This window comes from Asparagus officinalis, chromosome 7 (genome assembly GCF_001876935.1).
Source record: "Asparagus officinalis chromosome 7, Aspof.V1, whole genome shotgun sequence".
In the NCBI taxonomy this organism is placed as follows: domain Eukaryota; kingdom Viridiplantae; phylum Streptophyta; class Magnoliopsida; order Asparagales; family Asparagaceae; genus Asparagus; species Asparagus officinalis.
The window spans coordinates 132,026,869-132,098,957 of record NC_033800.1 but is presented as its reverse complement, the minus strand read 5'-3'; the positions used below and the strand labels follow the sequence as shown (position 1 = coordinate 132,098,957).

The window sequence follows — 72,089 nt, the reverse complement described above, 5'->3', positions numbered from 1 at the left end:
AACTGCGTATTAGTCCCTCAAATCTTGTAAATTGCATATTAGTCCATTAAAATTTACAAGGTCTTGCAAAATGCTCCATATAGGTAACATATGTTAGTTTTGAGGGAAATATTCCGTCAATTCTAATGTTTGGAGGCAAATGACCATCCTACCACTCTTTATGCTCCTGAACTCATTTCTTAATAGGTTTAAACTCCATACCCGCTTGAAAACCCCAAACTCGCTTGAGTTCTTCTCTAATGGTTAGAAAAGAACTCTAATCCAAAATTGAGCTTCACAAATATTTGAAACATTAGAGAGAGGAGAAATTCGTTGATTGTAGGTGTTAGGTTAGGAGTTAACGCAACCTTGGTCAGGTCTTAATTGAAAACAAAGAGAATATTTTGCAAGAATTTGTAGGATTTTTAAGGGACTAATAACAATTATTGAAGATTATATATATATATATATATATATGTATGTATAGAGAGAGAGAGAGAGAGAGAGAGAGAGAGAAAGACTCCTATCAACTTAAGTTGATGTCCATCAAACTTCCTAGCCACTCATTTATTAATATAAAAAATATTTTCATATCATGTAAGGATCTCTAGACAATATGAGTGGCTAAATATGTAGCTAACGAGTTTTCATGCTTCAAAGAAAACTAGATAATCAAATTTTTAGTAACACTATCAAATACATCGTTAGTAACACTATAAAATAAATATCGCTTAGTAACAAAACTGTTAGCCTATGAAGGCCTTTCGCTATACCATATTGCACTGCTAAAAAATAAGGTATCCTAGACGGAAAATTCCGTCTAGGATACTCAGAATTCCGTCTAGAATGTGTATTCTAGACGGAATTCCGTCTAGAATAGGCGTCTAGGATGTTTCCGTCTAGGATGTAGTATTCTAGACGGAAATTCCGTCTAGAATACATTCCAGACGGAATATTCTAGACGGAATTCAAAACCGTCTAGAATACATCCTAGACGAATTATTCTAGGCGGAATTTCCGTCTAGAATAATGCATCCTTGACGGAAAAAATTTCCGTCTAGAATAAGTATTCTAGACGGAAATGTCCGTCTAGAATACTTATTCTAGACGGAAATTAATTTTTTTATTTTTTTTATTTTTAAAAAACATCCTAGACGGAATTTGAGCATCCTAGACGGAATTTCCGTCTAGGATACTATGCTACAGTAGTTTTTTTTTTTGCAGAATCTACTTTGAGTGTATGTACACAATATGTACACAATATTGAACAACAAAAAATTATATTCATATCCAACACAATCTAATTATATTTCAATATTAAATCCCATTATATTCAAATAATACATTCACCAAAATAATAAAGAGATACATAAATTGTTTACAAACTTTTACATAAATTGAGATTCTGCATCTTCATAGCGTAAAGAGCAGACCTACCCTTTAGAATGCATCTTCTCTAAAATAGAGATTGCTTCAATAGCAATACAAGCAACCATTTCTGTTGACATTCTGCAAAGAGAAACAGTCAAGATTACATACTTACACAAACAGTAACTTAAGAAATTCACAAAAGAGGTTCAAATACTCACGCATAGGAGTTATTATTCCAAACATCCCATACCAAACATCCCATAGACTCCCAACATATCCATCACCTATACAAATAACGGGGTGATCATAGCAACATATATATAAACATAATACGAAAGAAATCCATAACTAGGACGTTTATTATCAGTTACCATGACATAATAGTCCCCTTGGCGACCCTTGTAATAAACACGAGGTACCCCATGAAGAAAAGCCAAGGGTATTGCATAAATGAATGTACATCACATAAGTTCTGTTATTAGGCTACCAACCATAATTCAGGAAACAAGCATAAGAATGCTTACTTGTATACTTGCCACTCATAAGGTGGTCCATAATTTCAGCCTTTACTGCTTCTATGCTCGAACTTTAGACTAATCTGATAACAAAATTTTAGACTATGTATCGCGTTAAAGTTTCATTCAAACAACAACAATAGAAGAAAATAGATCTATATACTCAACTTATGGTCCATGCAACAAGAAACAATATCATTGACTAACCTGAAACTTAGACCTGTTCATTGGAAATGAAAGAGTCATTCATAAACGAAGACCTACATCAACATTTGGACTTGAAAATTAGGATGAAGAAAGTAACAAACACGTAGATATAAGCTCATGTTATAGAAATTGTACTGACATTTCACCAGAACTACGATGCGTGTCAATATTGGATAAGCAATTGGCAAGCCATCCTTCTGAAGACTGATCCAGGCTTGCGTTGGCAAAAGTACACCTATCATCTAATGCAAGTTGTATTATAAGCACCATACTAAGATAATTTTCTCAACTCTTAACATAAATCATTACGGTGTCAAAGCCAACCTGAGAAGACTGATCCTCTAGGTTCTTCCAACCCTTTATCAGTCTTATCTGAGTTTGTGTTTTCCCCTTAGTTATATATAGTTAGGAGAAATCTCGAGAGATAGCAAAGGAGAAAAACTTACCTCCGAAATGCGACTGATAGCCAAAATTTCCAGTATTACTAGTAGGAGTGTGTTCCCCCAATGTGTGCAACAAAATTGTACATATATTAAGAAGATAAGACCACATAGGGGACATACCGAGCTCTGAATCTTTCCAGCTATATTTCCCATCATATTTCCAGCTAAGGAATTCTCGTCTCCGGACAAATACAGATGGAAACCACTATATTTACCATCATCTCTTGTGAAAAAATGCTTTGCTTGTCCATCTGTTGTATGTTTTGGTAATGATACCAATTTCTGACGGTAGCAAAACGAAAAGTGTCAATGAAGTACAAATGGAGGACGACGAAAATGCTAGAATCTGAAAGGCAACTGGAAACAATAGCGGGGTAATGCATACCTTGCTAGAGATCTGAGAAATGGTATGCTCATCTTCATTTAAGATACATCAACAAAAATAACAATTAACTTCAAACCTACGGAACTAACAATACTGGTTCATGACAATATTTAAAAACCGATTATATGTGAACGATAACAGGAAACAAAAAACTTTCTTTGTGATCAATAACCATTACACTTTACTGATGATCGATTAGAGTACTAGAATACAATAAACAGAAAACAAAACATCCAATTGCGATAAGCAAATTTACCCTTCAATCTACATGAATTAATTCTCCGAAAGCCTCAACCAGTAGGCTCTATGAATGCAAATATATAAAACACCAAATTGATGATAAAAAAAAGTAGAACAATGCAATTAGTAATCCATCCAAATGTAAACTCCTAAAAATGGGGTTTCGCACAAACTTCACACAAAGAACACAAACTCATCAAATTTATCATCAAAGACTCCAACTTTATCATCTAACTTACATATTAACACGAAAGTTTACAGAAAACAGAATACCCATTTGGATATAGGACCAAAATCAAAGAAAAATGGAAGTATTCGGCCGATGGCAGTTTGGTAATTTGGAGTAATGGAGAAACCTGACCTCTGAGAACTGAGGAGAGTGATAGCCGCAGCTCGCCATGGCCGACGACGACGACGACGCGGATTTTGAGAGGGAAGGGCAGCGGAGGCCGGAGAGCTGGTGACGGGATTCGACGGGGAAGAAGGTTTTGCTGGATCCCCGGCGATCTTGAGCTTCTAAATTGCTTTTTGGTGGTGGAGGCCGTGGAGGGAGAGGGAGTAGAGTGGGGGGAGGGGTCGAGGGTGAGGTTGAGGAGGGAGAGGGTGAGGAGGGGGAGGCGGTGGAGGGAGGAGTAGGAGTTGAGGATTTGGGGGGTGGGGAGGCGCTGAAAATTTCGATTTGGGGGAGGGGAAAAAGAAGGGCGGCTGGGTTTTGACGCTTTAATTTTTTTTTAAATTTCAACGTACGCTAGACGGAAATTTCTGTCTAGAATATGTGGAAATTTTTAAAAAAAAATAATAAAAATAAAATAACCGTCTCCCCCACACACTAGGTGGAATGCACGTATATTGCACGTGGTAAAATATAAAAATGCTTAATTTTTATAGATATTTTTCACTTTTAAAGTAACATATAACTTAGGAATGGTAACATCATTACCAATAGTTTTTACAAACAAAATATTATTTCTTACCTGCGTAAATACGGTAATACTTTCTCCTTCAACATATATTGGCCCGCTCTACAATAGCAATTTTTTTCGCTCTAATAATATATTATGATTCTACTATCCTATTATTTATGAGAGAAACCTCTTAATTTACTTCTAATGATATAATGAAAGAGTCATAATACATTTCATAATTAGCTGAATTCAACAAATGAATGTGAAGTCTATTTGCATACTCAGTATAGGTCAGTTAAGATAAAAATCGGATTTAAAATAGATAATTAGATTATCATATAGGTTCAAGAGAGATCTTATGGTGGCAATATGCTCAAAAGAGAGGAGCCTAAGAAAAATATGTAACTGCATGGTACAATATAATTAGAGAAGAGAAGCTTAGAGAATTTGAAGGGTAATGAACGTCGAGGGCTATATAATTTTAATAAAAGATAACAAAATATGAATTTTACTATTTGATTATGGAGGAGGTTAACAACTAAGTCTATATACAAATATGTCACATCAGGAGGTTTGTTTTATTGTATTGTATAAGGATAATTGTATTAAAATTTTCAAGGAGCCAAATTGTATTAAACTAAGATATGCTCAACAATATTACTAACGATAACACAATCATAACTTGCATATTAAAGACCAATTAAATTTCATGCAATGAATACCAAAAACTAATATTGAATAATAAAATGAAATGTACATTCCATCATTTCAAAACTCAACCTGCCTGTCTTTTTTTGTAAGCCTACAGTCTCTCTTTTTTTTTTAACTTCTTGTTCTACGCAAGTCAGTGTCTCTTTAGTGCTTTATGAAGAAACAAATCAAGTATTCTTATAAAGTTTCAAATTACTAACTAAAACAAAGAGCCTAGGCTTACTTCCTGACCGAAGCTTATTCCAATCTTCAAAGAACTTCCAAATTGGATATTTAATATGGCATTTTTAAAATTGCACAATCTAAAATTTATGACTTGAGAAAAAAGGGAAGCCAGATATAATTATAGAACTATTTATAACCATTCGTAAAAACAAATATTTGCATACATGAGCGCACATGAGTTGCCAGCGAAATTGTAGAGGAGAATGCATTTCTTGAGAAAATTTGAATTTTAGAACTTCTGGTATTTATCTATAATTCAAAAAAATGGAGTTAATTTTTTTGAAGATATCATAAATTAGGATAGATATCACAAATCTATTTTTAACATCTCAAAAGTATTAAATAATTTATTAGTTTTAAAGGTATTCTTTCTGCGTATTGTGTATTGTATGATATAGAAAAGGTGGTTGAAAAGGAAAACGTAACTAATTTAATTTTTAAAGTAATATTATTTCTTAAAGGTTTCTTAAAAAGAGTGAAGACTGAAAATATTTTTTATAAATTTTCAAGGAACTTAAATAAAAGAGAAAGGGTCTACAAAGAAATTCAAGAGCAATGGCGTAGCATGGAAGAAGTAATGCTTTATTATATATGAAGGGAAGTAAGTTGTATATAACTTTTTTTTTTTTGATATAAAAACAAGGGAAAATCCCTGTTCATTAATTACCAAAAAGAGTACAATGTAGTTTAAATACAAAAAATCCTGGATACGAACTGTATCCAAATGTTGTAGGATAGAAAATAGAGTTTCTTCTAATTAGGAATGTATAACCTTCTTCTTCCAATGATCCGTGAAGATGAAGAGTGAGACTTGCCGTCATTCATCGTAAACACAGATATATGGAAGAACCAAAGCCAGCTATACATATAATTAGTAGAAACTAGACTTTCTATAATAAACAACAAAAAAACATGAAAATATAGAGTGTAGTATCTAGCTGATGTACAAAACTCTACAACTTATCTATCAGTCCGGCAAAAACCTCTTCAAAACCTCATCAAACACTAGCCATGAATATTGGATGGTCTTCAAGCCTTGCAGATAGACGTTGTACAGTAGATCCACTTTCAAAACCTATCCAAGCATGCAATCCAGAAATAGCTAAGTTAATAATAGACTTGTAAGAGAAATTAATCTGATCAAAGAGGGATTTGTTTCTTACAATCCATAGATTCCAGCACACTGAAGAGAAATAGTACGCCACAGATATCCCTTATTTCCTTGAAGATTCTCTACAGTTTGTAGCAGCTCTTCAAAGGATGTTGGCCAATGGAAAGGTAAACAATAGTCTTTGAAGTGTTTCCATACTTGATTTGAAATAGGACATGAGAAGAAAAGATGATCTCTTGTTTCTGAATCCATCCCACAAAAAGTGCATATTGAATCACGCCGCCATCCTTTTAACAGAAGATTATCCTTGGTGTTAAGTCTATTAGTGGATAATAGCCAAGTAAAGATACGAACTTTGCTAGGAATGACGGTATACCAAATAACTTTGTAGATAGGAGAAAATATCCCTCTGGAATTTAGGAAGTTATAAAAAGATTTCACTGAGAAAATTCTGTTAGTCGTAAGAATTTTCACTGACAATATTACTAACGATAACACAATCATAACTTGCATATTAAAGACCAATTAAATTTCATGCAATGAATACCAAAAACTAATATTGAATAATAAAATGAAATGTACATTCCATCATTTCAAAACTCAACCTGCCTGTAACAAAGAGCCTACAGTCTCTTTTTTTTTTAACTTCTTGTTCTACGCAAGTCAGTATCTCTTTAGTGCTTTATGAAGAAACAAAGCAAGTATTCTTATAAAGTTTCAAATTACTAACTAAAACAAAGAGCCTAAGCTTACTTCCTGACCGAAGCTTATTCCAAGCTTCAAAGAACTTCCAAATTGGATAGTTAATATGACATTTTTGAAATTGCACAATCTAAAATTTATGACTTGAGAAAAAAGGGAAGGCAAATATAATTATAGAACTATTTATAACCATTCGTAAAAACAAAATGCATACATGAGCGCACATGAGTTGCCAGCGAAATGGTAGAGGAGAATGCATTTCTTGAGAAAGTTTGAATTTTAGATCTTCTGGTATTTATCTATAATTCAAAAAAAAAATGGAGTTAAATTTTTTGAAGATATCATAAATTAGGATAGATATCACAAATCTATTTTTAACATCTCAAAAGTATTAAATAATTTATTAGTTTTAAAGGTATTCTTTCTGCGTATTGTATGATATAGAAAAGGTGGTTGAAAAGGAAAACGTAACTAATTTAATTTTTAAAGTAATATTATTTCTTAAAGGTTTCTTAAAAAGAGTGAAGACTGAAGACTGAAAATATTTTTTATAAATTTTCAAGGAACTTAAATAAAAGAGAAAGGGTCTACAAAGAAATTCAAGAGCAATGGCGTAGCATGGAAGAAGTAATGCTTTATTATATATGAGGGAAGTAAGTTGTATATAATTTTTTTTTATATAAAAACAAGGGATAATCCCTGTTCATTAATTACCAAAAAGAGTACAAGGTAGTTTAAATACAAAAAATCCTAGATACGAACTGTATCCAAATGTTGTAGGATAGAAAATAGAGTTTCTTCTAATTAGGAATGTATAACCTTCTTCTTCCGATGATCCGTGAAGATGAAGAGTGGGACTTGTTAGACCCTAGAGGGCGGGTAATTAGGGTCTTATGCTAATCTAATCCGATTGTATGCTAATTAAAACTTATTAACAAGTTATCCTAGCAAGTATGAAATACAACATGATATGTGAGCTAGGATAAGTAATATGAACAATGAGATATATTCTATATGATAAAAATATATGCAAGGATATATAAACTAACATAATGGTGATATAATCAAACTATAAAAGTGATAGGGCAAAATATACAAGAGTAATAGGCAATGGCGATATAAGATAAATGCATAAGCAAATGCGCCAATGACAACTCAAACACACTCAAATGATCACGGAGTTCGGACCTTCCGTCCTACGTCTCTGCTCCCCACTCCCGGGGAGAAATCCACTATCACAATCGGGTTTTCTACGTTCACCCGAATAACGTTTACATCTCACAATGTCGGTTTTCAACGCTCACCGATCAACGTTCACACCTCACACTCTCATTCGATTTTCTAGCTCACCGAAAACTTTACAATCTCACAATATAATAAATGATTTGTTCTCTACAATAGATGAGCAATCTCACAATATAATAAATGATTTGTTCTCTACAATAGATGAGAACTCAATGTAGGCTCACACTCAATGTTACATACTATGTATGAAAATACAATAAGCTCAAGTGGGTGTGTGTAAACAATGAGTGAAATAAAATCAACTAAACTCAAATGTAAATACTAGCTTAATAGAAATGATAATCAATAAATAATTATAAATAGCTTAATAGAAATGATAATCAATAAATAATTATAAATAAAAGCTAGAATTGAGTTTAGGAAAACTTCTATAGATGACAAGAGAGAGAGATGGATTGAAGCTCAAATACCAAGTGATGATCTCTTCTAGCTCTTGTGAAATTGATTTCACAAAATCAAACTCTCAATTACTTAAAAGCTTTTTAAACAAACTTTAAACAAAACTTAAACCCTTGTTAAAACATTCTAAAACTTGTTTAAAACACTCTCATTGTTTTCTAAAATAGAAGGGGGTTTGGGGGTTTATATAGGAAGAGGAAGCAACAGCAAAAACCCCAAGGGAAAAGATCAAACAGCCCAAGAATCAGAAATCTGATTCTGTACCAAAAGATCCGTTGGGATAAACGGCGGTCAACCGCGGCGGTCGACCACGAGCAACAAAAACAACAGGAGAAACTCCAGAGAGTTCGACGGTCGACCGCGACGGTCGACCGTGAAAGTCTCTGCTGCCCACTGACGAAAGAACTCAGGCGCGGTCGACCGTGGCGGTCGACCGTGAACTGATATATGAAATTTTAGGTTTTGAAAACAGTTTGCTGATTTTAAAACATTGTTTAAAAATATCAAATAAATTCCAAAAATTATGAAACTTTGGAAAATAATTGTAGACATGATAATACACATGTTACAAAAACTGGTTTTCTAAAAGGACTTCCCAAATGAGAAATATCATCATTTTACAAAATAGACCAAAACATGAAAATGTAAACATATGAATTTTGATATTTTGGCTAAACCATGTTTTAAAACTTTATAAAAAGATTTTATAGACTTGAAGAAAGATGTAAGCTATTGTTATGAAATCTATAAACAATGAATATAGTGTTTTATTAAAATACACATATAATACACTAAAACATGATTTCATTGAACTAAATAAAATTGATATTGATGAAATCATATATATGCATATGAGTATGAAACTAAAAAATGTTTTCTAATTATATTTAATTATTTCATAGTAAAACTTAAAAACTATCAAACCAAAACATATATGTATATATATAACTATATATATACATGGAAACCAATAAATATGTGTGTGTATATTATATTGAGCTTGAAATATTGAACACACATAATATAACACCTAAACTAATTTACCAAAGCTTGATCTTGATCTTCATTGTAGCTCAACTTGGTACACTTGCGGAAGAAGCTTGAACTTGTATCTTTAACTTGAATGTATATTGTTTCACTCCATTATTCCGCCAACCTCCATTGGATATGATCGTTGAAGCGCAATTCCATCCATCCTCCAACTCGTTGTTTGCATCGTTGAAGCGCAATTCCATCCATCCTCCAACTCGTTGTTTGCCTAGAATAAATACGAAAACACAAACACTAGACAAACAATATTAGAAGTAAATTATTTGTTAAACATCATCAAAACAAGAAGGCCAACATGACTTGCCGTCATTCATCGTAAACACAGCTATATGGAAGAACCAAAGCCAGCTATACATATAATTAGTAGAAACTTGACTTTCTATAATAAACAACAAAAAAACATGAAAATATAGAGTGTAGTATCTAGCTTATGTACAAAACTCTACAACTTATCTATCAGTCCGGCAAAAACCTCTTCAAAACCTCATCAAACACTAGCCATGAATATTGGATGGGCTTCACGCCTTGTAGATAGACGTTGTACAGTAGATCCACTTTCAAAACCTATCCAAGCATGCAATCCAGAAATAGCAAAATTAATAATAGACTTGTAAGAGAAATTAATCTGATCAAAGAGGGATTTGTTTCTTGTAATCCATAGATTCCAGCACACTGAAGAGAAATAGTACGCCACAGATATCCCTTATTTCCTTGAAGATTCTCTACAGTTTGTAGCAGCTCTTCGAAGGATGTTGGCCAATGGAAAGGTAAACAATAGTCTTTGAAGTATTTCCATACTTGATTTGAAATAGGACATGAGAAGAAAAGATGATCTCTTGTTTCTGAATCCATCCCACAAAAAGTGCATATTGAATCACCCTGCCATCCTTTTAACAGAAGATTATCCTTGGTGTTAAGTCTATTAGTGGATAATAGCCAAGTAAAGATACGAACTTTACTAGGAATGACAGTATTCCAAATAACTTTGTAGATAGGAGAAAATATCCCTCTGGAATTTAGGAAGTTATAAAAAGATTTCACTGATCCAAATAACTTTGTAGATAGGAGAAAATATCCCTCTGGAATTTAGGAAGTTATAAAAAGATTTCACTGAGAAAATTCTGTTAGTCGTAAGAAGAAAATATCCCTCTGGAATTTAGGAAGTTATAAAAAGATTTCACTGAGAAAATTCTGTTAGTCGTAAGAAACCATTTGGGTTGATCAGGTTGATTAGAGTCATGAAGACTTCCTATTAGATTCATGAGGTCTAATCTAGATGTTTGTGATATATAAGATATACTTCTTTTCAACAAAGGACGCCAATACCATACATTACCTTGAAAAAAGCATTGACTTCGAATAGTTACATTAGAAGAGAAAGACAGCTTGTGTAAAGATGGATATAGACTAGCAAAAGAATTGAAGCCAGCTGATTTATCCTCCTAGAATCTAATTTTATCACCAGAGCCAAGTAGCCATGAAATGTGATGTAAGAACGTCTCTTTGTGAGAGATAATTGCATTCCAAAAAGATGAAATAGAGGCATTGATGCACATATTTTGGAGATTTGAACCTCCGCTATTATAGAGCTGACGAAGAAAGGTGCCAGTTTGAGAATCTCTATCTAAATATTTCCATAGCCATTTTGCTAGTAGAGAAGTGTTGAAAGATCTAAAATCTTTAACTCCCAATCCGTCCTCAGACTTACTTAGACATACTTTCTTCCAATTGACCAAACATTTGAATGTATTAGTTTCAGCACTTCCTGTCCAAAGGAAATTTTTTCTGATTTTATCAACTTCTTTGACAAGACAACTAGGTAACTTATAGAAAGACATGAAGTATAAAGGAATGGAGGTAAGTACTGAATTCAATAGAACTAGTCTTCCTCCAAAAGACAAGAAATTTCTCTTCCATGCTGCAAGCTTCTTGTGGAGATTATCTAGAAGGGGTTGTCAATCTAGTTTGTTAAGTTTTCCATATTTCAAAGGTAGTCCAAAGTATTTGATAGGAAGATGATCTACTTTACAGCTGAGTAAAGTTGATAAAGACTGATCCTTCAAAGAATTATTACCAAACTATATAAGGGAGGACTTTGAATAATTTATACACAGACCTGATATTTCCTCAATGATATTTCCATAAACTGGACTTTCCTCCTTAGCTTGCTCAAAGCTAGGGGATTTGGTAGTAGATGGTGCTCATAGGTTCATCATATTTTCTCCTCATCTAATTGTGCTATTAAAGTAAATGGTGATCACTTGCAAAAGAGGTCTTAAGCAAGGAGTGTTAGACCCTAGAGGGGGGTGATTAGGGTCTTATGCTAATCTAATCCGATTTAATACCAATTAAAATTACAAACAATATGATTACGGAGTTCGGTCCCCACGACCTACGTCTCCGCTCCTCACCTCGAGGAGATCTCCACTATCACAACCGGGTTTTCTACGTTCACCCGAACAACGTTTACACCTCACAATACAATCACTATGCAATCACACCTCACACACTAAGTGTTGGTCCTAGCCCGTGTCCTCCTCCTCAAGTGCTCGGTTACAACCTCTCCCTAGGCACGTCAACCGACGCCACTCCTCTTGGATTCGACCCCGTCTCTCACCACACACTTCTCTCGGTGTACAAGTGTATTACAAGTGAATCCTCACAATTAGGCTCAATACAAAGTGTTTGTTCTCTACAATGAATGAGAACGAATTATAAGCTCACTCTCTAAGTTACACAATCCCACAACCCAATTATACTATGAATGTAAATACAATAAGCTCAAATGGTTGTGTGTATAAACATAGAGAAAATAAAATCAACTAAACTCAATATGAATACTAGCTTAATAAAATGATAATCAAACAATATGAAATATAAAGCTAGATTGAGTTTAGAAAACTTCTCAATAGATGACAAGAGATGGAGGGAGAATAGTTGATTGCTCAAACTCTAATAGATGATCTCCTCAAGCTCTTGTGGAATTGAATTCTCAAACTCAAACACGTAAATGCTTAAAAGCTTCTAAACAAACATTAAACAAACTTAAACCCTTGTTTAAAACTCTTTAAACTTATTTAAAATATTTCTTAAGTACACTTAGAAGTATGAGGGCATGGGGTATATATAGGCTCATGAAACAAGTCCAAAAACCAAGAAAAACACCTCCAAAACATTAAAATAAACAAAAAACAGAACTAGCCATTACTGTAGCAACGGTCGGCTGCTACAGTACTTCGGTCGACCGGTACGGTCGACCGAGAGGCATATGCAAAGCTGAGAAACGTCCAGAGACATTAGACATTTCCGGTCGACCGGAGTACTGTAGCAGTGTGTAGCTGTTTTGTAAAATCAATTTAAAATAGTAAATGAACTCCAAAAATTATGAAATTTTGTGGGAATGTTCTAGACATGTATAATAATGTAAGGGAACGAATTTCTGAAAAATCTTTTCCCAGTTGAGAGAAATAAATATTTGAACACAAATTTACAGTTTCTGAAAAACTGTTAACATATACGATTTTGTAAAATCAATTGGGCACAGTAAATCAACTCTAAAAATAGTAAAATTTTGAGGAAAGTTTCTAAACATGTATATAAATATGTCAAAGAAAGAATTTCTTGAATATCACTTCCCATTTATGAAAACTCATCTATTTTGTAAAACATGCACGAACATGCACGAACGAAAAACATGATTTTGTAAATTCCATTAAACATAACAAATCAATTCCAAACTTTATGAAACTTTACGAAATGTTTATAAACATGAAAACAAACATGTTAGAAAAAAAATTCTCAAATTGAATTTCCATTTGTGAAAACTCATGTATTTTGCAAGTATGTCCAAAATATGAAAACCTAAAACCATGCATGTATATATATAACTATATATATACATAGAAACCAAATACGTGTGTGTATATTATATTGAGCTTAGAGTATCTAACACACATAATATAAATCCTAAACTAAATTACCCAAGCTTGATTGGTCTTCAATAAGCTCTACTTGGTAATCTCGCGGATGAAGCTTGAACTTGATCTTTAACTTTAAATTGCAAGGCTTCACCGACATTCCGCCAACCTCCTTTGGATATGATCGTTGAAGCTCTATTCCATCCATCCTCCAACTACGTTTTTTATCTACAATACATAGGAATGCACAAACACTAGACAAACAACATTAGTAGTAAATTGTTTGTAAATCATCATCAAAACAAGAAGGCCAACAAGGAGATCATTTATCTCCTATGATCTTCAACATTACAGTAGATGTTCTCAACAAAATAATTATGAACAATGTGGAAGATGGTCTTTTATCTAATCTTGGTATCAAAGTGCCTCTAAATCAGTTGAGAACTCTTCAATTTGCGGATTATACTTTGTTATTTGTCAAAATCTCCTCAAGTTGTATATAACTATTGACAAATCTTTAAATTACTTATCTAACTTTTAAAGTTTTCTCGTATTGATATATCTAGTTATCTTTAATTTTAAGAAAAAAGCTTTTTGCAAATGGATCAGGGCTCATTCTTAAAGATTTAAAATTAAAGGTCCAATTTTTAAAATTAGACTTTCCTAACTCAAAATAAAAAGGTGAAGATATATCAGGTAACTAATATGCACTGGGATAATAATTAAATTATTTTTAATTAGTTTGCTTTGAAATTAGTAAAATAGATCAGGGATAATATCGACCAGTGAAATTTTTTCACAACTCTCACTTTAAAGGGAGTATATATATTACACACATACACACACACACACACACATAATCATACTCCATTTAAAAGCACGAGTTCGGAAAAATCTTTCAGTAGACAAAAATATCATTAGAATTCAAATACTAATATATTAAGTAAGAATAAATTGATAATTGATGAATTCTCATTGGATATACATAGTATACAGATAAGGATATATTTTAAATTAAAATGTGAACCTGAATAAAATTATTAAATACCAAATTTACAAATGTATACAAGATGAAGGACATATATGTAAAAATTAAGCAAAATATGGAGATAAATAATATCTGCCCCAAAGGGCGAACACAAGAATAGCGCAAACCTATAAATGTACATAATGTGGATGTGATATTTGTAAAATACACCTACCAAATTAAAAAGATAAAAGTCATTCTTAAAATTATAAAAAAAAAGTTAAAACAAACGGCTGCGATCTAAGGACATAACGTGACGATCTCTCACCGACTAAAATTCAGGTAGTTCACAATACTACATAATTAGTTTTAAAGTTTAATTATTATATTATTATTTAAATAGAACTCTATTTATAATGTTATCCTCTCATATGTAACATCACATACCAATATATCTAAGCTAAGAAACTACAATAATTTTCAAAGCACTTTCATCTCCTTCTATAGGTGTGTGCCTTTGTTATTTTCTTCTTATTAGATTAGATTGTTTAAAATTTATGAATTATAAAATAGCAATAATTGTCAGAGCACTTTCATTTATTTTTTTCTTATTAGATTAGATTAGATTATTTTAAAGTAATTAATTATATTAAATGTTTGACTTTTTTAGATAAAAAATTATAATAATTTTCATAGCACTTTAATCTCCTTCAATAGGTATGTGCCTTTGTTATTTTTTTCTTATTAGATTATATTAGATTATTTAAAAAATATGAATTATGAAATTATAATCATTTTCACATCACTTTCATCTATTTTCTTCTTATTAAATTAGATTAGATTATTTAAAGCAATTAATTATATTGTATATTTGATTTTTTTCAGATCATAAAGTTTAATTATACTATTATATTTAAATAGATATTATTTGTATAAAAGCCAAAGAGAATCTCACATGTAACTTAGATCTCAATGTCAATTGTAATACTTACATATGAGTGTTGGTTAAAATAAATTTCATGTATGGACTTAACTTATATGATCCTACTTTAATCGGATTAGATAATTTAATTTTTCTTGCACCCAAACTCATCCATAAAACCAAAAGAGAGTCGCAATGCTATAGCGATATATATATCCACATGACCACAGATATCTTAAAAATGAACAAAGAAAACCACACAATAAAATCCATATTAATTACCCCCACACGCCCATTGTTTTCAAAATCACCATTCTCCATCTCCATCTATAATATATCCACATATCCAAATTAAGTTGCTGGAGTTTTCCCCCTCACCAACTACACCATTGATCAACCCTTATTTTTCGTTTGTACTTCAATTGTATAACATTCATTGCAATGAGGACTCATTGGGTCTTTTGCCTGCCTTGAACGCTCAATAAAAAAATAATGTACTAGGCCTTATAGTTAGTTAATAATGAGATCCTTTCATTATAAACAAATTAAGTAAAGATTAATAATTCTTAAGAATGAACTACGTTCCTTAGCTTCCACTGCAAACCTATTAGTTGTTTATTACTGGCCCCAAAAGGTTTTAAAAATTAATCTTAAAGGTTGCTTGCATTAAAAAAGTTATGTTAGAGGGCCCAAACAGTTTTTTTTATAGTTTAAGATTGTCAACACATTTTGTCTCTGATGCATATCAATTATAAGTAATAATATAATTTGATTGATCTAAATATATCCTAATATATTTCTTGCCTCTTGTCTTACCTTTTGCTTTTTATTATATACCAACATGATATCACAATTGATGTAGACGATGAAGGCACTACTATAGAATTGCTCAGGAAAAAGATAAAGGTAGAGAATGATTGATCTCGGCTCAATTAAATATGAATAAAGGACAATATTTTTTGAACATTTTATAGTAAAACTTAATTTTTTAAGTAAAATTAGGAATCTTTAGAAGAGATTTTCATGCAAATTTTTTAATACGCTTATGTGAATGATTTTATCACATAAAATTATACTGGAGTCACCATTAATCTTTAGTATTTATTTTTTTTATTTTAATTCAATCAATAATTAGGATGTCTTGCAGTCTTGTGAAAAGTATGTGCTCTGCGCTGAGCTTATACAAGCCATCTTAATATTAAGTATTTGATTATATTTTTATTAACACATCAATAATATATTATTATATTTTTTCAAACTTAACACTACGTTTAATGACAAAAATAAACAAATTGAATATCGATGATTTAATTCGATAAACAAATATGTTACATGAAGTTTGATATATATAAATTTATAAAAAATAATATTGTGTATGCAAGTATATAAAAGTATATTGATCCTAGTTTTACACACAAATCTATTTCATAATTTTTTTAAAAAAAATTTAAATAAAATTTATGGCAAATGTAATAATCTATGTTTATAGATTTTAACTCAAAATAAACCTGACTTATTTTATAGTAAGAAAATAATTTAAAAATAAATATTTTTGATATTTAACCACGTACATTGTACGTGCAAAAGAACTAGTGTGTGTGTGTGTGTGTGTGTGTGTGTGTGTGTGAGTGCGCAATATGAAGAAACTTGATACCAAGCACAAGTTTTTGTGCTTAGTAAAGAGGTGACACATTCTCTCTCATTCACTCATTCAAATAGGAGACCATATTCACATGGGTTAGAGAGTAGATAGAAATGAGTCACCTCACTACCAAGCACAAAATATATGCTTGGCACTAAGTTCCTATATTTTTCTCATATGTGTGTGTGTATGCGCGCACGCACACACACACCCCTTACAAGAAAGTAAGAGTGTGTGAGAGTGGAGAAAGGAAGAAAGAGAATGATGAAATAAAAAATAAGCAATGCACACAAACTAGTTTTCCTTTTTTTTCTTCTATTTTTTCCTTCTGATTAAGATTTAGAAATATTTTAGTTTTATTATCCAATAGAAATTGTGGAGAGTATAATTTGAGGGGTGACCATGAATTATAATGCTTATAAATATTTAGAAATAAAGTTTAAAATACAAGAAACATTAGAGAGTATGTAAGTGAAAAACTCTGCGGGATTGTTTAGTAAAACAAGGATTGTTGTCCAAGAATCATATATTTTAGGATTTGAATCGGGACTCAGATATTTTGGTTAAAGTCCTGGACTTTTTGGAAGGATTTTTAAACTTTTGAATGTATTATTAACGAGCATAACTATTATTTTATTAAATAATAATAATTTAATTAATAGATTTTTATGATTACAATCTAGGATTAAAATTTTAATATTTTAAATGTATTATACATTTCAAGAATCTAATTAAAAAGTCTTTAAAATTAAATATATTTATATTGTAATATACTAAAGAAATAAAAACAAGAGACAAGAGAGAAGAGAAGAAGAGAAATTATAATTTTTATTCTACTTAATCCATTTCCATACATGGTACAATTTATAGATACATGATGGAAGATAAAAGGTCATTGGGCTAATAAAAAGACATTAAGTTAATAGTCCACATTCAAAGTAATGTCCACATATATTTTGTCTTTTAGATTTCAACAATTTCCCTTGGACATTACTTCGAGATGTCAATGCATCGTTAAAAACCTCGCTAGAAAAACCCAGTGGGAGAAAAACTAGTCGAGGAAAAGAGTACACGACATAAATAGATTTTTGTGTTGCATTAGTTGCCTCATTAAAAACCTTTGGCTAAGAAAACCTTGTAGGACAAAACTTAGCAAAAGGAAAAAAAAATACAACTATAGTCCTTCAATGCGCAATCTTCGGGATTGCATTGAAAATTCGCTCCCCTTGATGATGACAATCTTCTGAGTCTATGCTAAGAAAAACCTAGTGGGACAAAACTTAGCGAAAAGGGGGGAAATATGATGATGGACCTTCAGGTCCCAATCTTCAAGATTGTTCTTTAAGAATTTGCTCCCCCTGAAGACGATAGTCTTCCAAGTCTGCGCATACCAATATTGTGAGAATTTGCTCCCCCTGAAGACGATAGTCTTCCAAGTCTGCGCATACCAATATTGTGAACATATTTCTCATAAGTTGTTCCAAGTCTGCGCATACCAATATTGTGAACATATTTCTCATAAGTTGATGTAGGCAGAGATTTAGTGAATAAATCTACAAGATTGTCACTTGAGCGAACTTTTTCAATGGTGATTTTGCCATTCTTTTGGAGCTTATGTGAATAAAAGAATTTTGGCGCAATATGTTTTGTCATGGTTCCTTTTACATATCCATTGTTCATTTGTACAACACAAGCTGCGTTGTCCTCATAAAGGACAGTGAGGGTAATATCGTCTTTCGCTAGACCACATGAGCCACTAATGTGTCGTATCAACGATCTTAACCATACACATTCTCATGAAGCCTCATATAAAATGATAATCTCCGAGTGGTTAGAAAAAAATAGTCACCATGGTATGCTTAACAGACCTCCAAGAAACGACAGTACCACCACAGAGAAAGACATAATCAGTCTGGGATCTGGCGTTATGGGGATCAGACATGTAGCCAGCGTCCGAATAGCCCACCAATGTCATATCTTGGTTTCTTTTATAGAATAGTCCAAGATCTTTTGTACCTTGAAGATAGTGAAGGATATGTTTAACGCCATTCCAATGCCTCCTTGTAGGAGAAGCACTATACCTTGCTAGAAAGTTCATCGCAAATGCAATATCAGGCCTGGTGCAATTTACGAGATAGAGAAGTGCTCCAATGACGCTCGGATAGGGAACTTTTGGCCCTAACATTTCTTCATTATCTTCTTTGGGTCTAAATGGGTCGTTATCCACTTCGAGTGACCGGACGACCATTGGTGTGCTAAGTGGATGAGATTTATCCATATAAAATCTTTCCAAAACCTTTTTCACGTAGGACGACTGGTGTAGAAAATTTTCTTCTGGGAAATGCTCGATCTGCAGGCCGAGACAAAACTTGGTTTTTCCCAAATCTTTCATTTCAAACTCTGTCTTTAGGTATGAGCTAGCTTCTGTAAACTCTTGTGCGTTCCAATAATATTTATATCATCAACATAGACTGAGATGATACAGAAGCCATTTTCGGATTTCTTTATAAACACACAAGGGCAGATGTTGTTGTTTGCATATCCCTTTTTCAGGAGGAACTCACTCAATCGATTATACCATATTTTACTTGACTGTTTCAAGGCGTATAACGACCTTTGCAATTTAATGTTATACATATTGCGATTCTCGTTTTCTCTCAATTCAGGGATTTTAAGTCCATCAGGGACTTTCATATAAATATTAGCGTCCAGTGACCCATATAAATATGCGGTCATGACGTCCATCAACTGTATATCTAAATTCATTGTTGCTGCCATTGATATTAAGTAGCGGAACGTAATATCATCCATAACCGGAGAATATGTTTCATTAAAATCAATGTTGGGTCTCTGCGTAAACCCTTGAGCTACTAATCTCGCTTTGTATCTCACCACCTCATTATTCTTGTTTCTTTTTCGTATAAAGACCCATTTATATCCTACAAGGATAATATCATCAGGTGTACGGACTATAGGTCTGAATACTTTTCTTTTATTTAGCGAGCCGAGCTCTACCTCTATTGCTTCTTTCCATCTCTCCCAACCTGAACGCTTCCGGCACTCTGCTATTGACTTAGGCTCTAGATCCAGATTATCATAGGAGATGGAAAGAGCAATCGTGGAGGCAAATATGTTGTCGATAACTGTTATATTTCTATTATATGTTTTTCTGGTATTCACAAAAATTGTAGCTACTTCTATGTTTATATCCACCAAATTTTCATCATTTTCCATAACATTTGGATTTGGTTGTTCCGCAACCGAAACCCCAGTGCGATGATTATCAAGTGCACGGGTAATTTTACTGGGGTTTTTTGCCTTCAGGACGATCCTCTTTAGGAGGTTTTGGGAGTGACTGGATTTCTTTATTATATTTAGTTTGTCGCGGATTCTTAGCTTTCGCACCGATCGGTCTCCCATGCTTCTGGCGTAGTGGAGCATCATTTGATATACTCAGCCCCCATGGGATTTCCACTCTTTTGGTGCATTTTTAACAGGAATATGGGACTTGGTCACTCCTTTGTGATCAGTGAATGTGTCTGGCAGCTTATTTGCCAAATTTTGCAAATTAATTATCTTCTGAACTTCAAGTTTAATCTGACTAGTACGTGAATCTAAATATTGAAGATCTTTTTCATACCACGATATTTCCCGAAATTCATTTAATTTTTGGTGTTTATCTCCCCTTAATGTTGGGAAATGATCTTCATCGAATATGCAATCAGCGTACCGAGCAGTAAATTGATCCCCTGTCATGGGCTCTAGGTATTTTATAATTGACGGAGTTTCATAACCGATGTATATACCTAGCTTTCGCTGAGGGCCCATAGAGGTATGCTTGGGTGGTAATATTAGAACATAAATTGCACATCCGAAAACACGCAGATGGGAAATGTTTGGTTCTTTACCACGCACTAGTTGTTGTAGGTGTAAAATTTAATTTCCTGAAATAGTAATTTCATTTGTATTGATAAGGATAGCTTATTACAAACTAATAAATCAAAATTACAACATAAGCGGAGGGAATATCATTCTTGTTTAACGTGGGGTCTTTGGTAGCGGTGCCTCGCTCAGTTCTCGCACCGAGTTTGCTTCCCTTGGATGATCTGATCGAGGTTGCAGATGAGCTTCAGTACGTAGTAGAAGCTCGTGTTGATCGAGTTCGACTATACTTGAGGCCAAACATGGGCTTGTGCTTGTCGGCTGACTGCTTGGAGAGAGCTACCATGCAAGAGCTTGCAAAGAGCCTAAGAGCCTCAAGTCTGAGGGTTCAGACGAGTCTGCAAAGAGCTTGAGAGCCTCAAGCCCGAGAGTTCAGACGAGTCTCTTCAAATGAGGGAGTCTTTAGCAAATAAGCCAAGGTTCGACCTTTGGAAGATTAGCCAGCCAAGCAAGCAGCAGCTAATCAACCCCCTTCACGTTGTCTGAAGGTGGCCTTAAATAGACAAGGGATGGCATGTGCAATCCCTTGATTTGTGGGATTTGACCACAAGTAGACCATGCCTCCCTAGCTGTAGGATGTGACCACCTAGGGGGTCCTGCAAGCCGTCCTGTTCTGGTAACCGCCAGCCGCCAGCCGCCTTATTTTTCGTAGCCATCAATGGCTATTAGGAGAGTTCTGGCCATACCTAGCCCAGGTGAGGAGCGTCATGTTTTTCCTAGCTGTGGGATGTGACCATTGATGTGATTATTCACATACCCCAAGTAGGCGGTCTAGGCGAGCTGGGAAGTTCGACGACCTTGCAGGCGAGCTCATACGCGGGCCGAATGCTCAGGCGAGCTTGACTCGTGCGGGCAAGTCAAGCATGCAGGCGAGTAGGCGAACATGCAAGCTGGCACTGCAGGCGAGCCTCATAGGCGAGGCGGTGTAGGCAGGCAAGCCTTGTAGGTAAGGCCATGCAGGCGAGCTTGGTCTTTAGGCGAGCTTCAAGCTATCAGGCGAGCTTGGTCTTCAGGCGAGCCTGGGTCATGTGGGCGACCTTCAAGCTATCAGGTGGGCTGAGCTATGTAGACGAGCTCCGAGTGTTGATAGACGAGCTTGCTCTTCAGGCGAGCTTGGCCCTCAAGCGAGGTTATGCAGGAGAACCTCGTAGGCAAAGTTGTGCAGACGAGCTTCGCTTAGTTCGGGCGAGCTCCAATGTTCAGGTGAGCTCTAGCCTTGCAGACGGACTTCCTTACAAGCGAACTTCACCCTTTTCTGGCGAGCTTCAGCCTTTAGGCGAGCTTCAGAACATGCATCAAAGAACAGGCCATAACTTTCAAACTGTAAGTTGGAATTGGACGAATTATATATGAAAATCGACTATCTCGACGAGACGGAGCTAACCAAACCAACCCCACGGGGTTTGGTTTGCTCATGTCCATTTTGCCAAATTCCTTACAGTTTGAGAGATATTAGCGGTTTTCCCTTTTTGCTCTTTCGGGTGAGGTTTTAGCAGTCTTGTTCTGAACTTCTCTGATAGGAATTAAAGGTAATTTTTATTACCTACAGTTATAAGGGGGAATAATCATGATATGCAATGGGTCGGATTTGGATTAACGCAGCAGCATGTAAAACGACATGTCCCCAACAAGAAATAGGTAGTTTTGAATTTTGTAATAATGGCCTAGCAATTAATTTGATCCTCTTAATTAACGATTCTGCTAAACCATTTTGAGTGTGGACATAAGGAACCAGATGCTCTACTTTAATACCCAATGCCATACAAAAATCATCAAATGATTTGGATGTGAACTCGGCAGCATTATCCATACGAATAGATTTAATTGGAAAATCAGGAAATTGAGCTCGTAATTCAATGATCTTTGCTATTAATTTAGCAAAGGCATTATTACGGGTGGATAACAAGTTGACATGAGTCCACCGAGTAGAGGCATCGATCAAAACCATAAAGTATCTAAATAGTCCTGATGCAGGATGAATGGGTCAACATATATCTCCTTGAATCCTTTGAAGGAAAATGAGAGATTCAACATTCACTTTAGTACGAGAAGGGTGTACTATAAGTTTTCCTTTAGCAAAAGACTCACAAATATAGTCTAACGATGAGGGGACATTGTTGCTTGGCATATTATGCCTAATTGAATTTAATATTATCCGACGCATCATATTTTACCCAGGATGACCCAATCGCTCATGCCATAATTTAAATGAATTTGGGTCTTTAAATTTTAAACTCATCGCAACATGGTTAGTATTATGTCAGATATATGTGTAGTACAACCCTGAGGAGAAAGATGGAAGCTTCTCTATAACCTGCTTCCGACATCTAATTGACTGAGTCATGAGAAGATGTTCATCGCCATTCTCATTTTCGGTTTCAATATGAAAAACATTAGACCGAATATCTTTAAAACTAAGAAGGGTACGTTTGGATTCTAGATATAATAATACATCATTGATAATTAATTCTGTACCCATAAGAAGTATTAGTGAAGCTCTGTCGGAGCCTACTATCAACACATTGTCGTTAGCAATGGTGGTTACACTTCCTTATTTTTTAGTCAAAGTTTGGAAAAAATTTCTATCTTTCAGGATAGTATGTGTGGTAGCACTATCTACCAAGCACAAGATAGTCTCCTTCTCCATGGGTTGTATGCGAGAGTTGTCGTGCTTGCAGAAGATGTACCCCTAAAAATCTATTACTACGAACACATGATCACGAACCGGCTAGAGCCACTCGTGCTGATAACGTATTGTAATATACTAAAGAAATGAAAACAAGAGACAAGAGACAAGAGACAAGAGAAGAAGAGAAATTATAATTTTTATTCCACTTAATCCATTTCCATACATGGTACAATTTATAGATACATGATGGAAGATAAAATGACATTGGGCTAATGAAAAGATACCAAGTTAATAATCCACATACAAAGTAATGTCCACATACATTTTATCTTTTAGATTTCAATTAAATATAAAATATGTTAAATAGCTAACTTATTTAATATTTATTTAATATTTTCTTAGTTAATTTTTAAATATTATTTGCATTTAATGTTTACATATTTACTATGTTGCTTACTAATGTTTAAATAAAAAATATTATATTAATATTAAATATATTTAAAATTTTATCTTTAAGATATGATAAATAATAAATGTAATTAGAATTTAGAACTAAATAAATTATGTTAACTATATTAATATAAAAATGATTAAATAATATTAATTATTAAATATATTTCATTTTATGTATTTACTATATTAATTAAAAAATAGTTAAAACTGAATATGCTTAGTATTTTGTTAAATAACTATATAATATTAAAAATTAACTAAAAATGTCTTGTAAACATTAATTAGTAGTGTTTTTTAAAAAAAATGTGGACACGTTAAATGAAGGGGAGAGAAAATCCTAGGAAGATCACAATCCTCCATTTTTAACATGGACTTTTTCTTGGAATCTTGTCACTAGAGCGTATAAAGTTGGATTGGAATTTGGATTTCTAATCAAAATCCTAAACAACCAATAACACCATACGATTAAAATCCAAATTCTATCATTTGTATCATCTCATCTACTCCAATTAAGGAATTAGAGACAACCGTCTTCGCAGATCATAAACACTCATTATCCTTATGATGGTCACAATTCTTGTAGGCATAAAAATTGCAAAGAACATAAGAGTCATAATAGTGCTAGACACAAACACAATCTGAATCGCAAATTCAATTATGAATTAACCTGCAAAGATCCCAACTGAATTCACTACGAGCTTGATTCAGCTGCAGCATGCAATGTTAAGGGCGTCAGCAACAGCAGCACAACGAGAAGAAACAGTTTTCAACAAATAAAACTGGCATTTGATTTTTCACATTAATGGTATATTTGGACGAATGTCTAATCCCATTATAAACTGAAAACCCAAAAAAAAGTATTATACAGAAGAAAGAAAGTAAGACTATTCCGTCATACAAACATGTATTTCATGCACTCTCGCGTTCACCAAAACAAGAGAGAAAGAAAGAAAGAACACTCTGTAGCTCTCGCGTACAAGGATTTGGATCCTCTTCACAGATTATGCTCAGCAGCAGATTCTCTGAAACCACCCAGTCTTCCACCTTAGTAAGCAACATGAGAAGTTCAATCAAATATTTACACAATCTCGGTTCAGAGTTTCTTTAATATCATTTTTGCCTAAAACTCGATAAAAAGCACGAGATGCGTAGTCCAAAATGCTAGTTCACATATGTACAACTATCAGAAAGAGGCCAATTCTATGTCGAAACATATAATACAACATTGTCTAGTTGTCTTATAACAACAGTGCTTAACTTAAAGGTTGCATCTACATCAATTGCTTTTTGCTGGCAAATGCCGATGACAGTTACTGGCCAGTCTGGACTTCATTGACATACTTTTTCAAGGCATTAGGAATATATTGAGCTGCTTATCAGACATTGATAACACTTCAATGGTTCAACCAAGTAAACAGCTAATAACAAAAACTGTCGTTCCTTAGTGAATCAGCAAAGTTAGGAAGTAGCTTGGAGCTCTGCATATCGGCAGACACTAACATTCTATGACAACAAATTCGAATGCATAGTACTATATGCTTATACGACATGAGTTGTGATGCACATAAATGACAAAACTAATAGAGTTGAATGCAAATTAGCTATACAAGTAGCACATCTAGATAAACACCTCGGCATATTAGGAAGAGAAACTCGCATAACTGTTGTTCAATATGTCATATTATTGATTTTTGGCAAAAGTTCAGTGGAAGTCCCTAATACATCAGACAAATATCATTCGAGTCCTTAATGTTTCAAAGTCATCAATGGGGATCCATAAGTTAACCTTCGTCATCAACCTAAGTTCCTGTTACAAACTTTTGTTAAATATTGCTAACGTGGCGATGATATGGCTCTGACATGTCAGCAAAAAATTAGTGGAAGTCCAATTTTATTTTGCCACATCGACAAAAAATAGTGAAATTTCTTGAACTTGGAATTTCACTAAATTTTTTTGCTAATGTGACAGCGACATGGCAAGGCCACATTATCACCACATCAACAAGATTTAACATAATTTTGTATAAAGGATCTAGGCTGATAACAGAGGTAATGTTAGGGACCCTAGTGATGCCTTTTAAACAACAAGGACTCAAGTGATATTTACTAAATACATTAGGAACCTCTACTGAAGTTTTGCCTTGATTTTACATAAGCAATCTTAAAGTTACAAGTTGGAGGGTTTTGGTTTCAAATTTCCTCTAGTAATGAATTTGAGTGAAGGGGCAACTGCATATAATATGAAGGGATAATTACTTTGGGTTTGAGTTAAATATAGTTAGTGAAGACACCACTAAAGTACGAATTCAGAAATTTAGTTCCTCTTTTATCTCCAAATAAAAACAAAATAAGAGGAAGTTTTTGTTGGTTTATTATGTATGTGTACATGCAGGTGTGTTGCTTGCTTCCACCATCTTTGTGTAAAAAAAACACTGAAAGCTTTCTTTACCTTCTCTAAATCAAAAACTCCAAAAACCTCTATTTTAGCATATTGGTTTGTTTACTTGGATTACCATTGAGTTCAGGTATAGTCAACTTATTAATCTTTCTTTCCAAATTCTAATTAAAGATTGATAATAATATATGCTTCTCTTTTCTATTTCTTGTAATTGACAGTATTTGGTTGGACTCTAAGTTGCATGGAAACGGGCACGGGTACTGGTATGGGTGCGGGTGCGGGTACGGGACACGGCAAAGCTGTAAAATGTTGGGTACGGGGACATGACTACATATATATATTGACTTAATAATGTACATGAGATAATTTTTTCCCGCTTCATGTGTCATTAGAATTAAAATTTCGATCACATTTTTGAGTTTATTTTATCATATTGATTATCATGAATTGTAAACTACTCATTTTTTACTAGACATCTAAACGACCCATTAACTATATAGTTTTGAACTTGGGTATGGACTGAAACGAACCCGACCCGTATCCCATTAGTTTCAAAAGACGGATGTGAAGTGTAAGCTCTACGTCCAGGAAGTCTTTGACAAGTGTTTTAAATTAACACATATATCGTATAATTGAGTATATGTTGTAATAAATGCATGCATATATTCAAGAAGTGTCCACGAAGTTTGGGTACGGGAAAGTGTCGGGTATGTGTCCGGTACGGGTACGACTTCAATAATGAAGTACCCAGGTAACATAGGTTGGACTGCTCTCTTCAGATAGTATTTTCGTAAATGTCTTGACTTCGTGGGACAAAGATATTTCTTTTTATTTAAATTTATTGATCTCATCGTGCCAGATAGTATTTTTCAACATATTTGCTTTGAATTTGTCCTCTCTCTGATCTTTTATTGTTATTTTCACTTTCATGAGATCTGTGGTTAGGAAAGGAAAAAAAATCTGGATATTGTACAAGGTGAAGGATGTGATGAGGAGGATGATACATGAAGTGACAAACCCAATGGGAGAGCCTGATCAATTTTCTGATCCATGGATAGAATGATGATTGTCAAGTTGTCAACACCGTTTCCTTTCAATTGCATTGAGTGGGGTGGACTCGCATTTCAATCTTATTGAAATTTTTTGATTTTTTTGTTGGCCAAAGAGTAGACATTTGTTTCATTTATGTGTTACATTAAGAGAAGGTAATTTTCAAATGTACTTTAGTAATGCCTTTTTGAGTTAACCTCTCAGTTATTTGTTTTGTCTTTGAGATCAGATAGTTGTTTCCTTATATGTTGTGTCACCATATATATTTATGTCCGAGTACAATTAAAGATATTTTTAATAAAAAATAGCAAAGTGAGTGTATGTATTTATATATTTCTATCAATACTATATTACAGATGCAAGATAATGTATGTAATTTAAACAAGGGAATTTTAAAGAAAATAAAATACTAATACGTAAAACTTAAATCCCATTAAACAAAACGGCACGAGCAACACACGGGGTGTGCATAATGTGCATTAACAAAGAGCACTAATCCGTCAACCAGACGGGAATGTTTTGACTTCGTGATGCCCAGATATGATGAATTTGATTGTTCTTCTTATTCTCGCGGATTCAGAAATATAAGGATGTCAGGGGAAATCGAGGTGTTTTTTAAATCAGAGCTTGATATATCGGTATCAGTTTCGGTATCAAATCCCTCTTTGTACTGTCATATCAGGTTCAGGAGTTTCAGAAGTTTCATATCAGGAAAACCAGATTGTTAGTATAAAAGACTTAATGGTTTTCAGTCTGAAAACTTGTGTAAGGCAATGGGGAGCGTTTTCACATGGTTCTATCGAACTGATGAAGTCTACATATGAAGTTAAATTGGTTTTCCAGTTGTTGTTTGAGCTTTGCTACATGGACCCAAAATATGGGACCAATGGAGGGGACAAGTGAGGTGTCTCCCTCCTATTGGATAATGAGTTGGTCATCATTAATGATGGCCAACTCATTATCCAATAGGAGGGAGACACCTCACTTGTCCCCTCTATTGGTCCCATATTTTGGGTCAATGAGGAATTTTTCTTGTTGTTTACTTATTTATTGCAAATGGTTGTAGTTGCTTTTGGTTTTGGTACTTGGGTTTATTCACCAACTCTAATATAGAACCGCACAATATTTCACATATCACACAAACTTCCAATAGCTACAATAATACCTGAAGTAAAGACTTCCTAATAATCCCGAGCTCTTTCATCTAGACTAAAAACCAATTTGCATAGAAACAGGTACAGGTACAGGTGCGGGTATGGGACATCAGAAAATTGTAAAACGCACCGGTAGGGACACCGGCTACACACACACACACACACACACCACACACACATATATTATATATATATATATGAGAGAGAAGAGAGAAGAGAAATTCTTATTTCAACTTAAGTGGACCATCCACCAAACTTTCTATCCATTGATGATACCTAGGGATCCATGCAAGATACGAAGAGACTTTTTATTATACATATATGAGGTGCGGTAGAAAGTTTGGTGGACAAAATGCCTCTTGTCCACTTAAGTTGACATAAGTTCATCTCCTCTTCTCTATATATATCTATGTATTATATATATATATATATATATATATATATATATATATATATATATATATATATATATATATATATATATATATATATATATATATATATTACATGAGATCATTATTGTTTTTCTATTATTGTGTTATTGAATTAAAATTCCTATCACATTTTAAGGTTTCTTTTATTACATGGATCATTATAAGTTGGAAACTATCTGTTTTTGAACTAGACACCCAAATAATCATTTCAAATAGTGTTTGACAAGTGTTTTAAATTAAAACACATATCATATAATTGAGCCAATGTCTGCATAAATGCATGCATAAATACAAGGAGTGTCCATGAAATTTGGGTATGGGCACGTGTCGGCCGTCGGTACTGTTCATGATAGAAGTACCTGGGTCACATAGCTAAAAACCCCCCAGAAGCACTTTGTTCATGATAACATCCAATAATTAACAAACATTTTCTAAATCTTAATGTGTATACTAATACAATACAGCCTATCACATTTTTTGACATTTCTTCAACCTCAAATTAGTCAATCTAGTTGGAAGGAAACTAGAATCATAACGCTTCCTGATGCACGCGATCTATAATTCCATCAAAGTTTCTTGAAAAGTTATGTACATCTGAATTCAATTAACTAAACATTCGAATTCTATGCAGTTATTTGATTCTCATCCCAGGTAATCATGTAAAGTCTAGGTCAAGCCATTTGAGAAAATTGTTCAGAATGCATCAATTTCCAAGCTCCTTCAAGTTCTCTTCATTTACTATAGTGAACTATATTTGAAATCTTTGAAGATTTCGTCAGCTACTCAATTAACCTAGATGTCATTTTTACATGATGGAACAATAACGAACTCCCGATGATACCATGATGGTATGGGCAAGACGGATAAAAGGAAAATATAAGGTAATTAGGATAGAATGTCAGTTACTCTTAGGATACAGGCATACCACCTTAGAATAAATGACTGATAAAGGGGTTAGCCTACCAATCTAGAGATACAGATATCACCACTCTAGAAAGATATGACAAATCACCACTCTTAAGGACCCCGCCTCAGAGACACAGAAGAGCACTGACACTCAATGAAATCCACTATATTGTAAAGCAAATAAAAACTGGTCGTCGCCTCTGAGCGATCCAAAGTTGAATGTTTAAATCCACCCCCTTGCGGGTGTGGAGTTTTCAGAGGTCCTAAACGAGAGTGAACTGGTATTCTCTCGTTTTGGACTTGTGCAGTTCTGACAGGAGGGTGTTTACGACCCCCTGCATATGAAACCATTAATGGTTTATTTGCCGGACATGGTTGTTCCTTGACTGGGGCTTTGCCTCGATCATCAACTGAAGGACCAAGGCGATCTGCCATTGTTATCTTGAACTTGGACAAATCTGGGCTAACCCAGGGTTCTACTGGTGTTGCAGTAGACGGGCCCGGAACAGATGCTTGTGGTGTCTTTGGCATCCAGACTTTACGATTCTTCGGTGACTTTTCAGACACTGTTTCTTTCTTGGTTCCTTGCGCTTGTTGACGAAGAGCGCGAGTTTGGGCAGCCTTCGCCTTACGCCTTTGTATCCGTTCCTTGAGGGTTGAACGGGCCCTTTTGACGAGAGTCCACTCCTCCGTCGTAAGTTTTGCAGAAATACAATTATTTTGCCGTTGGGGCAATTGAACCGCTTTCTGTTTCCTCGACTCTAGGTCCGCATAGTAATGGACCCCGTCGGTTTGTTGCATGGCCTTAGCCAGTTGTCGAGCACGGCGCTGACGCTGTCTCTGACGAGCCCTCTTCGTCAGCACCGGCGAGCTATTCATCATCGACTCCTTAAGGGATGTGGAGGCGTTTGGAGCAGGTATGTTGCAGATGGGTTCCTTAGCAGCAATTGAGTAGGAACCTTCACCTGCGGCCTCTTTGGGCATTGCAGACTTGAAAGTTTTCGAAATCTTCCTATATTTGCGAGACGAGGAAGATTTCGCGGATGAGGATGATAAATACTCCTCAAACTTCGCCTGATCGAATTCGTATTCGATCTCTTCATTGATGATGATCTTGATCGGTTGCGACACCGCGGCCTCGGCAGCGAGGCCGCTGGCTCCCACTGTGGTCGCCAGCTTGTTTGGTTCAAAAGTCGCTGCTGTGGAATTCATTATAACTTTGTTCGATTACAACAAATTCGAAAGAATAATCTTTTTATAAGACTTTTTCTACACAACAAAACAAAAATTACAACTCTTGAGAAACAAACACGAAAATCGTCTATCAATTCTCGTTTTCGTGGGACTTTGCCTGTGCCGGGAACGCTTTGGTTCGTGGACCGCCGATTCACAGATCGTGAAGAGGGGGCTTATGATTCTAACTTCGTTATCGAAGTAGAAATTGAAACGATATCTTATCGAAGTAAGATAGTCGTTCTTCTTAAAATCAAGTCGAAGCTTAATTTCAAGGCGTTGCAAGAAAAGAACTCAAATCTCTGCTCTCTCTGCTCTGGAATGCTCTAACAAATGCTCGATCCTCGTCAGAAGTGACCCTAGGGGGGTATTTATAGCCTCAAGGGTCAGTAACTGCAAGAAAGTTTTTGTAGGTTATAAATCATGAATTTATTATGGTTAAGGAAGTTTTGTAAATTGTAATGCATGAATCTATCAGGGTCTTAGGTTTTAGGAGTTATGGAATTTAGAAAGCTATTGAAACCTTTATAAATCTAAACCATATTGTACAACTTTTAACGTCATAGCCTTTGTGAGGTTAATAAAATTTCATTTTAAGATTTTTATTGTGTTTATAGTCTATCTTCAATGTAAAAATGTATGATAATAATTATTAATAATAATAATAGTCCAACCATCAGTACAGTCTCTGGCAACCTCCGACACCCTGTGGTCATGGGGTTGCCCCGTCAGTAATAGTACCGACGATCCTTTTTTATAAAATAAAAGAAAAAATATGAGGTGTTTTCAAACATAAATAGATCAGATGCAGAGAAGAAACGAGTTACCTGTAAACTAGATGTTTTGAAAAGTTTGTCAAGAACTTTTTAAATACTAGCACTCTGTTAACAACAGAGGCATAAACTATTATACTAATTTTTAGTTTAAACCATTGTTTCAATCTTGGGAAAATTATGATGCGGAGGCAATAATTTATGTTTTTTGAAAGAAATCTGATTATGGGAAAGCAGAACAATGGAAGAAAAACGAGTAATTTCGGATAGATTTCGAGATGCAACTTTGAAGGACGATATCTTTTGACTCGCTTCATGGATTCCTTATTATAATATGTCTTTGGAAAGCTCAGGAAGTTCTCTACACATAAAATTGATTATAATATTCCGATAAGTTTCAAGTTCTAAGATATTCGTCTTCAGGCTTAGCTGTGTGGGAAAATGCTGGGGTATGTCGGAGTGGTGGAGTCCAATTGGGATACACGTGCATTAAATGTATTTTAATTATCTTTGCTCAATACCAGTAAATTTATACTTTTGCCCTGATTTATACTTTATGGTATTTCAATTATCAGTATCAAATAATTTTCTCAATTTATACTTTATGGTATTTCAATTGTGTATGCGTGGGAAAATTTTGGTCGCTCATTTTGTGTTGCCGCCTAGGACTCCACCACTCCGACATACCCTAACATATTTTCATACTTTTCTTAATAATGACTAAATAGATATATATTTTTTAATCATGACAACATTCACATATTATCTTCAGGCATTATGCCGTGAATAGCCTACATAATTTGCATCCAACTTCCACTACAGCTGTTCACTACGGTTTGACGACAAACATTATTATTCATAACTTAAAAGAATATTTTGTGACCTTTTTATTCACGAGGATAAGCTCATGCTGTTCATATTGATGAGGAATTTTGTGCTGATGGCAGGTTCAGATATCTGTAATTCTCAAGCAAGATGTTGAATGATGTTGAATCATAATCTACAAGATTTCTATTTGAATATGTGTTTGATTGGACTATATTGAAGTACCAATCACAAATTGCTAGCACTCCTCCACGACCTCTTGTAAGTCTTGCATATATAGGCTTATTAATTTCTTGCTGATAGGTTTTCATTTGTTTTGATTTCTTTTTCTCTATCATATTAACATCTTACTCATTTTTTATCTTCTATACAGGGTTCTGGAGTAGGACCTACTCTGGGTTGGCACCAATTCTTGGTAATGTCAATAGGCAATCTGGTCGTTGTTTTGCTAACTGTTCCTTTGGGGGTCTGCTATTAAGTTTGTTACATTTGTTTATGTCATAGAATACATTATGTTTAACTTTTTTTATTAAAAAATTTCCTCCTTCATGTTTGCTCCAATACATGTTTTATCTATTTCCTAACCAAGTGCTTCTGTGCCACTCAATTATTGTGTTTCATTAACATGGTCATATGTTCTTAGACCTAACATAGAAAAAATGTGTTTATAATATCTTCATTTTTATTAACTACTGTCAAAAATACATTTCCTAGACTAGCATTTACTAAATTTTGTACTTGAAAACTTTAATTTAGATGGTACAGAAGGGAGAACAAGTGGTTGGTTAGGAGACCCTTCTCATCGTCGTATATCGGGACAAGCCGTAAATGCAGACGGCTTACTAAAAAAACAGGGGTAGCAAATTATTCAAAAGAGGCTTTGGTGAATCAATAGTTCTATATGTCATTGTTTTTAGCCTATGATAAGTTAGGTTCAGTGGATCTATGCGACATCTAAATTTCATTCTAATAAGAAACTTATTGGAGCCCAATCTAAAGTGAACTCTACAGTAAATATCATTTAAACCTGATCCATATCTGGAAAGACAATTTGTTTATTTTTAGTTATAGTCTCATGGTTTTCCACCTTTGGTTTCATCTGCAATTGATTTTATCAAAGATAGAACTGCTATTTTAAGAGTATGATTCTTTGGTCTTTTGCCTTCTCAAAAATTCTTGCTCTATAATATCTTCGCAATTTTTAAGAATCTTGCAGTTTACTTTGATTCGATGAATTTCATAGACATGTAATCAGAAAATCTCACACTCGTAATAGGTGTAAGTAGCTTACTGCTAGAAAGAAATTTGGAACCATTAAAGCTCAAAATATCCAATGATAAAGATAGATACTTATAGTATCTCTATTGTTTATATTGCATGACTATCAATTGTTTTAAAAAGATAGAAATAAGTAGGATTAAAGAAAAAATGTAATTTTATTATTCAATCCTTTTGAATTTTTAAATTCTATCCATATGTTTGATACATGATTTAAATTAAAGAAATCTTAATAAAATGAATCAATAATAAAATAATAAAATTTAAAAAATTACCACGTGCATTGCATCTGTAATCCAACTAGTATATATATATATAGGCTTAGTACATCCCTTCAAGCATTAGGATTATAGAAAATATAGAAAACCAAAAGACTCAACATAGAGAACTTAAAAGACAACTTTGACTAACTAAATATATCCCAGGAAAAACAAAAGGCCCTGCAGACCAGATTGACTGTCCCTCAGTATTCTGCAGATTACTTTCTGCACAGATCTCTAAATGATATAAGACCGGTCTTAAGTAAAACTAGACACAAATACCTATCCAGCACTTCAATTGGATCATCATTTGGACTTCTCTAAAGAAAGTTAATGGCCAAATCAATCAAGTCCATGCACACAGTCTAGAGAATCCGAATTTGCAATTTGGACTCCTTTGCTCCAGCATCACCCAAGATCATCACCTTCTTGTGATGTCTGAAAATCCAATATCTTCACGAGTATTGCATGTGGTGTCAAAAGTGAATAACATCACTAAATTGGGTAAGGTTATCAATAACCACTAATGCATCTACCTAAAACATATGCGTACTTATTCTCCATTATCTAACTGCTGAGCAAGTAAAATGATGTATGTGCTCCAAATATTGTTGTTGAAAATATTTTAATAAACTTCTCATTTCGCCATATTTTAACACTATCTGACATTTGATCAGGAGATACTTTTCCTGATCATCCTTAGAGCATCCAAGTTAGTCCTCCTGCCGACCTATATACTAGAGGATTCATATGTTTGCTTTGCACTAGGTTCTGAGGCATCCATGAACTATAAAGTTTGTGACCATGTGTCAGTAATCTAGTAGAAACTGCACCATAGTTTTAACATCGGTTTTTGTGAGATGATTTTCCTATAAATCCTTTTCAGCACAGCATATTATTCTCAATTATCCCATACAACAGAAGCAAGAAAGTTCATGCATCTAGCTTGAAGCCAATTGATCAACATTCTTAACAAATTCTGTAGTCCACTCTTCCAGCTGCTTGTTATTCGCCATCAACCTCTGTGCCATAGTTCAGTAAGCTCACTTGATGTAAACTCATGTGAAAACAAACAAAAAGACCAAAGATGAAAACTCAAGAAACAAAAAAGGTCATTTGTGTTTGCACCCTACAATTGTATTCATCGTCTATTATAAAACAATATGATTCTATTCACTATATACCAGGTGCCAAATCAGCATTAAGAAGGATTGGCCAAGGGATGAAATACCAAATTTTTGTTGACAGCTTCTCAAGATTGCAAGAAAAGCACATGCAAAGCAACTCAAATATCACAGGCAATGTAACACAAGCTGAGGGTTTATTACAAAACTGAAACCACATACGTCTCCACTTCTAGAATAAACTACAAAACTCAACTCAGTTCATCAACTCCCTCCAGAACCAGGCTTTACCACGGTTTTCTGTTGCTAATTTGGTCCAATATGAACAGCTTTGATTAATGATAAAACTCATAGCAGATCAGTGAAGATCATTATTCATTAACCAAAATGACTGTAAACTTCCTCATGAATGGTCCTACATCAAACATCCTACAAATCATAGCATACTAGAATGTGTATATATAGACTTCCCATACAATGTCTACTATGAAATCAGGTGAAAACTTAGTCTAAAGTCTGAAAGGAAAGAAATGTAGTAAAATTATGAGTGTTCATGTACATATGCATGTGCTGTGAGATATGTAATTTTATAACAGCTTGTTGCATATTTGCATTAACTCTCCACAATCTTGGTTAGCATTTGAAGTTTTGTTGTATATCTACATTTCTTATTTAGAACCAGAATCAACTGATGATCAAACACAGATGTAAAACCCTCATTATGCTTCCAGAGTTACAATTGATTTGTAAGACCGAGGGAAAAAAGACATTTGCTCAACGTATATCAAATACACTCAAAGCATTTCTTTGACTCTCTACATATTACCAAATTAGACCATTCTAGTTATATCAAAATGAAACAGAAAAAACTATCTGCCTGAACTTCACTCCACGCATTACACAAAAACTAACAACTAATACTGAAACTCAAACACAATTACATATGTAAGAAAGCAAGGATGCACATAGTGGATCAACTATACAAAAAATACTCAAGGTTAGCTAAGAGAACAGATGCCGCTCCTTGCAAAGTGTAGCTCAAGAAAATTTGTTTCAAGTATAAAGAATTATGAATATTCAATAAAAAGATTTTTCCATACCACTGAACTCTGCAAACGAAGAGAACGTAGAATTGAGTGCCACTGAGTCAGACCTTTCTTCTTGGCAGTCTAAATATTCTGCAATCTAACAATGACTGACTCCACTGTTACCCATTAAAGTTCCTTGTGTTGTTCACATCGACAAAGGCAATAACAATCTTCTCTCTCTTTTTCTTGCAAGTTTTCTCTGTCTAATAAACACACATATGGGAATAAGGATTCCAACCAAAACGATAGCTGCTGAAAGCCTATGATATCTAAAATAGAGTATCACATAGGAAGCTATCACGAGAGAACAAAATACTACTCCCCAAGCAAGAAGTCCAATAACATCCCGCCTGCTCAGACAATATACCATATTTAGATAAACAATATGGAAAAAAGTACTTGCTTGAAAGTAAGAATATCTATTATTATGCTGATAATAGCATCAGAACCTGGAAATTTCCGAGATATGACAAATAAATGCTATTAAACATAAAATCTCCAGTTTTTATCAATAAAAGGAAGTGGAAAAGGTTAATAACAAAACGAGAAAACTAATATCCTGTTGATAATATAACTAGGAAATTCACAGTTGTGCTTCATGCCCCCACTAATTAAAAGGACGTCTCCGCCACTCGGTTTTCATCATTCAATTAGCAATACAAGTTGATTGCAGAACTGGTTCCCAAGAATTACCCAAGTTTTATAACAATTAAAATGCCATATTGACTCAAAGTTTTAGTGCAAACATGAGTGAAATGTCAACATAAAGCAGAAGAAGCACCATGTCACAATATGAGCAACCTAGACCAAAGTGCAAAGAGATGAAAGGCAAATAGAAAAAAACAGAAAGAAGACATGACAAAGATAACGAGAAGCATAAGGCAAAATACATGTTCAAGTGAAAGAAAGGGAAAAGAGAGTAAAAATATAGAGAGGAGCAAACGAAGAAAAGGGACCAAAAGAAGAATATTTTATCTTGGAAAGGCATAAAAGCAATATAAACTCCGTTATGTTAAAGGAACCTGTAGTTTCTCTTTTAAAAAAAAGGAACCTGTAGCTTCTCTTTTAAAAAAAAGGAACCTGTAGTTGTACCTGATAAGGAGATGAAATATTGTAGAATCAATGTCTAACAACATAATAGGCGAGTAGCTGATAATAATTCAGTTAAATTTTGTAAACTTATCTTAAGTCCGATTATCTAGTATACAAGGTGCATCAACAAAAGACTAATGCAGCACAACAAAGGGGGGATAATTCTAGACAATCTGGTCAAGTTGCATCAATTCATGAAAAACATGCACAAACAGTGGCTGATGCAAGTGAAATCAGTATCAGGAACCCAGGGCTAAATTACACTAACCAGTTTCACCAACTATAAATGCAACTGGTTTTATAAGTGTTAATAGAGCAAATACAGCAAGAAGAGCTAATGCAAATGTTGCAGGGACTTCATGTGTTCAAGCATCTCATTTCTCTCCCTTGGATCATCAGATATCAGATTTAGACCCCTATAGTATTGATAGGGGTGGATCACTCCAATAAGGCATCTAGCCATCTGGAATATTAGAGGATTTAATAAATCCTCTAAACATATGATTGTGAAGCAATTTATTCATGATTATAACCTTCCTTTTTTAGCTCTTTTAGAAACAAAAGTTGCTAATAGTAGGATGCAGCTCATAGCTAAGAAAATAGCAAAAGACTGGGAGTGGACTTTCAATATTCATGAAGCAAATAATGGGAGAATCTGGATACTCTGGAATATGATTTTCTCACAGTTCAGAGAATAATATCCTCAGAGCAATACATGACATGTTCAATAGAATCAAATGATAGCAGGCTTTCATGTTTAATTACTATAGTCTATGCTTTCAATCAAATGGAAGGCAAGAGAGCTCTATGGCAGGATTTACTGGCATTCAAACAGAATGTTAATTGTCCTTGGTTGGTTGGTGGTGATTTTAATGCAATTATCAACAATGAGGAGAAGCTAGGGGGTGCACAAGTATTTGATACTGACACTGAGGATTTCCAGAATTTAATTACCTCTAGCCAGTTAATACATATCAGATCAACTAGATGTTATTTTATTTGGTGCAATAAGCAAGAGACTGATACAAGAGTTTAGAGCAGATTAGATAGAATTTTGGTCAATGAGCTCTGGATTCATCACTACACATCTAGTCAAGTGAAGTATCTAATGCCAAATTGTTCTAACCATTCTCTAGCTCTTCTAACAATAGGAGATGAAGATTTTGAGGGTAAAAGACCATTCAAATTTTTTAATATGTGAGCAAAGCATCCTGATTTTATCTCGTCAGTCAAATCAGTATGGGAACAAAACATCAATGGTTGTAATATGTACAAGTTTCATACAAAGCTCAAAAAGCTGAAGTTTGTTCTCAAAGATTTGAATAAGAAACACTTCATGAACATAAGTGAGCAAGTGATAAGAGCTAAAGAGGAACTAGCTGACATTCAAAAATAGCTGAATGCTGACCTTTTCAACCCAACATTGATATCTGAAATCTCTTTTTATAAATAGAAAGCCAACATCAATTGGGGATTGCATGGGGATAAATGCTCTCAGTTTTTCCACTCTATTATGAAAACTAAAAGGCACCACAACAGAGTATTATCCCTATATACTGAGAATGGATGTAGGATCACTGATATGCATGAGATTATCACTGAGTTCATTGATTATTATAAGAAACTTCTGAGTACTGTAGTTTCTACTATCAATCCTGATCCGAATGTGATTTCAAATGACCCTATACTCTCTCCTAGCCAAAGAAACATTCCAAGGAAATCAAACAAGTTTTTTTCTCAATGTCAGATGGAAAAGCTCCTGGACCAGATGGTTACAATGCATCTTTTTTCAAAGCGGCTTGGACTATTATTGGTGAAGACCTCTATCAAGCTTCTGAGGAATTTTTTTCGAACTGGAAAGCTTCTAGGTACGTTCAATGCTACATCTATTACTTTGGTACCAAAAATTCTCAACCCCAAAACAGCTTCTGATTTTCGGCCAATATCATATTGCAATTGTGTTTATAAAGTTATAACAAAAATTATTGCTAGTAGAATCCAAAAAGTTATAGGATACTTGTTTAGTGATGCACAAAATGCTTTTGTCAAGGGGAGGCTCATTTCAAGTAATATTATTTTAGCTCATGAACTCATCAAGCATTATGGTAGAAGGCATATCTTACCAAGAGCTATTTTAAATATTGATGTGAGAAAAGTCTTTGACACCATAAGTTGAGATTTTTTTTAGATCCATGTTGGAAGGATTGGGTTTTCCTAGCAAAATGATAATGTGGATTATGGAGTGTGTTTCCACACCAAAATACTCATTATCTCTAAATGGTTCTCTGCATGGATTTTTTCAAGGAGCAAGGGGTTTAAGATAAGGTGACCCCCTTTCTCCTTATTTGTTTGTGATTGGGATGGAATATCTGTCAAGGAAACTAAGTTCACTTAAAAATGACAGTTTATTCAATTTTTATCCAAAATGTTCCAGATTAGGGATCACACACTTCACCTTTGCTGATGACCTTCTATTTAGCAGGGCTGGCATGAATTCAATAACAAGAATATACAATTGTCTTCTTGAGTTTAGACAGGTATCAGGTCTAGAAGTAAATCATGCAAAGTGCTCTGTGTATATGAGTGGCATTGATGATAGTTTAAAGTCTCAGATATGCACATATCTAAACTTTTCAGAGGGGATGTTACCAGTGCGCTATTTGGGCATGCCATTAATCTCAAAGAGATTATCTTGGCTAGATTGCTCCCCACTGATCAGTAAAATTTCTGCACAACTTTAGGGCTGGCAAAAAAAGAGGAATCTATCATATGCTGGGAGGCTCCCACTGATTAAGTCAGTTATATTGAGTGTTCAATTTTTTGGAGCAGTAACTATATTCTGTCGGTCAAGGTTCTAAAGAAAATTGATAGCTTGTGCTCTGTTTTCCTCTGGGGTCAAAAAATCCATCTAGTTTCCTAGGCTACCATCTGTCAGGACAAGAAGCAAGGGGGTTTAGGGCTATTTTCAGCAAAGTTCTGGAATTATGCAGCTGCAATTAAGTTACTTTGGATGATTCATCTTAAAAAATATATGCTTTGGATTAAATGGGTTCATGATAACTATTTACAACAATCCAATATATGGTAGGTTCCATCTAAAGTGAGTGACTCATGGATGTGGAGACAACTCCTCAGAATGAGGGATATGATGAGAGGCAAATTTGGTAGCTTCGATAACTTGCTGAATATCATCAATAGCTGTTGTGCTAATGGTAAAGTTCAAATATCCTCTATTTACAAAGTTTTAACTCATTCAACATATCAAGCTACATGGTCTGAAACAATTTGGAAGGGATTGCATTATCCTAAACATTCATTTATTCTATGGTTAGTCATTCATTCCAGATTATTAATCCAGGACAGATTATGCAGAATGAGAATGATGGACACAAATAAATATGTCTTATGTTCTAACCATAGATTGGAAACCTGCCAACATTTATTCTTTGAATGTCAGTATGCTGCTCATGTTTGGAATAAAGTAATGAATTGGTTGGACTTTGCTTGGAGATCTTGCAATTGGAATCTAATCATCAATTAGTATTGCTTTAACCTGAAGGGAGTGGGTTTTATAAAAAAAATTGAAAAGGATGACATTATCAGTCACGGTGAATTTGATATGACAGGAAAGGAACTTGAGAATTTTTCAACATAAAGCTCGGGAGTCTGACCTTCGACCTTCTATTTCGTGCAGTGAAGATTTCCATTAATTCTAAAGTTCTAAATGAAAAAAAATTCCAATCCACATGAAGGAGAAACTTGAGAAATTGTAATATATACTTTCTGTGATAGTTAGTTTCCAGACTTTGCTCTTGGACATTTGATGTACTACACATTTCATATTTGGTAAATGAATAAAAAAAATTCATTGACAAAAAAAACAAAAGATTAATGCAGACTCTAAAACAATTATACATAGAGCGCAATCAACCCTACTAAGGGAGAGAAAACTTGCCCTGCTCCATCTATTCTTATATAATAATCTATAAGCCTATGAACCAATCCGATAATAAAATATTATCCCTTTATTCCAGCTAAAATGCAAATATTTTACACTTTCCCGCTTTGTAATAAACATTGATGCGTGTTATATGAATTATGCAAACATAAAGGAACAAAACATGCTCCCTAAATTGATTCAACACCAAGACATAGGTGTGATGTAGCATACATAGCGTGTGCTCTAATACAAAATGTCAAAATCAAAGTTTTAAAAATAATACAAGATTTTTTGTTAAGTAAAAAAGAAAAGGCCTAAGAGCCTTAGTTTATTGATTGTATATAAAGCTAACATTGCAAACATAGTGTTATGGTGTTTTCAGTCGTCAAAGTATAGTCATTTGCCAGCAACGAATAGGTGTCCCCTGCATGCACCGCTCAAAACAAATTGACGGTTAGGTCCAAGAATCTCGACTTAGCTGACTCGTCAAGTCGACATCTCCTTAGATCGACTCGAAGGACGATACTTGTCGGTTCTCTTGTCGAAGACGACTCGCTAAGAGCCCACTCGACCAGTTATTCGACGTCATACGGGATCGACTTGAAAAGCGTTACTTCTCGGCCAACTCAAAGAACGATTTTAACCTCAAGCCTCTCCCGCTGACAACGCGTCGACGTCACATTTAATGTTTGGCGGACGCCATCATACCTCTAGCCCCGATAATCTTCATGACTCATCGAACCACATCGGCACCGCTATGCCCCCGATCACTTTACATTAAATGCTGAGGTGACCTCTTCTCCACTCGCCAACTGACACCTGTAAAGTAGGTGCTGACATAGCCGCCATGACATATTCGTTTGTCGTCATCCTGTGTTCGGACGAGATTAGCATTCTACCCATTTTTCCACCACTAATAAATAGACGTACTATTCTAAATATCAAGATCTAAGATTTTTCCAAGAGGCTATTTTTTCCAAGCTATATCTGCAAATTATACCGCACTACACTTCAGAACTCACACAGTTCTTCGTTTTTCCACTCAAGTCCATCAACTGAATTGATCTTCTAAGGAACCACGGGGGAACTAGTCCCCGTCCTCTCACAAATTAGTCCCCGTCCTCTCACGAATTGTCATTTGTGCAAGCTGAAGCCACTCGACTCAAAACCAGATATTCGGAGAAGTGAGCGGCCCCTCTAATCAACCTCACTCTCATTATATTACATGTTTGATTATTAACATCAACACAACACATAGAAATATAAATAGAGAGCTACAGAAATGATCTACAAATTTGCGTAAAGACTCTCGATTTCTATGTAGCGGTAAAAAATCAAGTCATGACTCCACTAAACATACAAAGTTCTTCCAAATGTCGTCTTCAGGTTGACATTGAATATTAGTCAACTAACAATATCCAAACTAGAGAATTATCAATCTGATAACTAGTGGACATTCACATAAGTCGACTGTTCATTATACAAATATCCATATTAATCTACCCCATTACAAACAGTTTAACAAGATTCAGATATTTCAGATTTAAGGACCAAAATTAAAAAGAAACCGTCTTGAATTGAAACTAGCCCTAATTTTTTTTTTTTTTTTTTGAAAGAACAGAGGGGGACCCACTTGTTTTGAGATCGGATCTGGTAGTCTCGGAGCTGCTCGACGAGAGTGGAGCGCGTGATCATTTCCCCCAGATGGGGAAAAGGAAAACTCGCTCTTTTCTCTTCTTCTTCTCTTTAGATTGATTGGATGCTAACAAAGGAGAAACTTCCAAAATTGGTTTTTTTTTTCCTTTTCTTTTCTTTTCTTTTTTTCTTTTTTTTTTGGTTTTTTTGTTTTTGTGTTTTGTGTTTCGCAGATTGGCAGCGGAGGCTATTGAATCAATGGGGGGATTCCTTGCGTGGGCCCCGCTACCGTCTGATTAATTAACCGCGGTCGGTCTGATCGGAACACACCGCACCTATTAGGTTGGACTTGATGTATGCGGGGAATTAAAAAAAGGCTTATTTAGAGGTTAGCCCCTCAAATCATTGAAATTTATTACATTTTACTCAAACCCTAATGGGTGGTTAGGGTATCGGCTTAATAGCACTTAAATGCCTTAAGAGTTTTCCCAGCCTTGCACTTAAATATCCTATAGTTTCAAATAGAACAAAGAAAAATATCTAGAATATTTAAGTGTTGCAGATAAATACCCCGTAGTTAAAAAAACCAAATGACGTTATCTTTTCTCTATGTTATATAATAGAAAGTACTAAAATGAAACACTTAGAAACTTTCGGGTATTTAAGTGAAGCCATTTACAAATTTTGGGGTATTTATATGCAACATTAAGTAAAGAAGAAGGCACTACTACCATGCAATATTTTGGAATTTTAGAATATTTACTTGCATAACCTAAATACTTCGAAGCATTTTTTATTCAATTTAAAAAAAAAAGTTCATCTAAGGGTCCGTTTGGATAATGGAAGTATTAGAAGTAAGAAGTAGGTTATAGAAGTAATTTTTAAAGCTATGAAGTAGGAAGTAGTGGAAATAGCATTTTTTTTATTTGTTTCATATATTTTTAGAAGTAATGGAAGTTGAACTTCTTCCTCTTCATTTATATTTTTTGTTTGGATAACATTTGAAAATATTATTAGGAAGTAATTTTATCAATGAAAAGTTGTTAGAAGTAACTAATAAAGGAAATATTAATAAAAAAATTTATTTATGCCATAATTAATATGCATTTCAACTACTTCCGAGCTACTTCTGAGTATTGAGGATTGTAAAAATATTTTGAAAGTAAGGATGACACGTAGGCGCCACATAAGCATTTAGGTAAGTATTGGAAGTAAGTTTTTCAGAGAACCAAACACATTTTTTTGCTTGAAAGTAGCAGAAGTAGCCTCTACTTTTTTTACTTCAGCTACTTCACAATTACTTCTGTGCAAACAAACAGGCCCTAAGTAAGTGCAAGGTGGAATAAACAAGGAGAATTTTTTTAAAAAAGACCTTTTCTTTAACTTTATTAGCAAAATCGACCGTCTTGAATTTTAATTAGCAAAATCAATCTTTTTTCGTCATGTCAGCATAACATGTTGAAAAACGGTCGATTTTGCAAAATAAACCATATCATATCATACTCCTTTTAAAAGTACGAGTTTGAAAAATCTTTCTATAGTCAATATTACCCTTACATTTTTTTAATATTATATTGTTATCCAAATCTATTCTAATTATCTTATCTTCTTTGAATTTGTAACCAAATGATTTATTCTATTCATAATGAGACTTAACATGTTATTGGATAAAATTGATATGTTTCATATAATTCAAATCCTTTAATTATTTTAGTTCGTAGAAAAATCTAAAAAACATATGCTAGCCAACACCTAAAGGTTTATGGACTTCGTAAAAAATATTCTCCATGTTTTTTAAATTACAAAAACACCCCTACAAATTCAAAATTTTATTAAAGCATCTTAAAAATTATAAATTTTACTTATCTCAATTCAGTAAGAAATCTCAAAAATATATGCTAACTAAAAACTACAAGTTTTTTGACTTTAGAGAAAATATCTTGTAAGTTTTAAAAATTATAAAAACACCCCTAAAAATTCAAAATTTATAAAAAAAATACCTTGAAAATTTCAAACCTATAAACATACTAAATACTACAAATAACACAAATAACCCCCAACAATTTATGGAATTCACAATACACACTTAATTTTTTTACAAATTATAAAATAAAACCCTCAAAATTGTAAAATTTACAAAAATGATGATAATTTCTAAGTACATTAAAATATAGGAATTCTAAATATCCCCTACATAATTTATAATTTATAAAAAACACCCTTAAAATTTTAAAAATTACAAACAAACATTTAAAATTCAAAATTATAAAAAAACCCTAAAATTTTCAAATTCATTAGTAAATTGAAAGCATAGGAATTATAAATAGTTTATAAACAATTTATAATCTGTAGAAAAGGCCTATAAGTTTAAAATTTTATAAAAAATTCTTACAATTTATAATTTACAAAAAACACCATGAGAATTTCTAACCTATAGACACTAAAATGAATATGCAAAATTACTATCAACCCCTAGAAAAATAAAATTTTGTAAAAAATATCATACACCTTTTTAAAGTATAGGTTTAAGAAAAACTTTTCATGGTAAACATTACTCATAACTTTTTTGAAAAGAACATAAGTAATTAAAAATCTATTAAATTTAAAATTTATAAAAAAACACCATTGAAGTTTAGTACATTACAAATTACCCCTCCAAAGTTTGAAAATTTTCTTTTTTTGTAATTTCTTGATTTTAATGTAATGTTTAATAGTTTTGTGTATTTATAAATTACAAATTTTAGGGTGTTTTTTACATTTTTAAACTTTTGAGAGTGTTTATTTTATAGTTTTCTAAATTTTCATTATGTTTTCAGTGTAATGCACATATACATCAATTATAATGATATTGAAGAATAAGTCGTTCTTAAGATTATTAGACCATACTTAAGTATGCACATCACTATTCCTAGGTAGTATAGTTTATATATCCAAAAAATTTCAGACAGTCTATATAGTGGTTAAAAAGATTTTGACTTTAATGTAGTATTTTTAACAAATTATATTTAATGTGAACCCACCATATAATTTTAACTGTGGTCATCATAATTTTAATACGTTTGATTAGTTGACTATATACGTATATAGACCATAGATTACTTTACTTTCTCACATAAGCTAATATTTGGTGCTTAATAATTTAAATTATTACTTTTAAATTTAACATAAAGAACTTTCTCACATAAGCTAATATTTGGTGCTTAATAATTTAAATTATTACTTTTAAATTTAACATAAAGATGAGCTCTAATAACATTTATTTATTTACCTACAATATAATACATTCTCAATTCTTATTTTTTGCTGGAGATTTATTCCATAGTTACGTGTATCAAATTAGTAATTAAAATAATAATTATTTATGTTTAAATTAGGATGATTGTAGTTGGTCATTCACTATAAAATTTTTATGAAGATATATACCTTACTTTCTATAGCTATCTGCACTGCCCATGTATATTTTATAAATTAGTTCTTAATTTGACATATTAAATTATTTTTTATTTGTAGAAATTTCTTTTTTGACTTTTAGACTGTGTAATCACTATATCACCATTCTAGCATAGAAGGAGCTCACTCTAAATGGCTTCAAGCCAATGTTTGAGTTGCATTGAAGTATATACTATTGCTACTATGTGTATATATTTTTTAAAAAAATCATGTCAACACTTTTTAAATAGAAGAGAATATTCTAACCTCTGATATTATAAAAACTAAATATAGTCAATTGAATGATTAGCAAAAGAGAACATACATTAGAAAAGTGTGAATAATAAGATAAAGAGGAAAGGTAATGACATTGCCAAGAATACTACAAATAGCAAACTACAATATAAAGTTAACCTATTTTGTGGAGTCCAACTACTGGCTATAAGTATTGAGGTTTCTATACATATACTTTATAATTTATTAAAAATGGTCATATAATCTTATATAATAAAATTGATTTAATATTAAATAGTAATATCGTTGTAATAATATCATTATTAGGAAAAAAATCTTCATAAATTGATATGTTATTTACGATATATAAGCTATGCACTCCATATTTTTGTGTCTTTTATAGAGCCAAAAAGTTTGAATACGAGTCTTTAACATGCTGCTCTCACAACATCAAAATCCACTTAGGAGATATGGATATTTCAGATGAGTTACGTATCCTATATATAATATAATTGCCCTATGCAAGTGAGTTATAATATTATTTTTTATTCACATTGTTTGGGGTGAGATTTGATAGGGACCTTGCATTAAAGAAAAAAAAATATTTATATTTAGAGCACACTGCGAAATATATCATAATCTCCATATTCTAATTTCGTAAGAAAATAATTCTTCATACTTTTAGTTTTACTTCTATGATACAGAGAACGAGCTATAAAATTGAATGAGAATATTAGACAATATAAATATGAGTGAAACATCAACTAAAAGTTAACGTGAATATAAGTCAAACTACAACTAAAAGTTTAATGAACATATATATTGAAAGTAAATTCATATGTAAATTTTCTTTGCTAATTGAATGATCACCCATCGTTTGAAAACTTCAAGATACTAATAAATAGATATGTTGCACTAGATTAATGTGTTTATAACTCACAAATAGTAGATCACGTGGCCATAGTTTGGGTTGAAGGAAACAATGACAAAATTTTATTTAAGAGAGATTATTGAGTTGATGATCAATCCCACAAAAAAAAAATTTACTCTATTTTCATCAATTTAAATAATCACGATATTCAACCACGTGCATTACACGTGCATCTCATCTCATGATATTTAATCACATGCATCTCAACTAGTATTTCAAAATACATAGGACTACTAGTCCCAAATAGTTAGCATTTACTAATTAAGCGCACCGCCTCCTTTTTTTCCTCCACTCATGACTTCTCTCATCCACCTCTCCTTTTTCTCCTTAAGTGCACCGCTACTTACTACGCCATAGAGAATGTGCACTCTAGCATGTTCCTCAGCCTCGGCAATGGCTCCACCGCCATCCACCCCGTCCAACGCATCACCGACCTCCTCAACTCAGGCCACCACACCAACGTTGACGGCATCCCCACCTCCCTCATAACTGAGGTCGAAGCCACCACTTAACATCCTCTTAATAGACCTTGAATCAAACCCTATCATTGATCTCTCCATCAATGGCGCTGACGAGGTCGACCGCTTCCTCAACCTCATCAAAAAGGCCATTTTACTCCGTGAAAGATGATTGAAGGCCCGAGCAAGAAGTTTGCGGTGATTGTCGACAAATCGAAGTTGGTTGAGAAACTTCAATTTCCCTCGAATCAAAAAATTGTGCTATGTTATTAACACAAGAGCATAATCAAATTAATAAGTAATTAGTAAATACTAACTACACGGGACTAGTAGTCTCACATACTTTCACATTACTATTTTGCAAAATTGACTACTTTTCCTCCCACCATACTGACGTGGCAAAAAAAGGGTTTTTCTTTTTTAACCCAAAGTTTTACCCCCACTTATTTAAAAACACATCCTCTTTCCCAAATATCAATACACTCATTCTATTTCATCCCACTTATTTTTAAACCCAACATGTATAATACACCTATTATTTGTACTGCATTTACCGAATAAATTAAAAATTCCTAAACTACCCACCATCCCTAAATATAACTGATCTCTCTCTCTCTCTCTCTCTCTCTCTCTCTCTCTCTCTCTCTCTCTCTCTCTCTCTCTCTCTCTCTCTCCTCCATGTCACTTTCCTAAAGAGAGCATTCACGGTAGAGCCATAAACCCGAAAGCTCTCGTCGCCTATTCGCTAGGGTTTGAGGGCGGTCTCCCGGTTCGCCCTAAATTCTTATAAATCGCAAAATTCCCATCAAGTTCTTAGCAAATCAAGACGGTAACACACAAATTTTCCCATTTTCCTCTCTAACACTTCAAATTAATCCCCTAGATCATCGAATTTCATCGCAAGTTCCTCAAGATTTTGTCAAAAATTGAAGAATTCACTTGATTTCGTCAAATAAGTCATAATCTTTTTTTTTCTACTTCTTTTATATCAGTTAAAATCTTGTTGGAAACTAGAACTGATTAGTTGTTGGAAAACCTATTCAAGTAAATAACTTCTGTTATTAGTTTTACTTCTTTTATCTTTTTTGTTTCTATTATTGTTTGTGGAAAATTTGATGTAAAAGGAAATGAAAGAAAAATTGATTTGTATTCTCTCAAAATCGATTACAATTTGGATTCCAATTACAAAAGAGAGGAGAACAAATTTGATTCTTCCCTTTGTTTAATTCTGGGTTCTTCACGGTGGCGATGGAGTGCCTCTCTCGAATGCTCGCGTCGAGTTTTAATTCTGGGTTCTTCACGGTGGCGATGGAGTGCCTCTCTCGAATGCTCGCGTCGAGTTTGCTCTCCGTTAACGATCCGATCGTTTTGATTCACTGGAACGATATCTTCTCCTCACGATTCGACGCTGTGGAGAACTTGCGTGGCAAGTTTGAGAACTCTGAACGAGTTTAGAATAACTCTGTTAAAGAGTTGATTTGAACCGAAGATCGGTTAATAAGCCAAGGCTAGAAGAAAGCTCCGGTGGTCGATCGTTGTTGAGGATGAACGTCGATCTCCCCCTCGCTGCCAAGCCAAAAGATCTCCTCTTCACTGCTGAAAAGAGGATCAATCCGAGCCAAGAAGTTCCAACCTCGCTGCCCCGTCGCAGATCCAAAAATGCCAGCCGAAAAAGCCTTGAACTCCAGACCCAAGAAGCCAACCCTGAACTCGGTTGAGTTTACTCGCTTTTATAGGGGATTAAGGGGGTGTAACCACCCCTTAAATCACTCCTAAGTGGGGTGTAACCGTCCACAAATCATGGGAACCGGTTTTGGAACCGTTCAGCTCATGTTTGAACGAGTCAAACGCCCACGTTGACGTTCAGGACCCTAACTCCGTATTTTAGACTGGAGACGCGGAGTTGGGTATCCGTTGGGCATTGAAAAACGCGGGTCTGACCCCAGCGTTTTAATGTTATAACGCGGGTCCGACTCCAGCGTTTTGATGTTGTAACGTGGGTTCGACCCTCGTGTTTTGATGTTGTAACGTGGGTTCGACCCTCGCGTTTTACTGTTGACACACAGGGAGGACCTCCGTGTTTTGGTGTTGATACACGGGGAGGACCTCCGTGTTTTGGTCTTAGAGCGTGGTGATGAGTTCTGCGTCTTGCTTTGGAGAGATTATCAACAAGTAATCTCTTTTGTCATAGCGTTGCAAAGATCATTGTCTTGTAATCTTCGTCTTGGCTCCTTGAGAATATGAGAGTCGTCAGATTATAACTCCCGATGTTGATTGTGAATGCTGTTGAACTAGAGCTCTCATTGGTTGTCGTGAAGGTCGTCAGATTGTAACCTTCAGCGATCTACGTGAAAGTCTTCAAATTGTAGCCTTCTGGAAGTCGTCAGATTGTAACTTCCATCATCGGTGTTTGATGGGGGATAAGCTATCTATTATGATTTTTAGATAGCCTACAATTATTCTTTTATATTAATTTCTTTTTTAGGTCTATGTCTTGTTATAGTTTGACTGAGAACGTTTTTGTAATGAATCCTATAGAGTTATTGCAATCAGTTATATGATCTTCGGACTCGATTGATATATTTTTCTTTTTTTCTTTTTTTTTCTATGAACTTCAAATTAATCCCCAAATATAACCGATCTTTCCCACTCTCTAGTTTGCATAAATGCACCCTCTCCCTCTTATTTTGGCATCACACACCTCTCTCATGCTTATTTTGGTGCTTCACGATGAGGTTCAACTTTCTGGGAAGAAGAGAGCACTGTCGCAGAGGCTTTTTTAGGTAATTTGACAGGTGATAATTTTTTTTATCATGTAATCATTGATTGTGGCATTTGTTTGTGCAGGAGCGTAGACTGCGGTATTTTTATGATGAGATACATATATTCCATCATCAATGGCACACCTCCATTCATTCATCAAAACGATTGTGAACTTCTAAGAACAAAGATTGTTATTGCATTTGTCTCGAAGGAATTAGAAAATCTGCTTGAAAATGCTTTTACCCAGGAAGTAGACTCTGAATATATATGTCTTGGATGTCCTCATTGTTGAAATTGCGCGGGAGCTTAGATCTGTGTAGTTGGCAGTTTCATTTTGTGTTGATATTGTAGTGTCAATTTTGGGTAGTGTTGATGTTGGACACTGAATATAAATGTCCAGTTAACTTTATTATATGTTGTACGATATGTTGCATAGTATGTTAATTTTTGTAGTGGTGATGTGTAATTGTTGTTTCATGCTGTAATTATATTCTTTTTGTTAAAATTGTATCGTTACAAAGTTTGGGTAGTTGTGATTTTGGATTATTTTCATTCAATCTCCATGAATTATTTTCATTCAACGTTATGTGCTTGAATTTAGTGGTTGATAGATATGAATGATGCTCTGAAGGTATACTCTTAATTTTTTAGATTTTGGAAAAGTACAGCTCTTTATAGTAAAGTGTTGCATAGTGTGATGATCTTTGTAGTGGTGATGTATAATTGTTGTTTTATGCTGTAATTATGTTCTTATTGTTGAAATTGTATCGTTTGAGAGTTTGGGTAAAGTTTGGTGATTTTAGATTGTTTTCATTGTTTAGTGGTAGATATGAAAGATGCTTCGCAGGTCCTCTCTCAATATTCTAGTTATTAAAAAAGTATATCTCTTTATAGTAAAGTGTAGCATCTTATCGTGAAAGTATAGCTCTTTATTGTAAAGTTTAACATTTTATTACCATAGTATAGTTCCTTATTGATAAAGTATAGCTCGTTATGGGTTTTGGAAATTCTGCAACTTAGTGGGATAAATTGAGAGTATAATATTTTTCTAAGCAAAGTAAATGTGTGATAATGTATACGATGTGTTGCTTGATCAATTATTCATGTCGATGAGAGGTCCACACTTAATTTTCTAGTTTTTAAAAAAAAGTATAGTTCTTTATAGTAAAGTGTAGCATATTATCGTAAAAGTGTAGCTCTTTATGGCAAAATATAACACTTTATTGTAATAGTATAGCTCTTTATTAATAAAGTATAGCTCTTTATGGGTTTGGAAAATTCTACAACTTAGTGAGATAGATCAAATCAGTTTTTTCTGAGCAATGTAAACGTATGAAGACATGCAAGATGTGTTGTTTGATCAATTATTCATGTCGACAAGAGGTCTACACTCAATTTTCCAGGTTTTGAATAAGTATAGCTCTTTATAGTAAAATGTAGCACCTTACCGTAAAAGTGTAGCTCTTTATGGCAAAGTATAACACTTTATTGCTATAGTATAGCTCCTTATTGATAAAGTAAAGCTCTTTATGGGTTCTGAAAATTCTGTAACTTAGTGGGATAAATCAAATCAATTTTTTTCTGAGCAATGTAAACGTGTGATGACTTGTAAGACGTGTTGCTTGATCAATTATTCATGTCGACGAGAGGTCCAATCTCAATTTTCTAGTTTTTGAAAAAGTATAGCTCTTTATAGTAAAGTGTAGTACCTTATCGTGAAACTGTAGCTCTTTATGGCAAAGTATAACACTTTATTGTCATAGTATAGCTCCTTATTGATAAAGTATAGCTTTTTATGGGTTCTGAAAATTCTACAACTTAGTGGGATAAATCAAATCAGTTTTTTCCTGAGCAATGTAAACACTTGAAGACATGTAAGCTATGTTGCTTGATCAATTATTCATGTCGACAAGAGGCCCACTCTCAATTTTTTAGTTTTTGAAAAAGTATAGCTCTTTATAATAAAGTGTAGCACCTTATCGTAAAAGTGTAGCTATTTTATGACAAAGTGTTATACTTTTTGAAAAAGAATTTCCGAACTCATAAAGAGCTATATTTTATCAATAATGAGCTATATTATTGAAATAAAGTGTTATACTTTGCCATAAAGAGCTACACTTTTATGATAAGGTGCTAAATTTTACTATAAAGAGCTATACTTTTTTAAAAGTGAAAAATTGAGAGTGGACCTCTCGTCGACATGAATAATTGATCAAGTAACACATCTTACATGTCATCACACATTTACATTGCTCAGAAAAAACTAATTTGATTTATCCCACTAATTAAGTTGTAGAATTTTCAGAACCCATAAAGAGCTATACTTTATTAATAGCTATAATATAGGAATAAAGTGCTATACTTTACCATAAAGAGCTATATTTTTAAGATAATGTGCTACACTTTACTATAAAAAGCTATACTTTTTTCAAAAACTAGAAAATTGAGTGTGGACCTCTGTCGACATGAATAATTGATCAAACAACACATCTTACATGTCTTCACACACTTACATTGCTCAGAAAAAATTAATTTATCCCACTAAGTTGCAGAATTTTGAAAACCCATAAAGAGCTATACTTTATCAATAATGAGCTATATTATGACAATAAAGTGCTATACTTTTTCATAAAGAGCTACACTTTTACGATAAGATGCTACACTTTACTATAACTAGTTATACATTTTCAAAAACTGGAAAATTGAGAGTGGACCTCTCGTCGATATGAATAATTGATCAAGCAACACATCTTACATGTCATCACACGTTTACATTGCTCATAAAAAATTGATTTGATTTATCCTACTAAGTTATAGAATTTTTAGAACCCATAAAGAGCTATACTTTATCAATAAGGAGCTATACTTTGACAATAAAGTGTTATACTTTGTCATAAAGAGCTACATTTTTGCGATAATATACTACACTTTACTATAAAGAGATATACTTTTTCAAAAACTAGAAAATTGAGTGTGAACCTCTCATCGATATGAATAATTGATCAAACAACACATCTTATATGTCTTTGTAGGCAATAAAAATTACCTTAATTCCTAGCAAAGAAGCTCAAAACTGACAAAAAATGCTAATATCACTCAAACCGTAAGAAATTTGGCAAAACGGACAGGAGCAACCGAACCCTTTGGGGTGGGTTTGGTCAGCTTCGTCTTGTTGAGATAGTCGATTTATATATATAATTCGTCCAATTCCGACTTACGGTTTAAAAGTTATAACCCGTTCTTCGCAACATATTCTAAAGTCCGCCTGTAAGACTGAACTTCACATGAACTTTGAAGTTTGCCTGCAATGCTAAGTTCGCCTGACAACTTAGCTCACATGAACTGGTTGAAGCTCGCCTGACAGCTTAGCCTACGAGGTTCACCATGCAGCGAGGCTCAACATCAGAAGGCGAGGTTCGCCATGCAGCGAGGCTCAACATCAGAAGATGAGGTTCACCATGCAGCGAGGCCCAACATCAAAAGACGAGGTTCGCTGCGTCGCGAAGCTCGACATCAAAGTTCGTCACCGGGGACAAAACTCCTTGTTTGTGGGAAAATTTGTAGTAAAAGAAACGAAGAAAAATTGATTTGTATTCCTTTAATCTCAGTTACAATTGGATTTCCTGATTACAAAAGAGATGAGAATGATCTGGATTCTCCCCTTTGTTTAATTCTGGGTTCTTCACGGTAGCGATAAGATGCCTCCCTCGAATGCTCGCGTCGAGTTTGCTTCTCGTTGACGATTCGCACGTCTTGATTCACTGGAACGGTATCTCCTCCTCACGATTTGACGCTGTGGAGAACTTGCAAAGTAAGTTTTAGAACTCTTGATGAGTTGATTGATCTTAACCATAATTGGTTAGACAAGCCAAGGATCTCTTCTTTGCTGCCCCAGAGCCGGATCCAAAAGCCCGCAACTAAACTGATTTTTTAGTTATTTATAGGGGATTAAGGGGTGTAACCGCCCCCTTAATTCGTTCCTTTGTAGGGCTAGTGGGATGTAACCGCCCCTTAATCCACTCCTAAGTGGAGTTGTGATCCCCTCAGATCGTGGGAAACGGTTTTGAAACTGTTCAGCTCGTGTTTGAACGAGTCAAACACAAAATCCGCGTTCTGGGATGAATCCTGTGTTCAAACGCAGTATCTGGAAGCTCGAACGCAACGCCTGGAAGCTCAGACGCAGTGTCTGGATGCTGCGTTTGTAGCGATTTGGAAGCTGCGTCTGAGCTGCGTTTGCAGCAATTTGGAAGCTGCGTTGGCGGTAGTTTAGCAGCATTTAAGAGCTGCGTTTGGTAGCGGATGGAAGCTGTGTTGGCAGCTTTTGGAGGTTGCGTTTATAGCCGAACATGAGCTGCGTTGGCAGCTGGATCTGAGCTGCATTTGTAGCGTTTGGAGCTGCGTTTGCGTTGCGTTAGTGGCCGAGCTTGAGTTGCGTCAACGGCTAAAAACACTATGTCTTGATGCTGGTACGCGGGGAGGACTTTCATGTCTTGGTTTGAAGAGACCGTCGATTTGTAGTCTCTTTCTGTCAGAGCGTTGCAAAGATCGTCGTTTTGTAATCTTTGTTTTAGCTCTTTGATATGTGAGAGTCGTCAGATTGTAACTCCTGATGTTGATTGTGAAGGTTATTGATTAGAGCTTTTATCAGTTGTTGTAAAGGTCGTCAGATTGTAACCTTCATCGATCTACGTGAAAGTCTTCAAATTATAGCCTTCTGGAAGTCGTCAGATTGTAACTTTTATCATCGCTGTTTGATGGGGGAATAAGCTATCTATTGTGATTTTTAGACAGCCTACAGAACCCCCTCCAAAGTTTTCGAAAGTTTACGGTTGACTGGGACGAATTTTTGAAATACTTTGGATCACAACTCTGATCTTGGAGCTGTTGATTCCTTATCACAAAGGAGTTGTTCTCTGCACTCGCTTCGAAGGCACCTTGGTTGAAGGGATTTACCGCGCAGGACCTGTGTGATGATGAGCTTCAAATAGAAACTGTAACGACGGTACAAGCTACTCATGAGCAGAAGCCATCAAACGTCACGTCACGGCTCACCTCCATTCAGCTGATGGGCCCGCAAACATTCATAGGATTTTTGGCAAACCCTTAGCCATCAACGGATTTGATAAGCCTTTACCGACTACCGTTTGAGTCGGGCTAGCACATGGATTGTTTAAGTCCGTTCCACATGTAACGTTGTGCTAAAAGAATAAACCCTCTTAGACTTGGTGCTATGATTTTGAATACATAGACTTTGTCATTATTGCGGGAATAGGCTACCCGGCAACATATGTTAGATGCAGACTTATCTCTAATTAGGGATCGAGATAAAGTCCTCCATGCATAAAAGGCATGGATTTTGGTGCTACGATGTTGAATACGTAGACTTTGTCGTTATTTCTTCCTGTGTTACTTGAAACACTGAAAGAAAGTTGGAAGCGCCAGAGGTGTAATATTAACTTGGCATGAATTTTCACTTAGAGTGAAATTCAGAAATTTTCTTTATTATCACTAGGATAATTCTAGAAAATATTTAATCCGCTGGGGATTTTATAATGACAACTTGCTATTCTTGTTAAAAAAGGATTAACAAAATGACAACTTGCTATTCTTGTTAAAAAAGGATTAACAAGTTCATTGGGGGGTTTGACTGTTAGAGGTGTAATGTTAACCTAACAGTATTTTTATGGACCTATCACTCCGTTGACGAGAGTTGATAAGTGAAAAGTGTTGCGATCGGAGCAACTTTGAGGACCTATCGCTCTGTTAACAAGAGTCGATAAGTTGATTTTGTCAGAGGTGTTTTGATATTAACGTGACAAGAGAATGTTACGATCGGAGCAACTTTATGGACTTATCATCCTATTAAAAAGGATTGATAAGTGGATTGTCAGAGGTTTGGTGTTAACATGACAGAATTTGTGTTGCGATTGGAGCAACTTTGTAGACTTATCATCCTATTGAAGAGGATTGATAAGTTGATTTGTCAGAGGTTTAGTGTTAACGTGACAGGATTTGTGTTGCGATTGGAGTAACTTTGTAGACTTATCATCCTATTAAAGAGGATTGATAAGTTGATTTGTCAGAGGTTTAGTGTTAACGTGACAGGATTTGTGTTGCGATTGGAGTAACTTTGTAGACTTATCATCCTATTAAAGAGGATTGATAAGTTGATTTGTCAGAGGTTTAGTGTTAACGTGACAGGATTTGTGTACTTGTGATTTGAACAAGATTTTGGGGACTAGCGTCTCGCTGGGGAGAATTGCTAAGTAAGTTTATCATCAGAAGTGATGAATTTTGATACTAAGATTTTGAAGACTTAGTGTCTTGTTGGGGAAGATTGTGATTTGAGCAATTTTGAGGACCTATCATCCTATCGAAGAGGATTGATAAGTTGATTGTCAGAGATATATTGTTAACGTGACAAATTAGGAGTGATGCAAACTGAATTCATACTCCGTGAGGGTGATGATCGTCAGAAGTATAATGTTAACTTGACGATGTGAAAGATTCGTTACTCTTAATCTAGTAGATTCCAAGTAATCAACCCCCAGTCTTGATTAGGACTTAGCAGGGGAATAAAAAAAGGTAGACAAGGCACATCACCTAGTGGGGCACTATCCATGAAGTCGGAATAGAGGTACATCACCTGGTAAGCCATTATCTGATGAGTTTGACTATCAGAGGTAACTATTAACGTGATAGTTTTGTGGACCTGCCATCCTATTGAAGAGGATTGGCAAGTTGATGGACTATCAGAGATAAATATTAACGTGATAGTTTTGTGGACCTGCCATCCTATTGAAGAGGATTGGCAGGAGAATTTGGAGGGAATGGACTACCAGAGGTGATCATTAACATGATAATTTTGGTGGACCCGCCATCCTATTGAAGAGGATTGGTGGGAGAATTTAGAGGAAATGAACTATCAGAGGTAATTGTTAACATGATAGTTTTGGTAGACCCGTCATCCTATCGAAGAGGATTGGTGGGGGAATTTGGAGGAAATGAACTATCAGAGGTAATTGTTAACGTGATAGTTTTGGTGGACCCGCCATCTTATTGAAGAGGATTGGTGGGGGAATTTGGAGGAAATAAACTATCAGAGGTAATTGTTAACGTGATAGTTATGGTGGATCCACCATCCTATTGAAGAAGATTGGCAGGAGAATTTGGAGGAAATGAACTATCAGAGGTAATTATTAACGTGATAGTTTTGAGACCCGCCATCCTATTGAAGAGGATTGGTGTGGGGGGATTTGAAGAAACTAGACTATCAGATGTAACTGTTAACGTGATAGTTTTGGTGGATTTCATGGTTGACATAGGTATTCTATTGAACATGACAACTCAGAAAATTTATTACTCATAATCTAATGAACTACAAATAAACCAACCCCCAGTCTTGAACACGTGCAGGGGGAAAAAGGGTAGACATGACACATCGCCTAATGGGCCACTATCTAACGAGGTTGACAATCAGAGGTAACTGTTAACGTGATAGTTGTTGTAGACCTACCATTTTACTGAAGAGGATTGACTTCAATGGCTGTAGTATCTTCTCCTTCTGACTGAGAAGATTGAGCTTGGTCCGATTGCTCATGTTGATCCTGCTTACTTTGTTCTTCAGCTTTGATCCTGACAATAATCTTTTGAGCTTGTTTGCCTTGAGAGATTAGTTGTCTCCAAGAACGGCATTCTGTAACTCCTATTCGGACTAGGAGGTCGGTCTGCAAGTTGTGCCGACAGGTCTCTACTAAGGTAGATTGTGTCATACCCGACGAACACCGGAGAGCCATGGTTCGGAACCTCTTGACGAAGACTTTGACGGACTCCCTCTTCTTCTGCTTAGTGGCGAGAAGGGTATGGATGGAGACTTCTGTATCATCTTTAAAGAATCTTGATAGGAAGAGCCTCTCTAGATCTGTCCATTTTTTGATACATCCGGTAGGCAATTTCCTGAACCATTGAAAAGCAACTCCCTTAAGGGTGCTAATGAACAATCGAGCCAGTATGGCATCGTTTGATATCACATTCCCAGTCTGTGACTTGAAATGATAGATATGTTGGTTCGGTGATCCCGTGCCGTCAAAAGTTTGTAGTGTCGGGACTTCGAACTTTGGAGGATAAGAGGCTGCATCCCATTTGGCAGGATAGGGCCTGATAACTCCCTCATCTTGGAGCTCGCTTCTGTTAGCAATGACATTGAGGCGGGCTTCCAATTCTTTTATTTTGGCAGACTGGAGATTCTGCTCGTTCTTAGTCTCTTTTGCTTCATCAGAGGAAGATTCCAGGTTGTGAGCTTCTTGATCAGAAGCAGCAGCATCAACCACTTTTTCCTTTCCTTTGCTTGTGTGAGGTCGGGATGAAGACGCTTTTTCTCTCCTGGAAGATTCTTGCCTAGGTGGCGAATCTATCTCCTGAGATTTGGCCTCGTCTGCGACGATTTGAGTCAACAGGGCCATGAGTTCATTGATGGCCTCCTGCTGAGATTTGAGCATGACCTCCTGCTCGTCAAGTCTCTTCGCGAGATCTTCATGATTTCCCATCATATAAGCGGAGCTCTCATGTTCAACAAAAGAGCTTGATGATTGGGACTCTACAATGGCTGAGTGTTCATCATCGAAATTGGTTCCTCTGGCTAACCTCCGATAGTTGACAGGGAGAATGGCTCCTGTTCGCGTCCGAGTGCGTTGGTAGACTCCTTCAAACTTGTTAGTGATTTCTCTGACGGTCGGTGAACGACTTGTCTCAGAGTCATCGGAACTAGGACCTGAGGCTTTCCCTCTGCCAATCACATTGATAGTAACTCCAGGATACTCGGTCTCTAGAGACTTCTTCCTGTGAGAACATCGTTGTTGGTTGGGCAAGGCAACATGCGTTAATTGGTCGAACACAAATTGTTTGGCCGCATATGAACAACATTGACATCCCGAGAGGACCGTAGGAATCATTCGTTCACATTGGAATGAACGAATGACTTGTTACATCGGTCTTTCTCTCGATATGAACTCTCTCAAATCTGTTGCAAAGACTTGAGAAGAATTACTTACTGATCGTGAGGTTTGAACTGGAACCCCCAGTCTATGATTGGACAGGACTGGCTCTTGATGGACATGAATCATTCTCCCTTTAAAAGAGGGAGTACCCAAAAAAAAAATTTCTGCCCAAAATAACCTTTCATCTTTCATTAAATTAACAAATGTACCTTTTTCTTCCGTTCCTCCCAATCAGAAAATGTAAAGCCCTAATAAATCTTCTTTCCTTTCCTTCTCCGTTCCATCTGTTATGAATTTCCTCCGGCAACGTTGTCCACTTCTCTACCTCATCAATTGTCGGGTATCGTCATCAAGAAGCTTATTATTATCCTCATCGTCCACAAACCTTCTCTTCCATCTTCTCCTCAAATTTTTGGTATGTCTTGATCAATTTATAAATTTTGATTTTGAATTTGAATTTGTCGTCTCCAGAGGACTTGAGCGTTGATTCTGGGACTTCAAATTCTTCCTCTTCGTTTTCTTTGCTGGTTCTCAGCTTAATGGGCTGTGATTTGAGGCAACAGCAGGCGATGAAGAGGAGCAGGCGTGGGCCGAGATCGAGGAGTTCGCAGTATCGGGGAGTTACGTTCTATCGGAGGACGGGGAGATGGGAATCCCACATTTGGTTAGTTTTTCTTTGATTTTTTTTTGGAAAAGATTGATTCTTGGAGTTTTACGTATAAACCCTAATTTAACGTTGTTGAGTTAGAACAATGCGAAAGATACCACATTAGGGGTAGTTTAGCTTAATGTGTTAGAATTGGGAGCTAAATTAATAGGTGTATATACTTTTGGTGCATTTTGATGTATTAGATTTTTTGGTGCATTTTGATGTGGAATTTGAAAAAGGTTGTTCTTTTTTTTCCTCTTCTTTTTTACTTGAGCAGGGACTGTGGGAAGCAGGTTTATTTGGGTAAGTATTTCTATATTTTTCTTTTTATGTTTGATTTTTTAATTTATTAATACTGAGTTTTGATCTGTTGTTGGCTAAATGTTTTTAGGGGGATTTGACACTGCTCATGCTACTGCTAGGTTGGAATTTTGTTTCAATTTATCTACTTCTTTTTGTTAATTTGAACCGTATTTTATTAAAATCCTTTTCTAATTTAGATGGAATTTTGCTTTAGGCGTCATGATCGAGCTGCGATTAAGTTTCGTGGGGTTGATACTGATATCAACTTCAATATTAGTGATTATGAGGATGATCTTAAACATGTCTGGATGATTGGATACTTTATTTTCTACCGATCTATTTGTAAGTGAATGATTTAGTTTTAATTTGGTTTTTCTCCTGGGTTTTCCTTCTTTCAGATGAAGAACCTGACCAAGGAAGAGTTTGTGCATATGATATATAAAACCTATTAAAACAAACTTAAAGTAGAAAATTTGAGCGCATATGATATATAATTTTCTAGAGCTTTCTAAATTTTACTTTCATTCTTAATCATCAAGTTCAGTCTCGATCAAAGTTTTCCTATACAATACATGTATGACCTGTTGTCCGTTTGCCTTAAATGGTTATGGACTGTCTCAATCCAATTATTTCACAATTAATTGCCTTCAGGTTTGCATGTGAATCAATAGAACATAGCTACACGATCACATGCAGAAGATTACTTTAGATTTCAACTGGAAGTCTGGAACATTAATATCTATGTAATTTGGTAACATCTCAGTCAGTTACAAAACAAGTTACATTCAACATAATAAATCATGCATTTGATTGAAGCAACACACCATTCACTAGATGAAGTAAAACGATGTGAAAAACATTAAAGGTGATCGAGAGTGAGTGAGCAAATTTCACACATATAAGACGTGTTGTTAGAATTTCAATACATAGTGCAAAAAGAGCACTGAATTATTTTTTTAGGGGTTCTTCTACCGTGATACTCTTGATTCTATTAGTGGATATTTTCTCCTCTTCTGTCAATGGAGATTAGCCAAAAGACAAAACCAAGTCACATCTGTATATTAGATAATTCTTTCTCTTCTAAGTATTTTCAACTTGAGCTTGACTTTTTGTGCTTCTGGAATGGAGATATTAGATAATTCTTTCTCTTCTAAGTATTTTCAACTTGAGCTTGACTTTTTGTGCTTCTGGAATGGAGATTTTCCATAACAATGTGTATGTTTGAAGTATTCAACTTGAGCTTGACTTTTTGTGCTTCTGGAATGGAGATTTTCCATAACAATGTGTATGTTTGAAGTACAGTTTCATAGGCCACCCTACTTATTGAGTTTTGATAAGTCAATTGTACACCTTGTACAAAAAACAAAATAGAAGCATCAAACATTCGTTCTACTGTTACTAAGTTGTGTATAAGGATTGTTCTGGAGCATTAAATTTGTTTCAAGCTTAATGCCTAAGCTGTAGTTACATTAGATTCTCAATGGATCATAATAACGGTGCATTCGGTCCAGATACGGCTTGGATATGATATTTACTATATCCATATGCGCTTACCCATATCGGATATGGATACGGATATACCTCCGCAAGGAAAATTCATATTTGTATCCGCTAAAATCGGATACGGATACGGATATACATGTGCATATATAAGCAGATATGCATGCGGATACAATACAGATATGAGAAAACTAGATAGTATTGAAAAAAATAGTTCATATGATACAAAAGAGTTCATTAATATATTCATTATATCTAAAAAGCTAATATTAAACATCTTGATCATCAAATTAACCTCAAATCCATAATCTAAGGATTAAAACTATAGTAACAGTATGACTAATATGTTTTCAGATATTTCGGATCCGGATCCGGATATTTTACTACAAAACCATATTTGTAACCATATCTTGTTGGTTATAAATTTGAGTAACCAAATTCGTATCCTAACAGATACAGTTATGGATATTTCCTCAGAGACGAATGCGGCTTAGCACCCCTAAGCAATACACATCTGCCAGTTGCATGGTTAATTTACAAGCACACAAGAAACTAATACAGACAAATTAGAAGTACTCTGAATCCTCTACCTTTGAGGTTGCACGCATTGCAAAGAAGACATGGACTAAGCTTTTGCATGTGTCAGAATGAAGTAGTTCCTGAAAAGCATTTGCCTCCTAACAAAAACAGATGCCATGCCTTCAGCAAAAAGATGAAGATGGTTTTTGGCTATGGGACTTCAAATACTTGAAAAGGCTGTAGTTAGGATCTCTAGGCATGTATGAAGTTACCTTCCAAAGTCCCGTGCGTGGTCCAGAGACTATACCCTCTTCTATGACATCAATACAAACCAAAGGATGATGAAGATTGGCAGCTCGTTTACGGGCCTGAGTTCTTGCAAAATTGAGAATTTCCCTGGCCTCCTCAATGTGGAGAAATCAGGAAAAGAATCAGAAAAACCAGAAAAACTGGCATAAGTCGACTCATGCACTGTGCACGAGTCGACTTACGATCTGCAGCCGAATTGTGATTTTAGCCTCTGTCAAGTCGACTTAGCATGACTGTTAAGTCGACTTATGGCAAGTCGACTTAACAGTCTGTTAAGTCGACTTATGAAGTGTTCTCCAGTTGTTGATTTTCTCTCTGTCAAGTCGACTTGTGAGCTCTGTTAAGTCGACTTACGACGGGTTTTTTGCATACGTAGGTTTCCTATTTGCAGTCTGATTGGGGTTTTGTTTTGATATAAATAGGGAAACGATTTGTGAGGGTTTTTTATCAGAGATTAAGGAACCTTTTGAGCATTGTGAGAGGGAGATATTGTGAGCAAGGTGAGATCTTTGGTTGAGGGTTAGTTTGAGAGAATTTGTGTGATTGTAACCCTTTGTACTCTCCTTGATTTAGTGAAATCTCCCCATCCTCTCCCCGTGGACGTAGGCAAATTGCCGAACCACGTATATCTCTGTGTTTGGATTGACTTGGCTTTATTGGTTGGATTTGTGCAAGAGTTTGGCTTTCTTCTACTCGTGATCACAGGTTCGTTGTGAGTTCGTGCAAGGCTTCCGCAAAGGCGCGCGACAAGTGGTATCAAAGCTCAGATTCAGATCTAGGGTTTTGGATTAGGTGGAGGAAGATTCAGTTTGAAGCTTGGTTCTTGGAGTTCTAGGCTTTGGTGGAGTTAGGGTTTGAAGTTGCCGTTGAAGATCTCGCTTTCCTCGTGTGGTTAGGAGTTCTATTTGGAATCCAATCTAGGGTTCAGTTGGGTAATTTCTTATTCTTTCAAAGTTTGGATCTTTCTCTACAATTTGGAAGTTGTGATTATGGGTGAAGTAATTGGTGAAAGCAGCAAGATGACAGGCACAGTTCAAGTGGGTTTTCAGAACACTAAGATTAGTGTTGTGAAATATGACGGCAAGATCAATTTTGGTTTGTGGATGAGCGACGTACAGGATGCGCTCAATGCTCAAAATCTGGAGGAGACCATCATGGTCGATGTGAGGCCACCTAAATATGAAGAGGCGATATGGGAAAAGATGAATCGAAATGCTTGCGGGGTGATCAGGTCCTGTTTGGAACAGGAGCTGAAATACGATGTGATTGGGGTGACGTCTGCGATGAAGATGTGGGAAATTCTCAACAATAAGTACCTTACGAAGAGTGTTGAGAACCGGTTGCACTTGCTGCGAAGGTTATTCAGATTCCAGATGTCCAGAGGTACCTCGCTTGCGGCTCATGTGAACAACTACACTAAGTTGTTGTCGGACTTGGCGAACGTGGATGAGAAGATCACAGATGAGTACAAGGCTATTATTCTTTTGGGCTCCTTACCGGATGAGGAGTATGATACCTTCGTGCTTACGTTGCTGAACGGGAGATCTTCTATCACTTATAGTGAAGTGACTAACGCATTGACGAACTATGATTTGAGGAGGAAGGATAAGGAGACTTCCCGCGCTAGTACTTCAGGAGAGGCCTTGTCGGCGAGAGGTAGAAGCTCATATCAGAAAGGTGGAAACAGAGGGAGGTCAAAGTCAAGAGGTCGTCACCAGCTTGGAAAGAATCAATGTGCATTCTGCAAGGAGCAGGGACATTGGAAAAGAGATTGCCCGAAAGTCAAAGAAAAGGAGAATAGCAAGAATAAGGGCCCGAAGGCCAATGAGGTGAATGTTGCGAAAGGCGATGATTCCGATGATTCGAGCTTTTCTCTTTTGATTACTCCGGAGGTGAACCATTTGGATGCATCGGAGTGGATGCTTGATTCTGGCGCTACTTATCATGTGACTCCTAGGCGAGATTGGTTCTCATCATTTGAGAGACTCGATGGGGGTGTTGTGGTCATGGGAAATGATCAATCCTGTGGCGTTCGTGGGATAGGTACTGTGAGGATTCGGATGCACGATGGAGTAGTCCGTGAGCTGAAGGAGGTGAGATTCGTTCCTCAACTTAAGAAGAATCTTATCTCAGTGGGGGCTTTGGAGGCGAAGGGATTCAGGGTGACCTTTGAGGATGCTGTAGCAAAGGTTACTAAGGGATCTTTGGTGGTGATGAAGGGAGTCCGAAATCATAATTTATATTATCTGAAGGGGAGCACCGAGATTGGCCAGGTTGCTTCGGCGATTTCAGAGGCGGACATGAGCAGACTTTGGCACTACAGGCTAGGGCATACAGGTGAAAAGTCACTGCAGGCATTGTGCAAGCAGGGGCTTTTGAAGGGAGCCAAGAGTGGTAAAGTAGAATTCTGTGAGCACTGTGTACTTGGCAAGAAGACGAAGGTGAAGTTCGGGACGGCCATTCATAGGACGAGGGGCATCTTGGACTACGTGCACACAGATGTTTGGGGTCCCACTAAGACGGCATCACTTGGTGGTCGACATTGGTTCGTCACGTTCGTTGATGACTATTCTAGGCGATGTTGGGTGTACACCATGAAGCATAAGAGTGAAGTCCTAGATTTGTTTGTGGAGTGGAAGAAGAGATTGGAACTGCAGACTGGGAGAAAGATCAAGACGTTGCGATCCGACAACGGCGGCGAGTATACCTCAGACCCCTTTCTGCAGCTATGTCGAGACGAGGGCATAGAGAGGCACTTCACAGTTAGTCATACACCGCAGCAGAATGGGGTGGCGGAGAGATTGAATCGGTCTTTGCTGGAGAAGATTCGATGTTTATTGGCGCATAGTGGTTTGGAGAAGATCTTTTGGGCTGAGGCACTTTCTTATGCGAGCCACCTCATTAACAGGCTGCCTTCATCTGCGATTGAGGGGAAGACCCCTATGGAGATGTGGTCGGGAGAGACAGCACATGACTATGACCAGCTTAAGGTATTTGGTTGCCCTGCATATTATCATGTTAGAACTGATAAGTTGGAACCTCGAGCTAGGAAGGCCATATTTGTAGGATTCAAGCGTGGTGTCAAGGGATACAAGCTTTGGGATCCAGTTGATAAGAAGATTGTGCTGAGTAGGGACGTCACATTCGATGAGGCTTCTATCTTGAAGCTTCCCAGCTCTCATCAGGTGGAGAGCAACCCGACAGAGGAGATTTCGCAGGTGGTGGAGATTGATGCAGCTCCACAGAGTCCAGATAGTGCAGTATCCATGAGAGTGCCGACTGAGGTGACGCCAGGCGAGCACGACGGTGATGCGGAGGATACGGGTACTCATGAGCAGGATCAGGGACCGACGGCTCAGGTTCAGGATTCTATTGCGGCACGGAGACAGAGGAGAGACATACGGGTGCCAGCACGGTATGCCGACACAGTTGCATATGCACTTCCGGTGGAGAGTATCGATGAGATGGTGCCTACTACATTCAGAGAGGCCGAGCAGAGTTCGGAGGCTGATTCGTGGCAGGTGGCTATGCAGGAGGAGATGGAGTCTCTTCACAAGAACGATACATGGAAGCTTGTAGAGCTTCCAAAGGGGCGGAAGGCGATTGGGTGCAAGTGGGTGTACACGAAGAAGGAGGGCATTGAGGGCACTCCAGTGAGGTTCAAGGCTAGGTTGGTTGCGAAGGGCTATGCACAGGAGGAAGGTATTGATTACAATGAGGTTTTCTCTCCGGTGGTGAAGCATTCGTCGATTCGGATTTTGCTAGCTTTGGTGGCACAGTATGGATTGGAGTTAGATCAGTTGGATGTGAAGACAGCATTTCTTCATGGTGATCTTGATGAAGAAATATATATGACTCAGCCATTGGGATTCCGAGCTGCAGGGAAAGATAAGTTGGTTTGCAGGCTAAAGAAATCGCTATACGGTTTGAAGCAGTCTCCTCGACAGTGGTATAGGCGATTTGATGGTTTTATGCTTGGTCATTCGTACACTCGGAGCCAGTTTGATCCTTGCGTGTATTTTCGCAAGTTGAGAGGAGGTGCGTACATTTATTTATTGCTTTATGTCGATGACATGTTGGTTGCTTCAAGTTCCAGGTCAGCTATAGATGAGTTGAAGATTCAGCTTTCGAATGAGTTTGAGATGAAGGACTTGGGCGAGGCGAAGCGCATTTTAGGGATGGAGATCGGCAGAGACAAGAAGAAGGGCAGAATTTGTTTGACACAGGTGGCTTATTTGAAGAAGGTTCTACAGCGATTCCATGTTAGCATGGATACGAAGCCAGTTAGTGTACCGTTGGGAGCCCATTTGAAGCTTTCAGCTGACCTTTCACCGAAGTCAGTTGAAGACCGTGAGTTGATGTCGAAGACTCCATATGCGAGCGCAGTTGGGAGCTTGATGTACGCGATGGTATGTACGAGGCCGGATTTGTCACAGGCAGTGAGCATGGTGTCGAGATACATGCACGATCCAGGAGTGGGTCATTGGGATGCCGTGAGATGGATTTTGAGGTACATTCTAGGTACGCTCAATGTTGGTTTGGTTTATGAGCGGGACACTACAGGTGGGCAGTTATGCATTGGCTATGTTGATTCGGATTATGCCGGGGATTTGGATAAGCGCCGATCTACAACGGGGTATGTGTTCACCTTGACCCGTGCGCCGGTGTGTTGGAGATGCACCTTACAGTCGACGGTGGCTTTGTCTACGACGGAGGCAGAGTATATGGCAGTTACGGAGGCTGTGAAGGAGGCTATTTGGCTTCGAGGACTTCTGGAAGAACTTGGTATATCGCAGCGATCCGTCACTATTCATTGTGATAGCATGAGTGCTATATATTTGGCGAAGAATCAGGTTTTTCATGCGAGGACGAAGCACATTGACGTTCGTTATCACTTCGTTCGAGATGTTCTTGAAGATGGCGATGTGGAGATTGTGAAGGTCCATACGAAGGATAATCCGGCGGATATGCTCACGAAGGTGGTTCCAAGCAACAAGTTTGATCATTGCAGAAACTTGTTGAATATTTGTGATTGTTGAGGCCGTTGACGGCCATTTGGATGAACTACGGGCGGCTTGATCCCTTGGGAGAGGGGGTACGTAGGCAACCATGGTGGTGCAGCCGTATTTGGAGAGACGACACATTGATGCTCTTGGTTTGGTGTCGGCTCATTTTTGGCAAAATTCGCCGAGGTGGAGAATTGTGGAGAAATCAGGAAAAGAATCAGAAAAACCAGAAAAACTGGCATAAGTCGACTCATGCACTGTGCACGAGTCGACTTACGATCTGCAGCCGAATTGTGATTTTAGCCTCTGTCAAGTCGACTTAGCATGACTGTTAAGTCGACTTATGGCAAGTCGACTTAACAGTCTGTTAAGTCGACTTATGAAGTGTTCTCCAGTTGTTGATTTTCTCTCTGTCAAGTCGACTTGTGAGCTCTGTTAAGTCGACTTACGACGGGTTTTTTGCATACGCAGGTTTCCTATTTGCAGTCTGATTGGGGTTTTGTTTAAGTCGACTTATAGCGGGTTTTTTGCATACGCAGGTTTCCTATTTGCAGTCTGATTGGGGTTTTGTTTTGATATAAATAGGGAAACGATTTGTGAGGGTTTTTTATCAGAGATTAAGGAACCTTTTGAGCATTGTGAGAGGGAGATATTGTGAGCAAGGTGAGATCTTTGGTTGAGGGTTAGTTTGAGAGAATTTGTGTGATTGTAACCCTTTGTACTCTCCTTGATTTAGTGAAAAGACTATACCCTCTTCTATGACATCAATACAAACCAATGGATGATGAAGATTGGCAGCTCGTTTACGAGCCTGAATTCTTGCAAAATTGAGAATTTCCCTGGCCTCCTCAAGGGGCTCTATCTTGTCTGTTTTGTAAAGACTCTTGATCCATGGTCTTCTGAATTCAACAATATCCAAAGCCCAACTGCGAGCAGCCTTTACAAGTTCATCAGGTGGTACTATATCATCAACAAGACCCAGTGCATGAGCTTCCTCTCCTTTAATCGGCTTGGACATCTGAATCGGACAAATATGGACAAAATGAGGGAAGAGAAATTTCAGACTGAATCAATTAGTGACCACAGCAAAGATTAGTTGTTGCTGTTCTTGTAGATAATCTCTCAACTTCTAAATCTTCTATAGGCAAAATAAATGGAAAAAGGCGGAGTACTTTACCAGGATCATTTCAAGAGCTTTAGGAAGGCCGACAAGGCGTGGAAGCCGTTATGTCCCTGAAACAATAATTGCAAGTCACTTATAGACAAGATGACTCACTGAATTCTAAAACATAGAAAGTTTCTTCCATTTTTAATTGATTACAAGCACAGCCGGATATGTTAGGATAAAGAATGAACTAGAGTGGCACTTTTTACGTGAGTTTATAATGTCAATAGTTCCATTTCCAATTTACTGACTGGTAGGGTGAGTTCCCAACTACTTCAGTAAGCACTAAGCAGTGAATCTACGACGACAGGTTGTTCATGCATCAGACACATATTTCTTGCATGTTATTTCTGTTTTCTTAGAGACTCTTTTAGCATATATTGTGTATGTTTTTAAAAATGTATCAAATCCTGTCCGTGCTGGCATACATCCTTCCTCGATTTCTTAGCAATGAAATGACTCATACGAATTATGGCAATTAGTTAAAGGGGTGTTAGTCAATTAGAACATTTTCATGCAAAATGGGATAATTGTTAAAGTGGAATAATTTTTCGTTAGCTAAGACGTGAAACCTTTTAACTTGTATGGAAAGTGTTCACTTGATGTTTTCTTGATGGCTAAATATCCACAAATCATAAAAAATGCTAATCACATTAACAAATTTTGAATAACAATTGATCAAACGTACAATACTTTTTCGAAGCTCTGTGGAGAAACCAATCTTCTAAGCAAGGGCCATTTATATACATGCTTTATTTAATTCTTGCTAGGAAATTATCTTGATTCTATCTTGCTAATATTCTTCTGTAGTGTGGGTGTTTATTTAATCGCATCTTTATTTTACTTACAACTCGGTGAGTCGGAGATGAATCAGGTCATCACCTACCCTACCTTCAGTTAGTTCCAAAGTGACATTTCACGGCCAAGGGAAAACCATTTTCCTCACCATGGGAGTTGTAAACTTAAAATTCTAGAAAGTGGTAAATTAAACTTTAGAGGGGGAACTGTAGTTGCATCTTTCATTGCATGGGTGCCTATGGTTTTCCTCCACCTCTTTCTTGAGTAATATTAGCAATGTGTATCCTCTTATACGACTCCTTTTTTTCACCTTGCTTTTGTGTTTGTTTGTGATTGATAAGAATCTATATGCAGCGCACAAGTCAATTTCTCTTCTTTTTGGGTCCTCATCTCAAACAGTGATATCATTTTTAAAAGCTCTTGTAGGTGTAATTGTTTTCCAAATGCTCATTACTTCATGCTTATTCTTGCTTATTCGTTCTCTTGTTGTAGGTATATATATCTTGGGTTATTTGATAGCGAAATTGAAGCTGCAAGGTCCTACCAAACACTGATTTTCTACATGTTGGCAATAAGTTCCTTAGTATGAATAAGAAGTTTAACATGGTTGCTAACTATCACAGTTCTTCTGTTGGTGGTCAGGGCTTATGACAGGGCAGCAATCAAAAATAATGGAAGTGAAGCTGTTACCAAGTTTAACCCAACTACTTATGATGGTGAAATACTTACTGAAACCAATAATAGTGGTATTACCGGTTCGTATATTTTTTCCACTTGTTTTTTCTGAAGATATGATTTCGGATGAAGGATCATGAACTGGCCTCTAATTTGCAATTGTTTGTCCTGGGATAGTCAGGGGTCTCAATCTTGATTTGGAATTGAAGATTTATCAACTAAACAGTCAACCCTAATAGGGGTGATAAATCCTTGGGCGCTCAATTCGATCCGGGCCCTTATGAAGCTTCAGATTCTAGGAATGCTCGGGTAAATAAGTCTGCCATTGAAACTTTTCTTGACAATCATGACATAGACTTTTAGGATAAATTTGAAAGACTTGTTGGTCTTGTTAAATAAGTAAAAGGCTTAAAATTTCCGATTTTTAGCCTTCCTACTTCTAATGGCTTCCCTGCAACAACTATACATGGAGATCGTACTTAGCCTGTAAGTTATATTACATTCTTTAGCATTTTTACTTGTTATGTTTGGTTTACTCCCAGCCTGTATGTTATAAAATCAATGTGCATGACCTTGGATGACTTAACTCTTTGATTCAGTGTCTACTTAAGACAATAATTTTTTTATTGCTAAACTTCTTAAAATTATTTACAATTCATATGTTGGAGATTCTGGTATTAAATTTTTCTGACTACTCAAATACTTATAATGATATGCTTACTTGGGGTTAATATCAATTTGATGTTCCTCATTTTATGGATGTTTTTAATATTATAATTTTCCAATGGGAAAGTGGATCTGGCTGCCTATTTGTCCATAAATTTTGCTAAATAACATTACTTTTTCCATTATTTTCACCAGTTCAAGAGTTTGGATGGCTTTCTTCTTCCCCTATCATTATCTCTATAATGAATATTAAAGGTGAAGCAATTTGGTTCAGTGTATCTGGGTGATTTGAACTGGATTGGGTTGGACAAATGAGTGTTTGTATGTTTTTTTTCCTTCTTGAAAATACTTGTTTGCAAGAACTACATGTTAATTTTAGTTCAAGCAAAAATATGCACAGAATGCTTGACCTTTTGATCCAGATAGCTATTCATAATAGTATGTTACAACTTAAACTTTTGTTGAATGTACCGATGTT

At 35.7% G+C, this 72,089-nt stretch overlaps 3 protein-coding genes across 17 annotated transcripts; 1 reads left to right on the top strand and 2 right to left on the bottom strand.

The window, feature by feature from the left end:
• LOC109850141 lies at window positions 1,308-3,834 on the bottom strand. Of its 15 annotated transcripts, none has more exons than XR_002249359.1 (7): window positions 2,636-3,824; window positions 2,397-2,444; window positions 2,212-2,314; window positions 2,073-2,125; window positions 1,875-1,948; window positions 1,569-1,634; window positions 1,308-1,488 (listed from the first exon to the last, which is right to left on the bottom strand). XR_002249359.1 is itself a non-coding variant. In XM_020420074.1 (7 exons), the coding sequence occupies exons 1-5, from the start codon at window positions 3,538-3,540 to the stop codon at window positions 2,112-2,114; spliced, it is 483 nt and encodes a 160-aa protein (XP_020275663.1). In that variant the 5' UTR covers window positions 3,541-3,834; the 3' UTR covers window positions 1,308-1,488; window positions 1,569-1,967; window positions 2,073-2,111. The 15 variants fall into 15 exon arrangements, 2 of the variants coding, with proteins under 2 accessions (XP_020275663.1, XP_020275662.1); XR_002249361.1 differs by having other exon boundaries at window positions 2,212-2,307; XR_002249354.1 differs by having other exon boundaries at window positions 2,212-2,307; window positions 2,519-3,823.
• On the bottom strand, window positions 24,784-43,427 carry LOC109849574. The gene is made up of 3 exons (XM_020419419.1): window positions 43,209-43,427; window positions 36,556-36,893; window positions 24,784-25,064 (listed from the first exon to the last, which is right to left on the bottom strand). The coding sequence occupies exons 1-2, from the start codon at window positions 43,268-43,270 to the stop codon at window positions 36,689-36,691; spliced, it is 267 nt and encodes an 88-aa protein (XP_020275008.1). The 5' UTR covers window positions 43,271-43,427; the 3' UTR covers window positions 24,784-25,064; window positions 36,556-36,688.
• On the top strand, window positions 60,504-71,057 carry LOC109847780 (floral homeotic protein APETALA 2-like). Its single transcript, XM_020417021.1, has 5 exons — window positions 60,504-60,685; window positions 60,948-60,973; window positions 61,062-61,092; window positions 70,763-70,807; window positions 70,913-71,057. Exons 1-5 carry the CDS (start codon window positions 60,561-60,563, stop codon window positions 71,055-71,057), a joined length of 372 nt encoding a protein of 123 aa, XP_020272610.1. The 5' UTR covers window positions 60,504-60,560.

Excerpts from the sequence above, each read along its gene's own strand:
- LOC109850141 (XM_020420074.1), bottom strand. The coding sequence starts at position 3,540 with ATGGCGAGCTGCGGCTATCACTCTCCTCAGTTCTCAGAG. Across the intron at positions 2,445-2,518 it reads CTATCAGTCGCATTTCGGAG|ATAAGACTGATAAAGGGTTG; the intron begins GTAAGTTTTTCT and ends ACACAAACTCAG. Across the intron at positions 2,315-2,396 it reads TAGAGGATCAGTCTTCTCAG|ATGATAGGTGTACTTTTGCC; the intron begins GTTGGCTTTGAC and ends AACTTGCATTAG.
- LOC109849574 (XM_020419419.1), bottom strand. The coding sequence starts at position 43,270 with ATGATCACGCGCTCCACTCTCGTCGAGCAGCTCCGAGACTACCAGATC. Across the intron at positions 36,894-43,208 it reads CAGATCCGATCTCAAAACAA|GCGGGATGTTATTGGACTTC; the intron begins GTGGGTCCCCCT and ends TTGTCTGAGCAG.
- LOC109847780 (XM_020417021.1), top strand. The coding sequence starts at position 60,561 with ATGGGCTGTGATTTGAGGCAACAGCAGGCGATGAAGAGGAGCAGGCGT. Across the intron at positions 60,974-61,061 it reads TGGGAAGCAGGTTTATTTGG|GGGGATTTGACACTGCTCAT; the intron begins GTAAGTATTTCT and ends AAATGTTTTTAG. Across the intron at positions 61,093-70,762 it reads ACTGCTCATGCTACTGCTAG|GTATATATATCTTGGGTTAT; the intron begins GTTGGAATTTTG and ends CTCTTGTTGTAG.